Source organism: Anser brachyrhynchus (genome assembly GCF_964034855.1).
Source record: "Anser brachyrhynchus genome assembly, chromosome: 3".
NCBI lineage: Eukaryota > Metazoa > Chordata > Aves > Anseriformes > Anatidae > Anser > Anser brachyrhynchus.
This window is the reverse complement of record NC_137696.1, coordinates 121,928,989-122,000,856: the sequence shown is the minus strand read 5'-3', so window position 1 is coordinate 122,000,856 and position 71,868 is coordinate 121,928,989. Positions and strand designations below refer to the sequence as shown.

The following is a 71,868-nucleotide window of genomic DNA, read 5'->3' as shown; positions in this document are numbered from 1 at the left end:
TGACAGAGAAAGGACAGATGAAGGAGAATACTGTAGCAATACAATTAATGCTTAAAGACTGGAGTTGTACGAAAGCTTGAGTAGTCCAAAGCCTTTGGCTTTCTAATATTTAGATTAGCAATCTAACCTAATGTATCTCAAATGTTAAAGTTATTTATTTGGATTGGAAAAGTTAACCTGGAAGCACAGGAAAAGCAAATTCACCTCGCCTAACTTTAGCCATCAGAAAGTTAGACATCTGTCTACACTATTTAATCAGTTCCTCTTACAGTGTGAAGAAAGATACAAACCTCTAGTAATGGCCTAACCCATCCTAGTATAAGTGAGATGAACTGCTCTCTGGAGGATCCTGTCTGCTTCCATTGACTATTGAGAGATGATCAACAGCTTAGACAACTAGCTTAGATTAGGTACCGACCGTCTAGACACGTAACATTACATGAGACTAATCTGCCCCCCAGATATTCAGTATCTCTTTAAAAATCTCATGAGTCTTCTTGCAGTAATAAATACTGCTTTTTCATATTTATGCTTCCCAGAAGCAAATTTTCATTTGCTAGTGTATCTCAGCAATGATTGTCACCCTTCTCTTCCCCTCTCTAAACACATGTATATGTGTATGTGTATGTAGGTACATACATGTAGTGTACATGTGAACTAGTTATGTTTTCGTATGTAATGCAGCATACTTGTATTTTATGGGTTTTGTTTTCATTTGGTTTCTTATGCACAGAAAACTTGGAAATCTGACAAAATATTCAAGTTTCTATATCTGAATTCTAGGCACAATATATTTTTTTCTGTTAACTATTGACCACAGGAAACTTCTGGAACTTAAAAGCCTTAGGAAATTATTATTAATGTTATACTCTTAAGGGTTATTTTAAAACCACAGTCTCCCAGGTGTTATACTTAGTTTGTCCTGGGATATTTAAGTCATGTTAACCCTTGAACCTGTCTCATCTTTTCTTCAAAATTTAGCCAGCTGAGGCTTTTAAAGTTCACACTTAAAATTAACCTCTTGTCTGTTGAGTCATAAATGTTCTAATCTATAGCTTGTGATTCTGAAATGCAGACTGCTAGCTGCACAGCAGAAATAGTCAGGCATTTTTCAGCATTAGAAACCAAAAATAACATTAAAAATATATATTAAAAAAAAAAGGACAAACAATATATATATATATATCCTGTATGTACCCTCATAATATCAGATGGATTTATTTGCAGGAAAATAAATTACCAGATATATATAAATAGCTTGCTTGGATACTAAACAGATTAGTCCTTCATGCCATTTAAAGGAAGAAAACTACTTTGCAACAGGAAAATTATTTTTATATCTCCTATCTCACCTGGTGCATTTCCCTTCCATTCTACTGATAATTTCAACATACTTTTTATGAAGAGCAATTCCAGACCCTATTATTGTTCCAAGCTCTGACATTCACATAGGAAATGAAAAACTGCCCTAACCTTCCTTCCTGCTCATAAAGTCCTGGAAGAGGTGGATAAGACCACAGAATCTTTTGACTTAGGGTACAATTTTTTCTGCATTTGCATAAATCCCCCAGGCAGGCAGGAAGAGACAATATTTCAAACCCAATCCCAAATATTTCATTTGGAGCGGTTATCTCATAATTACAGAGCTGCTGCCAATTAGCAAAAAGAGAAACCTGTAGAATAATTTTGTGCTGTTAGACATGGAGGAAGGGATGGGGCTGATGGGCTTTAACATGTATTGGAGGTAAATACATAGTCCTGAACTAAAACTGGCAGTCCCACAGAGTGACCAATGATTTCTTTGCCTGGAGGGTACACATACCCTATACACATCGATCGAAACACCTTTTTCTCTTGAAGACATTTTCTGCTGTGGGACAATCATTGCTGTCACAGTGATTTAATAGAACAATGTAGTATTGTGGGAAATCTGAGGCAAAGATTTTATTCTCCCACCAAAAATGCACTGAGAATTTAAAGATAATACAATTTTCTTTGGCAGAATTGAGGGATTAGTGCCCACACACAGAACTTCCCTGCAAGTCTGACAGCTGTGGACAAAAAAAAACTTTCCTTCAGCATCACCTGAAATATGTCAATAACAGTCACCCCCAATGTCATGTGGGTCCAGAATATGGTTACATGAAGTTACCTTTGGGCCATATGCAACTTCTGCTGAAAAACTTCCTCTTGAAGCATCTCATACTCCCTATTCACCCACCAACACATCAAACTTTGTGATTTAAAGTGATTTAATGTAATTTGATACCTTTTTATTGAAGATTCCTAACCCATTTATTTGTTGGTCTGTGCACATGCTACTTAGGTTTATAAACTCATAAAAATATGGGCTGCAAGTCTTTTATAGATGAGGCCATAGTAAGAAGAGGTTAGGGCAGGAGCAAAAACTGAAAAACTCTTCCATCTTCATGTTATATGTAACACTTATGAACCAGACATGCCCTGTGATTTTTGCTAAATAAAGAATCTCTACAGCACTTTTTTTCAAGTAAAACAGTGAATGTGTTTTTCCTAACATTAACATCAAAACCTTGTGTCTGGATATGAGATCAGTGTTCCCCTTGAAGAAGTGATTACCATCCTTTTGGCTGAATAAGAGTGTAAAGTATCGTCTTACCTGTTAAAAAAGGTCCATTCATCACTCCTAAATCTTGGAGGTGAGGAAGACACCTCTCAAAGCATGGCTATGTCTACAGCAGGTTACAAGCGAACCTGCGATAAGTATGGAATGTTTCTTATCCTCTGACTTTTGAAAATGTTTCCAGTGTAGACTCATTATAGACCACTTATGTGCTTACATACCATGTGTATGCAAGTAGACGAGCTCTATTTTTGTGTGGAGACTAGACATCAGAAGGATGAGAAAATCACAGAATCACAGAATGGCCGAGGTTGGAAGGGACCTCAGAAGATCATCTAGGCCAAGCAGGGTCACCTAGAGCACATTGTGCAGAATGGCATCCAGGTGGGTTTTGAATATCTCCAGAGAAGGAGACTCCACAACCTCTCCGGGCAGCCTGTCCCAGTGGTCTGTCACCCTCACAGTAAAGAAGTGCCCCCTCATATTCAGCTGGAACCTCCTGTGCTTCAGTTTGTGCCCATTGCCTCTCATCCTTTCATAGGGCACAACTGAAAAGAGACAATCTCCATCCAATCGACACCCTCCCCTCGGATATTTATATACATTAACGAGGTCAACAAAATGTAACCTTTGTGTCCCCTCAAGGTCAACTTGAAGGAACATAATTTTTCATCTGCTTTTGTATGAGATCCATAATGGAGAAGAAGTACCATGTCACCTCTGCTTGACAGTCAAATCACTTTTGTCCTAGACAGAGAGTACTTGAAATGAGCTGGATTTCCAGATATTATTGGTTAAGAGATGTGGAAACTCTGTAGTTTCCTGGATACTACACAATAGATAACTAAGTAAGTCTGCTCATGCAGTGAGCAATGTGTTGAGGATGCTGAAGATCACGTTCAGAACAAATCTGATGACTGCAAATATGTTGAAGTGGAGAGGACAAAAGATTATTGATTATTATTGACAGGTACACTCTTTGCTGGGTTAAAAATGTCTGGACAGCCAGACCCAGAAAGTAGTGATTAATGGAGTGAAATCCAGCTGGCAACCATCACGAATGGTGTTCCCCAGGGGCCAGTGTTGGGGCCCATTTTCTTTAATATCTTTATTGATGATTTGAATGAGATAATTGAGTGCACCCTCATTAAGTTTGCAGACAACACCGAGTTGTAGGGAAGTGTTAATCTGACAGAGGGTAGGGAGGCCCTGCAGAGGGACCTGGACATGTTGGATAGATGGGCAGAGGACAATGGGATGAGATTCAACATGGTTAAGTGCCAGGTCCTGCACTTTGGCCACAACAACCCCATGCAGGGCTACATGGTTTGGGGGAGAGTGGCTGGAAAGCTGAGCAGAGGAAAAGGATCTGGAGGTGTTGGTTGGTGCTCACCTGAACATGAGCCAGCAGTGTGCCCAGGTGGCCAAGATGGCCAATGGCATCCTGGCTTGTATCAGGAACAGCATAGCCAACCGGACCAGAGAGGTGATCGCCCCCCTGTGATCTGCTCTGGTGAGGCTGCACCTCGAGTGCTGTGCTCATCTTTGGGCCCCGCAGTACAAGAAGGACATTGAGGCCCCGGAGCATGTCCAGAGAAGGACTACAAAGCTGGTGAAGGACCTGGAACACAAATCCTATGAGGAGCGGCTGAGGGAACTGAGGGTGTTTAGTCTGGAGAAGAGGATGCTCAGGGCAGACCTTATTGCTCTCTGCGACTGCCTGAAAGCAAGGTGTGGGGAGCTGGGGGTTGGCCTCTTCTCACAGGTAACTAGTGATAGGACTAGAGGGCTACTAGAGGACTCCTGCCTCAAGTTGCACCAGGGGAGGATTAGGTTGGAAATTAGGAGACATTTCTTCTCAGAAAGAGCAGTCAGGCATTTGGATGGGTTGCCCAGGGAGATGGTGGAGTCACCGTCCCTGGGGGTGTTTAAGGAAAGGTTGGACATGGTGCATAGGAACATGGTTTAGAGAGTAATATTGGTGGTAGGGGAACAGTTGGACCAAATGATCTTGGAGGTCTTTCCCAGACTTAATGATTCAATGTTTCTAAGATTATCGCTCATAAACCCTCCCTAAGGAAACTAACTAAGGAAAGGACTCCTGTGGAGTTCCCTGCCCTATCTACAATGATAGGATTTCTGCCTGCTAATTCACTAGCCCTATGTGATTTATAATCAGAATTTATCTTGGTTGTTTCCATAAAATCTTTTTATTTACAGATGTTCTACAAGGAAAGTTATTTACACAAGGATATTAAAATCACATCCTTGGAAGAAATTCTATAATCCACTGATTCTGACCCATCCAAAATTATATGAGATGGGTTTTCCTTTATGAAAATTTAAGGAACTTTCCTTGTTGCATTCAGAGGGTGGGAATGTGAATCAATTACTTTACAATGGACAGCATTGATTAAGGGCAGACCATGTTCTCACTGAAATCAATTAGAATTTTGCTACTGATTAAAATGGAAACTGAATCAGACTTCATAACTACTTTTCTGAGTACTTTAATGGGCATTCCTGTGTTTTTATAATGTCTGTATTTAAATGGCTTATTCTTTTAACAACATCCTTTCTACTTCATTTATGTTACAAATAAACAGAAATTGTTGAGCTGATGCCTAAAAATGAAAAATAAGTAATAACAATGCAAATACTTACTACAGCAACAAATAAAAAAACTAGGATTCACCTCTGGCCTGCCTGTGTTAAGGATAAATTGGATCCAGTAATTTTTATTACATTCACTATAAAACAGACCACACACTAGTTTCTTTGAGAAATGTTTAATCGTGGCTTTAAAAACATTTGCATGGTTCCTAAGTCCTGCAGCACCATAGGATGTACAGAGGGTATCTGCTGAAGAAGCTCACCATTTTCCCCCTGATCTGTTCAAGGGAATGTAATTATTGGCTTTGGAGGTTACAAAGAGATGGATCTGGAGGCATTGCTTACCACAGGCATGACACCAGAAGGTGTGATATTGTCTGCTTTTGCATTAAAGTCACCGAAATGAAGAATAATCTGCCCCATATGGATATGCCTAGATTGTGGCACTTCAGTCAATATGTGCCCAGTAAGTGTGGGCTGACAGCTCCAAGCTGTCTGCTGTAAAGAATGAACTTATAAGTCCTTATGTTAGAAATACCATTTGAGTTTCCTATTTTTTTCATAATGTCTAGAAAGGATCACCATATTGGACACAATCTAGAATATTTTCCTTTTTTTTTTTTTTTTGTGAAACTTTTCCAGTTGGAATTGGTTAGCTTTGAAAGTCCCTTCCAACTGAACTATTCTGTTCTATCTCATTCTATTCTATTCTATTCTATTCTAGTCTAGTCTAGTCTAGTCTAGTCTAGTCTAATCTCATTCTATTCTATTCTATTCTATTCTATTCTATTCTATTCTATTCTATTCTATTCTATTCTATTCTATTCTATTCTATTCTATTCTATTCTATTCTGTTTCGTTCTGTTCTGTTCTGTTCTGTTCTATTCTATTCTATTCCATTCCATTCCATTCCATTCCATTCTACTCTAGTCTACTCTGTTCTACTCTATTCTATTCTATTCCCTATCTTTTCCACCTCTCCAAGCAAAATGACAGTCGACTTAATGCCATCCTACATTTTAAGTAGTTTGTGAAAACAGAGAAAAAAGTGGAGGGGGAAAAAAAATGAGCAGTAAAAATTAAGAGATTAAGAATAAACTAATATAATTAACAAATAAATGGAAGACTAGTATGTTACTAGGGCAACATTATTTTTTTTTCACATTTCATTTCAAATTGATAGAAAGAATAGAGGAATCAAGAAAGAAACGCCAAGAAGTCCTTACAGCTCACCTAACTACTATTTTTCCTGAGATCTGGAGCACACTCAGCCTCTCCCTTGTGCACTGCATCATATTGTTTGGTTACCCGGCAGAGAAATTAGTTAATATTGGAAAGCAAGCCAAGTGCATACTGTTCTGCATAAACATTAAATGCTCTTGTTATCTAGAGAAAACTGCTACTCCATCACTCTTATAAAAAGGGAGCTTCTCATGGCTGTGGTTGGGGGCATAGAGGTATGAGCCTGAGTGGTCAGACTAAAGACACCTGCATACTGTTGTGTAGGTGCTTAGGAACTCTGCCAAAATAGGGTCTGTAAATGCCATGCATGTTTCCAAACCATGGGTTATGGGTAACCTGTGGAAAACTTGTTCATGTTTCAGCCTGCAGGTTAACCAGGGAGGTTTGAGGGAAGGAGGGCATCCTGTACCTGTTTCTGCTGGGGCTGCCAAAAGCTTCTGCTGCAGTTTACACCTCCAGGGACCATTGGCGAAGAAACACCTCACAAATTTTCAGTTGGTGAGTGCATCAGGAAGGCCTCTCCCTGTCTCACTGTCACCATTCACACCCAGGGTTATGGTCTCTAATAACCTTTCACATGGCCTGAGAAAGGCCTGGCCAGTTCCTCTATTTTCCCCATAATAAGAAAGAGCAGAAGAAACTTTGCAGTTTATGGACACAATAATCTCATTAAAGCTTCACCATGGCTTCCAGAAGTTTTAATAAACCAGCTGATTAATCACAATAATATCCCTCCCCCCTTCACTTTATGGAAAGATCCTGCGGTCAGGAAATATAAAACTCTCAACACGTTGACCACAGCGAGGATTACAGCCTCATGCAGTGACACTTTTCCAACTGTAGATCTTGTGTGCTGCACAAACCTCAAACAACCTCATAAACAAGTTTGAAGCAGACCTAACGCCAGGCTTGCCAAAGAGAACATCAAGAGTGATTCTGTTAATGAGGTCTGGCTGGAGCTGAAACACCTCTCTTAAGTGTGTTATTTTTAATCAAGTCATTTCCAGCAGGAACCTTTATAGAAGTGTGTAGTGATTCATTCCTTAAAATTTACACTTGAAGGGCCCAGTCTTGGGCCGCTGATGTCACTGAAAGCTTTAGCAGTGACAGATGGGTGTTGAATCAGACACTGAGGGTTTGATATTCAATGACTTAACACACACAGATCACACTAAAATCAATGTCCTCAGACTCATACCTCAAAGAAAGGCTGGGAGCATAATCCAAGAGCTCACTTCTACAACTGATAAGAAAGCTAAGACAAGATCAGCAAACAACACTTGCATTGCATCAAAACTCTCATGAGCTGAGCTAACATGCTACCTGCATGAGGCTCACAAGTGGGTGCCCCTGAGCTGCCATTACTAGAAAATATGTGCTGTTACTATCAAAGCGTACAAGTGAAATCAGAGTAACACCAAGCAGCTGAGACAGTGTCAGAGCAAGGTGGATGTGGTGAGTACATGTGACTCTAAAGATAATGCAAAAGTTCAGCTGATGTCTTACTCAATAGGCCACAAAACCACAATTCTCCTAGGTCAAACCAAAGGGATCGGTTCCACGCGTTACAAACTAAATTTACTTATGCAAAGAAACGCAGAACAAAGAAGAAGGAAAGTCTACAGTAGCAGTAAGACTGCTGGGGAAGCGCAGTTCTTTGTGTCTCAAAGTTCTTCTCAACATAAAGTAAGTAGCAATGGTCACCTTTACACTTCTTATCTGTGCCTAATTTAGCAGCTCTATCAGATGTGGACTCATAGTTCAATAACAATAAGGGGATCAGTGAAAGTAAAAGGAAACTGCTACCTCCTATGAGTTCTCTGGGTCCCCATGAAGCCAATTGAGAAACAAAGACAGTGATGTTGGTCATCCAGTCTATCTACTCACGTTAAGGTGGCACAAACCAGCCCCTGGTAAAAGCTCTCTCTATCTATGTAGAGGGAGCCTCTGCAACTTATTCAGGTTCCTACCTTTTAGACAAGCAAAATCTAGTGAAATTAACCTCAGTCCCTCAGTAAAACACCAGGATGTGGGTCCTTATCCCCATTTATACATATAAAAATTAGGAATAAGACAGCAGTTTCAGGAGAATGGCTGAACTGAGAAAAGACTGTGCTTTTTCCTTTCTCCCATTCCATGTCTCTACTCACTGGGTCACATTGTTTCTCTCACATTTTTCTACTCCTGCAAATTTACTATTTCTGGATAATGGTTCCCAAGTAGTTACTTAATTAAAGCCCCCATGTAGCCAATTTTATTCCAGAATTCTGGAATAGCTATTCTGGTAAATTCTGAAGTGTCAAGAAGCCCTAAGGCATGTGAAGAGAAGTGTGTGCCTGTCTCAATGAGAAGCAGTAAAAAGGAAGGTAAAAATAATAGGAAACTTACGTACATTGGCAAATGGCAATGAGAATGTTGCTGGTAGCATCATTTTCAATCATTCTGGCACACAAACAAGTAAAGCTGAGCCACTAGTTTGGAAGGAAAAAGAAGAATTGAATTAATTCAACTTTTTTTTAGATTCACACATGGTCTTCGAGGTTACGATTAATTCATTATTCAAAGCCACATTTCAAATTATTTCTTTGAGGCATCTTGGTCTCAAGTCTATGGGCTGTTTGTTGTATATGTTTGATATATCAAAACAAAGCTGGGCTAATTAGTTTTGTTTAGACACATAGTTTATGATGTGTTAGTCCTTTGCCTTGATTGGATTAATTTAGTTCTTAGAAACACATGCTACATGTGAAAAAGGTATTTGGAAATACCTCTGCCACAAACATCCTCTAAAAGTCATTTGAAATGCCTTGTTTGTAAAATCTTTCCTGCAGTAAACTTACAGACTAAACTATACATAAAAAATTAATACACTGGAAACAGGAACACAGCAATATATATATATATATATAAGTATAGTATTTTATTTGAGCAAGTAGTCAATGTTTTGTAGACTAGCCCAGCACTGTTCACTACTGGGTTGGTTAATTACATCCACTAATTTTGTAGTCTTTGTTCCTGGTACTGAGCACTTATTCATGCATGTTGAGCTACATTAAAGTCAAAGAGATTGCTTGTGACTTTCAGCACACTAGTGAAAGCACCGTACCAGCTCATGCTTCAATTTAGAAAACCCAGGCTGCATTTTGATTATACCCACACCTCTTACATCCCTGACCCCCAAAACATGGCTGAGCAGCCTGTCTCGTGTGGTCCTGCTGGTGCCATCCTGGCTCATGAGAGTCCTCCAGCATGCACCAACTCCAATGCAGACACACTCAGATACACTCACCTTCAGCTTCAATCATGCCCTCTTCCCTCCACTAACATGTACTCACTCAGACACTTTCACATTTGGTTACATGCCCAACTCCTGGCACTCACATTCAGTTATGTTCGGAGTGCTACACCCACACTTAATTACAATCACACCCTCACACTCCCCATTCAGTTACACCACCAATGTTGCCCACATCCCCCCACACTCAATTATAATCACATGTGATTAAACCTGCAATTCTGCACCTACCGTATAATCCTTCGCTGGCATTCACATCCACTTATGCTCAACAGCCTTCATTGGGATACACGTCTGCTCGTCACATTCATGCATGCATGGAAACACCAGATTTCTTCTTCTGTCCTGACAGCAGAACCTTTTTTTACTTATTTATTTATTTTACAGCAACAGAAAGAGAACCACTTTTTACCAAGGAACAAAAACATGCTGCTGTTCTTAAAGACTACTACCTTCCCAGAAAATAACCTTGAATCCTCACTGTTTTATACCTCCTGAAGAATGTACCCTACAGTTGTTATTATTTTAGTACCTAGAAGGAATGAAAACCAAGTGGAAACATTATGAGAGCAAATTACTGGTGTTTCCTAACACATGACCAATGTTGCAGAAACCGGCAGTCTAAACCAGATGTGTGTCTGCAATCCCATGACATAACACATATGTATAGTCTCTTCTGCATAAATACATGGCCATCTTTTGCAATTTGCTAGTAGAGATGTCCAGGTGAAATCTTTCTTCTCCTAAAGTCAGCAAGGAAGTTGTTTCAGCAATGACGAACCTGGCCCTGTGTTCTCCCTGATAATGAGAACACCCGCCTCAAACATATATGAAGCCCACACAAATGCTAACAAGAAGTCTGGGCTGTTTTCACCAGATACACTCCATTCCAGTAATACTAACCATACTCATGAATATTAATGAAAGATCAGAAAGAAAGAAAAAAAAAAAGATAGGAAAAAGATTCCATATAGACACATTAGAGGCATAAACAGAGCAAGCACCATTTGTACCAGCCCATGTGCACACACATGTACAGACACCTTATTATTTTTCCCATTATTTAAAACCCAAAGTCAGTCTGAACCAGACTTAAGAGGAAACTCTGGTAATCTGAAGTGATTTCTAAAGAAGGTTTTCATTTAGAAAGATAAGGCAAAGCTCTGACTGAGAAGCCAAATTTCCAATCCTGTATTCCTAACAGAGACTTGAACCTGTGTTTTTTTTTTAATCAAGACATAAAAATCCAATGAAATTCACACCACTTCTTCTAGAATTAACAGCAGGGGAAAAGAAAAAGAAAAAAAAAGAAAAAAGAAAACTAAAAAAACACACTGCAGGATGAGACAGAGTCTATGGATAAGTGCCTACTGCCACAATAGGATACACATGGCCTGTTCAAAGATGCCTTTGCAGGGAGCCAGGCCACAAATAAAAAAAAAAGACATGTGGTGTGGGGTTGAATTGGCCACTTTTTTATTAAATAAACAATTGATCCAAATCAAGTAACTAAATCATTTAGGAGTTCTTTGTTGATCCTGACCAGAACTAATACGTGCAGATAACCTGCACTTGGTCTTATAATTATCATTCCCTCCACGGCTTACCACCCGTCAGAAATCCCACTTCTGTGTACCTCAGGAGGCAGGGGAGAAGATGAGAGGGAAGATAGGAAGAGACACAAACTGGAGGGACGATCTCTTTTCTCCAGACAAGCATCTGGAGTGTCTGGGGCTGAGCAAATCCAAATGGCAGAGGGGGAGACCAGTCTCAGTGTTAGGGGGCTGGCTTCCCCAGTCTGTGACTCCCACTGCGTGTTGTGCCCAGCCTTGGATGCAGAGAGGGCTAAAATACCATGGCTGCTCCTACCATAATGTCTGGTGGAGTTGACAGAAGGGGAATAGAAAAGTCAGAAGGGTAAAATTCATCCTACCTTTTGCTTACAGAAAGATTATAGTCAGATCTTTACTGCAACCTGATGACATTAAAAATGTTATTTCTAATTGAAATGATGATGCAACTTAAGAAAATCACAACATTTGTCAGAATCAAGAAATATCAAAACGGTAACACAGAAAGAATATTTTGACCAAAAGACTTGAAAAACTCTCCAATTTCAGAAGATGAGATTAGGATTAAGTTATTTTGTTCCACTGTTCTTGCAAAATTTATGAAAGGCAGAGCTCTTTTTGTAATTTTTTTTTTTTTGAGGCTTCTGTTGACTGTTCCTTCTTTTTTTTTTTCAGGACACTGTGTTGCATCCACCTTAGAGAATACATTTTTTTTTTCTTTTTTCTTAAAGACATACAAAGAGTCACTACTCCATAGGACAGTCCTATGTGTCCTAAAAGCAATAGAATTTTGGAAAATACTTGGTGTTGCTAATGTAACTAAAATAACACCTGTGAGTTGCTGCTGTATGGAAGGGAAGGATTCAGACCAAAAAAAAAAACAAAACAAAACAAAACAAAACAAAAAAACATAAATGTCTGGGTTCACTACAATGAAAGGCATGATAATAACAAGAATTATTATTAAATTATGTGCATCCAACATGAAATATTTTTTGAATGGTGTCAGTGTCTAGGAGGTGTATTCTGCTTTTCAGCTGGTGATCAGTCAATGCCTAGAGATGAAGGTGGTGTCAAAATATGAAAAATGATTTCAAAGGAATGGTTTCCTGGAGACTTGATCCTTAAGGACTAGTCCCAGCCCTGAGGGTCCTGCAGATCTCAGCAGAGTTCCCGAGGCACCGATGGCATCCCAGTGTTCTGTTAACCTTCTCTTGTGAGATTTATTGTAGGTTTACACCCAAAATGGTCCAGACATGATGCCTGTAGTAGGCTTATTTCCTATGGAGCAAAGGAAGGGAGAAAAAGCAAACAGCACAAGTTGTGTCATTTTTAAAACCAAAATGACAATTGGGATAGAGCAGAGAGAAACTTTGCAATAAAAGTTTCTGATTAAGAGTTCGGGTTTGCACCTCTCAAAAAGCTTGTGGGAAAAGAGTAACAACAACAATAAACACAGGAGCAACAAAAAATGTGGGATCCCAATGCCTGTGCCCACACTGAGAATAAAAAATGCAAAGCCTGGGCCACCTCGCCTTTAATTTCCTAACTGCTGTTTTGTAAGGCTGTGTCATGCTTCTCAGTTCAAACACGCTTTGGCTCTTTATTATTCATGGGCCTTTTTCTCAGTCAGTGGTGTTGAATAATAAAACAGCCCAGGATCAAATGGGCCAATTCTCCACGCCTGACACCAACTGCTACTGTTCGCTGGGCTCTGCCAAGCGTTGCCTCTGATAATGAGTGGGATTTGGTTAAACAGTAAATTAATGAATAATGAAATATCCAGGTTGATCAGTTAGAGAGCACGCTTGCTTTGCCCCCGGCCAAACGCTCGGGGCAGAAATTACTCTCAAACGGCACTTGCCTGTGTGCTGGGCTGGATAACTATTTTACAGCCTATTGCTTGGCAGGATGTTGGGAAGGGGGGAGCTCGGGGAGGGAAAGCTCTTTCTCACCCCTCTCGGAAGGGACAAGGGGACAAGGGGCTGGCTGGGGGCTGGATGTGCTCCCTCCCACGCTTTTCTCCCCTCTCCCAATTTCTGCAAGGGGTTAGAGCTGGGGATATCCCAACTTTGCAGCCCCTGACAATTCTCGCCCCGGCCCAGCGTGCTTCTGACCGTGGCCATCCCTCCTGGCAGGGAGAACTGTCAGATTGCAGAAAGAGCCTCCCGGAGCCGGTCAGGTGTTTTTGGCAAATAAAAGAGGCTGCAAAAGACACGGGCTGTGGCAGCTGCATAGGAACAGGGAGAGAAGGAGAAAGCCAGGCAGAAAGGAGGAAATAGCCCTGTCGCCTTCGTTCTCTGCACGGGGAGAGATAAGTAGCTGTAAAATATTTCCCGCAGGTCAGTAACACGAGTGCGTATATGTACACACACACGGCGATATCTACAGCCAGAGGGAGAAAAGAAAAGCCCTTCCTGACTTTCACACCCATCCTCCAGGATTGCACAACACCCCAGCCCTGTGTGTTTTTTGGTCTGCGGGTATTTCTACATTTGGGCGAGCAAACCGCTAATTATCACCTTTCATCCAGAAGAGAAATTCCATGTAACTAACTCCCTCCCTCTTTCTTTCTTTTTTTTTTTTTTTTTGATGATTCTCCTTTCCAAACTTTCCAAACAAACCCCAACTTCCCTAGCCAAAGCCAGAGCAGGGAGGGTGCAAGGAAAAAAATGTGAATAAAGAAAAAAAAAATCTGTTTCAAAATGTGAGCTTACAAGTCGGGGCTGAGTTCCTTTCGCTCGTCTCATGTCACTCCTAAGTTAAAGTTTAAAGAAACCTTTGAAGCGTAAGGAAGAAGGAGGTCCCTGCTACGCCTCGGCCATCGCCCCCGTCCTCCCCCGGCAGCTGCAGGGCGCAGGGAAAGCCCCCAGGCTCCGGCTGCAATGGCAAGGTCCCAGGAAAGCAAAACTAGAGGGGTTTAAGCGACAGTCAGAGCCTTGCCTAGCCTTCCTCCCTCGTCCGTCTGCTCGGGGTTTTGCGGGTGTAAGGCTGAGGGGAGGCAGCGGGGGGGCTGGCGGCTGGCCGGGGCAGGTTAAAGCCGGGCTTTGCTTTCCCAGGCGAACAAAACCATCTCCTACACTCACCACCGAGCATTAACGTTTAAATCTAGAACTTTTCGTTTTGACATATTTCGCCTCTTTCCTTCCTGCTCTGATTTGAAATAGATTTTAAAATCCGTCCTATTTCCGCGAAAAGCATTGATCCCAAAATGCTTTCTGTCCCCAGTATGTTTTTTCCCACCACCCCCCTCCCCATTGTTACCAGTTATTGTAGGCTGATTTTCCATACGGAGCTGCAAACGGGCTCCCCACTTCCCAACCCAAAATAGGATCTACTCTGAACTGAAATAAAGCAGCGTTAGTGTAAAGGAAAGCGGGGTTTGCTCTAGTCCCGACTGCTGGTTTTGGGGCAGAACAGAGCTGGAGGGGCAAGCAACGGCAGCTCTCAGTTAACTCCCTGAGAGTTTTGCAGGAAAGAAGACTGCCAGGTGATGCTCTATGCACCAAGAGCGAGATCAGCTAGTCTTAGAGCTGGTTTCATGAGACAAAAGATCTTTTTTTTGGTATTTAAAAGGATTTTTACAAGGGAGCGAAATGTCCTAACTCATCTCATTCACCCTGGCGTTTAAGGGAGTCAAACTAGGTATATAATTGCAGTTGTACCCGCTGTTCTTTGTATGTCTCACTAATTTATCACCTGGAAAGAACCAAACGTTTCTGTTTTAAATGAGATGTTCCTCTCCACCTGGGCAGGACACCGTCCTCGCATGCTCCAGAAGAAAGAGGCTGCTCCGCGCACGCCGCTGTGGATTTAATAGCAGCAACTACCCCAGGCACAGCACCTCCCCATTCCGCGAAGCAGGAGGTCACACTGCACACCCGGGGTACTGCTCTAAAACACCTTGCCAAGGGTTGAATCTCACCGTTTTCTTCATTTATTTTCTTTGGGGCTTGGGGAGTTATTTAGTTGCCCCACCCGGGGGCAAAGCCGGAGTTGGGGGGTGTATTATTGCCTTTGAATATTCAGGTGAGAAATGCACACTCACACACACTTTTTTTCTGTTGTTTGGGGGAAGCTCCGAAGTAATTTCTGTGATTCCATAATTGCGTGAGACTCTGTTTTTTCCATCTTCCTGTTAAGGAGAGCATACCGACACTCTTAACTCGTAGTTCCCCAGAGGTTTCCTTTCCTTGGGGATTTCGCAGAAGGCCGACTTGCTGCAAGGGAAAGCCGAGCAGCCCTTGCTCCGCTGTCCCGGGGCACAGGATCAGGCCCAGGGCACGTCTGGGATGCCCCAGAGTCAGAGGGATGTGTGGAAAACAGCCCCCTGGGCTGAGTGGGGGGAGCGCAGGGAGGACCGGACCTTTGCATCCCCGAAATCTATTCCAAAGGTTTAATTTCGAAGGCAAAACCAAGGAGCATTGCTTTTTTTTTTCCTTTCTTGTTTTTTTTTTTTCTTATTTTCTATTAACTTATAAAAGTGCATAGTAGTGGGAGAGAGAGCTTGATTCCGCACGGTGCTGCTCAGCTACGCGCATTTTAGGGACACTCCATGTAACACAATGTCCCGGTACAGCAGAGCACACACATCCAGCTACAAGGAAAAAATCTGTGTGTGTGCCTGTTTACGGGAGAGACAGAGAAAACAAAAGAATTGAGGGAATATATTGGTACTGGGGATTATTTAAGACATTTGACTAGTTCCATCATAGGGACACCAGATGTTATTTATGAGGTCTCATATAAATGTGGGCCATACCATGCAGGTGGGGAGGGGGAAAGGAGAAAAAAGGAAAAAAGAAAGAAAAAGAGTTCAGCCCAAAGGGATGGAAGTCAAAAATGATGTTTATGACTATATAAATCAAGGTGAAGTTTTGTAATGGAAACTAGAAGTACCTTGAGTTTAAAACAAAGACTGGGGCAAGGCAGAAAAGGGACGGAGAAAAGGTCCCCGCCGGTCACGACTGGGAAAGCAGATTATAACATCAGACCGGTGGGGAGGGGAAAATTTGATGAGATAGGTTACTGCTGCTATTCATTTATTTTTAACCTTAGCCGAGGGAGAAGCTCGAAAAGGGGAAAGACCAGGATGGGAAGATGGATGGATGGATGGATGGATGGATGGATGGATGGATGGATGGATGGATAGAAAGAAAGAAAGAAAGAAAGAAAGAAAGAAAGAAAGAAAGAAAGAAAGAAAGAAAGAAAGAAAGAAAGAAAGAAAGAAAGAAAGAATCTGATCTTGATTTGTTGGAGACCTTTAGTGGAGCAGAGACCAGCAAGCGTATTTCTTCTTTCTTGACCCCCTGTTCAGCCCCACTGGTGGGCGAGCCCCCCTCCAAGCAGCGCTGTCTGTGAGCAGGGGGGAGCGGGAGGAGCAGACTACCCCGGGGGAGGCAAGGCACAGCGGCACCCGGAGCCCTACCTGTATTTACTACAAATATAGACGTATGTGCATTGGCTTTGCCATCTCCAGATTGCCCCTGGGAGGTAGGAAACTGGAGGTGAGCCCTTCTTCATATCCTCGGGTCGCCCTTTAAAGGGAGCCCCCATTTCCACCAGCGGGTGCTTCTGCTAAGTTATAAAAGTGCTGTCCTCGCACTTTTTTTTTTTTTTTTTTTTTTACATAACTGTTGCACAGTTCTTGGACAGCAGAGAAACTTCCTGAGCAGCCCCCCTCGCCCCCCCAAACAGCCCTCCCAGACTCCTCTGGGAACTTCGCGAGCTGTTTTGAAAGGTTTCATGCAAAACATATGCTCTACTAAAAATAATATCATCGGCGCGATTAAAACAAAAGAAAACAAAACAACGCATAAAAGCATGCAGCCTTGCTTTTGGAAACCAGCTCCGATGTCGCTGCTCTTCCCAGCACTCCCTGCCCGCGGGCATCCTTCACCCCACACCTGCCCGCAGCTGGGTCAGCCTTGAAGGGGGGCTGGGGGATCCCCGATCCTCGCCCTGCAAAACTCTGGTAGGAAGAAGGAAAAGGGGGAGTGGGATTCCCTTTTTTTTTTTCTCTTTTTCTTTCTGCTCCCCCCACCTCTTTTTTCCCCCTGCTTGGACCCCGGTACCCCCCTGCTCCCACCCGCTCCCTTCACCCCGGGCCCCGCAAACTTGCTCCGGGCGCTTTTGCCATCACACCACGGACAGAAAGTAGGTCACGGCTGAGTCCAAGCCTGGCTGAAGCCGAGGCAAGCGAGCCTCGAAAGCTTCCCCATAAAACAGACTTTGGGGTCGTGGTTTGCAAGGCGTTTTTTATTATTATGCTGAGGAGGATTTATTATGGACACCTTGGGCGATCAGCTGAGGCGGCTCCTGTAGTCCAAGCTGGAAGGAGAGGGAGAAGGGAGGTAGTTTGGGAGATGGAGGTGGGGATGGATTTATTTTTTGCTATCCCCCCACCCCTTCTCCGAGAGAAATATTAAGTTGCAAAAACCGATCCGCTGCCTGCTATGGCTCCTGCATTTCTCTGTCCTCCCTCTTCACTACCGCTCCCTCCCAAAACCACCAGGCAAACCTGAACCCAGCCAACTCTTCGGAGAAGGTGTTTAACTAAAATAGTTCACCGCAGTAAATGCGATGCTTTAAACCGGCTTCCAGCCGCAGGGCTCCCTGTCTGTCTGAGCACACGTGTGTGTTTGTTCGCAGGGCGACCGTGCCCAGGGATAAATTGACAGCCCTTTCCAGCTCCGAAATGCAGGGGGGGGGCGGAAATACTGCTTTCTATGACAGCACCGAAGAAATAAAAATAAATCCTGAGGCGTCTGCCCCCCGCCTTTCCCTTCACCCAACCGCAGGGTTAACCCCGAGTCACTCCGGAGTGGCTCCGGGTTAGCCCTGGGGATCCGGATCTCCCCGGAGCTGTTCTTCATCAATGCCGATTACAAACCCAAATAAAGCCGATTTGGGAAAAGAAGGGGGAGGAGGGGTGTTTTGTTTTTTAATATTTCCTTTTGATAATTAGTCGTTGCGACTGTAGACCTAAAGGTAAAAAATAATGCCGCGTTGTGAATACGAACATCACTCCCGATCTGTATATAAGAGTATATATATACATATATACACGCTCACAGCCACATATACATAAGTGAAACGTACAACAACATTTACACAGCAATGGGAACCGCGGGAATTAAATAGTAATAACAAAAAAAAAGTTTCCTGATATCAAAGACTTGTAATGATACATAACATTTTGATTTAATGGCTAATACTTTGAAAATGAAAAGAATTTCATTTTTCATTCATATTTCCTAATTCAGCTAGTAAAGGCAAAATGAAACGAAAGATCACGTTAACATGACATGAGGTTTATTATAGGTCTGCTTAGAATGAAGAGGTAAGGATGGTAAAAATATGGACACTTTGAGTCAGACAGAAATAAAATACCAACATTTCTGAGAAGCAATATTTATTGTCTTTTTTTTTTTTTTTTTTTTTTAATGTAGAGACATGTCCTGAATTTCCCCAAAGCCTATGTTGGGAAAATGAAGACTTCTTGGCGTTATAAGTAAATCCGTCTGCAGAATCGAAGCAGCACCAACATTCAAAAAAACTGAAGAGGAAAATACAACAAAACACAACAATCTCTTTTTTTTTATTCTTATTCTTATTATTTATGTAAATCAGGTCATCACTGGACAAGAAACCAATTTCTACCCATTACCATAACAGCTTGTCTATAAAGAACAGAAAAGATTCAGATAGGATACTATCTAGTCAGGCGGTTTTTTTGTCGGTTTTCTTTTTTCTTTTTTTTTCTTTTTTTTTCTTTTTGTTTTTAAATTCCCCCACCCATTCACAGAGGTATAGATTCACAGATAAATAACCCAAAAACTACTTGCTCGCCATATTTACACATTCCCGTTAAATTAAGCATAAATAAATATATACAAACTCAATACTGAATGCCTCTCCTCATTTCTTCTCAGGAAGAGTCGATAAACTGATATTTCTCACTTCATGGTCAGATTTTTCAAGAAGAGGAGGTGAAAGGGATCGTTTGGGGCATAGAAAGGAACGGTGTTTATATGATTTTTTTTTTCCTTTCATCTTTCCAGTTTCTCAACTGCTTTTTCAGAGCTTTGCATTAGTTTGATTTTTCTCTCCTTTATTTCTCGCTGGCACACAATGTTTCGTCTCTCTCGAAATGTTCAGGCGTTTGCCAGTGTGTTTGGGGATATTTCCTTTTACTTTTTTTTCCTTTTTCCTTTGTATAAGAAAATATACTATTTGTAAAAAGCGTACGGTCTTTCACACGGGGAAGCCGGAGGGGAAGGGGCTTTTGGCTGGATCGATCTGGCAAGGCTTACGGCAGCTGAACCGAGCACCAAATTCTCCGAGAAACGTATTAAAACCCGAGCCGAATAGGTCTGCGTGTTAAACCGGTCGGAAGGAGATGAGCAGGGGAAGGGAATAATCCCTGGGGCAGAGCTAACGGTCTTAAAAACCATCCTCCCCCCACCCAGCCCCAAATGGAAATCGGGGGATTTGAGAGGGAGGTTGGTCTGGGATGCAGAGGGACCTGAAACAGCTTCTCACAGAGAATTTCTATTAGGTGGGACAAGACGCTACCCGATTTTAGAGAAATCGCTGGATTGGAAAAGGTTTCCCATAGAATGGGTTTCTTGTTTCCTTCACACCTTGTGTGAATAACAACCAGAAAAAAAAAAAAAATAAAAAAAAGTCGGGGAGAGTACGAAAACAAAGCTATTTCCAACAGAAAACAGAGTTGTTATCCAAAAAAAAAAAAAAAAAAAAAAAAAAGAGAGAGAGAGAGAGACTAAGAATAAAATAAAATTTACAGCAACCCACCTGTTTGGTTTGAAAACAAACTTTTCACAGTCTCTCCTCAAACTTTTCCCTTGAGTTAAAAAGCAAAGCTGCCGTGTTAATCCTCCTGTTTATTGATTTATGATCCCAAGGAAACCAAATCTTTTAATAACTCAATTATCAGATAAACGTCTGAGCTGCCCAGCCAACACAAGTAGTCAGGCTGGGAAAGTGCAGGGGAGCAGGAAAATGTTTTCCAGCAGGAGGCTGGAATTAGACTCGGGGGGGGATCTCCATCCCCAGCACCCACAGCCACCAAGCACTGGATGAGTCCCTCTGGGACCAGCACTAGGCTATAGGCAAGTGCAGAGGTGGATGGCTACGCTCCAACACCATGCTTTTCCCTCTATATTTTTAAAGCAGGAGCCTCAAGGACTTTGTCTCCAGACCTTAAGGAGCATAAAACAAAACCAGAAAAAGGTGGGGGAAGGTAGTCCCTCTGAAATCAATGGGGATTTTACATTTGCCTTTCTTTCATCTGAGCAAAGCACAGCTTGGCATTTACTGTCTGTCTCTTCCAGGTAGGATGCACAAGAGGCAGATCCAAAGTCACCAGGAGTCAACTGAAACTCTCTCTTTGACCTTACCAAGGTTTAGGTCCTGCTCCAGGAGACCAAACCTGCACCTAGGGGACATATCAGCAGCAGCAGGATAGGGTCCTCACACGTGTGCAGATCTTTCCCTGAGAAGTAGTTCCCTCTTCCCATTAATTCACAGTTGTGGTGTGATGCTCTAGGTTGTCTTCCCCATTTAAAAGGAAGGAGCATCCCCAGCACCCCTCTCAAAACAAAGAAGGGCCATCCTCAGCATCCCACTGGACCTTCATCTGAAAGCTCCTGGGTGACAGGGGCAGGTCCCCCATGTCCCTGTGCATGCATCTGGGGAGATGGAAGACTGAGCTCTGACTTGGGGTCTCCCCAGTGCTCAGGAGCCCCTCCAGGCTGGGGATGTTGGAGGGTTTGGACCCACAGGCTCCTCACCAAGGCAAAGTAGTGTTTAACGCTTTGAGATGGGTTTCAGCAAATATTTTCTATGGCTAGAGTAAGGAGTTGTACTTTCGGGTGATGCCATTCATTCCTCCTCATACATACACGTGTCCTCTTTCCCTTCCTCATACATCCCCCTGCTGGGGTTGCCCTGTGCTGGAGCCCAGTTTCTCCTCCCCCAGGGGGTTGCTGAAATGGGGATGGAGGGGAGTGATTGGCAAGGGGTGGGCTTTGGAAGGCCAGAGGCTGCCTTGGGGCTGCTCTTCAATATGGGAGGCCCCAACGTGGATCCTGGTGGGGGATCAATGAGATCTATGTAACACAAGGATCCACACCTCCACTAGGGAAATCCCCAAGGACCTGCCAATTGCTAAACCCACTGCTGGCTGCCAGGGACCTGCCTAAAGTTGACCAGAGACCAGGGCTGAAGGCCACCTCCATGTCATCCCAGCAATCCCTAGACAAAGCCACCTGCCTCAGTTTCCCCCTGATGAGCACTCTGCCCCAGCAGGACCAAATTTACGTGGATGAGGAGGATCTCCAGAAGGGTGGGTGCTCCCTAGGGCTGATCAAGGCAGGACAGTCCCTGGACTTCTCTTGCCACGTGTCCAACCCACAGGCAGGGGACAAGGGCTGAGACCTCCACTTGCTGCCATCCCCTAGGAAGCTAAGGACGTTGTGGGTAGGAATCATGAGGTTCATTTGCTTTGCTTTAAGAATATTTTGTTGGAGGTTGAGAAGAGTATTGCTAAATGATTTCTCTCCCATCCACCCACTCTGGAAGGTATTTAGGAACGAAGCCAAGGCTAAGGTTTCTCTCTTTCCCGTTAGGAGTACAGGTGTGCCTGCCTGGGTTGGTGGCACTAGGTGCTGCAGAATTAACAGGGGTCCTGGGGGAGGACTGGCCCCACTGGAGTTTTGCCAGTGACTCCAGGAGAGACAGGATTTACCCCCCCCCACACACAGAAACTGTTCTGACATGAGCAAAAAGATGCATTAGTGAACAAACCCTGCCCCACTGAGAAATACATGCAATTACCCAATACTGCAGAATCCAAACAGAAATTCACATCCTTACACTTTAGCATTATTTTTACCATATAAGAGAGAGAGAGAGAGAGGTGAAAAGAAAAAAAAAAAAAGGAAAGAAATCAGACTTCCCCTCCACCCCTCCAAAATCATAAGCATAAGACATCCTGTCACACACCAAACCACTGAGAAAAACATCGGAGTTAAGAAGTTTTCCCCCTACCACACCGACTCATTCCAAAACAAGAGTCACAAGACATTTTTGAAAAGCTTTCTAAGAGAAACAGACTTCCTCAGACTGAGATGAGAAACCAGGATATTCCCTGGCAAACCCTCCCCACTCCCGTCACGAGGAGCCAGCTCACATGGCAACGCCTTTCCTGCCTGGGTGCAAACCCCTGGTGACAAGCAAGTGCAGTAACATTCAACACAGCTCTTATTTTCTTTGCAATATTACACCTTGATTTCAACTTATAGTTTTTAGCTCCTTCAAATTATTCCCTTTGAGCTTCTTTAAAGAAGTGCACCTACAGAATTCTGAAACAACTGGCTTTGATTTGAAAAAAAGAAAAAAAAAATATCAGAATATCAGAATTGTGGATTTTTTTTCTCTGTACCTGATATATTGTGTAGGGATCTCTAGTCCTCTTTGAAGAAGCTCATAAGCCAAGCGGGCAAAGCTTTAGGAAACAGAAGAAAATAAAATAGTGCATACTCCTGAGAAAGAATTACATACTCATATCACTTATTTTTTTGTTGTTGTTCTTAACAGTTCTTTAAAAATGGGGAAAGATATCTCTCACACACACTACTCAAGGAAATTAAGGACTGAAACATTGGCATAGTTAGGAACATAAAACTCTCTAGAGAAAAAGAGGAGATATCAGAAAATTAAGATATCAGACAGCACTGACATTGTACCAGACCTTACTTTCAAATTTTGCAACCCATTATAGACAAGGCATTTTACCCTTGAAGGCAAGTACTAAATTACAAAGTTATGTTTGCATGCATGGATATGTGTGGTGATACACACATATTAAATATATATGTATACATCCAGATATATACATATATATATACAAACATCCACAGTATACACGCACGCCCCTATCAGGTTATGTGTGTGCATACGCATATGCACACACATATGCACACACGCACACATACACACTTGTAAATGTTGGTAATCTAAACAGAGTCTGTCTAGACCAGGAAAAAAATATATAAGGTTCTTAAAAGATAGAATTAGCTAATTTGATTGAACTACCATGACTTGAAGCATCCCATATTATGTCATTAAGTGAAGACACTGCCGTGAACGAAGGCTCATGTCTTCGTGCGGGGTCTGGGGTAGCCTGGGCACTTGCCTGCCCTCCTTTCCTAGTCTAGACAGAGACAAGAGGTGAGATGAGATGGGAAAGGTGGGGAACAAGGCGATGGGGTTGCTCAGAAAGGAACGCTCTGGAAGATCATTTTATCTGGGGTGGTGACAGGACATCATTCAAAAAAAAAAAAAAAAAAGAATAAATGAAAATAATAGTAAGTCAGACCGTGCAGCTCAAGAAATCAAAGCACTGACACCAAAAATGTTTCTCCAATTTCTTCCAATAAGTTATTCATTTCTTTCTTTTATTATTATTATTAATTATTATTATATTCCCCCCTCCCCTCCCCAAATCATTATTATTTAAAAAATGTGAAAGAACAGAAGTGGGAAAAAAAATCCTGGTGGTTGTCTTCACATGATCCTGGCAAGAGACTCTGAACCACTGGTCTTGCGCCATTGTGCTCCTCTGATCTTAAATTATTGTCTTTCTTTTATTATTATTATTTTTTTAATTATTATTATTTTGTCCTACCTAATAGAATTCTTCCAAAGCCCAATCCAATATTTTTAAAGCTAAAATTAAGACGGTTTTGTTTTAAAAGATTATCTCTCTCTCTCTCTTTTTTCTCCTTTTATTTAACTTTTTATTCTTTTCCTTTCTTTATTTTTTTTTCCTCTCATTTTCTGTGTTTCTCTTCCTTGTCTCCAGTTTTACTACCTGGTCCTTCGCCAGATGTGTGCCTGTTAGCAGTGTTGTTGTTCAAGAACATCTTGTCCATGCCTTTGAGAGCTTCAGTCAGGTAGTTTTGAAGGGCCGTGAGGGCAGCGCAGATAGCAGGGGCCCCAAAGCCGTGAGTGATGAGGCTGAAGTGAGTCAAGCAGCTCTGAATGCCTGGTTCCAAAATAGGGGTGGGCCGGCTGTTCCCAATAGGTGTCCTGTCTTGGGCCAAGAGATCTGTAAATTCTTTACAAAGTTGCCTGCATGGAAGAGAGAAAGGCAAAGAATGAGAGGAAAAGAGAGAAAGAGGAAAACGATGGTTAGACTCATCCCACACTTGACACTGTTCTCTGAGAAAACCAAGTTTGAGGAAAGGAGCAAGTTCAAGCCCAAGCTCATCCCAGACCACGGGATGGAATATGTTTGCCACCTTCCTTTAGAATTTCCATAGAATCTGTGATTCTATGCTTCTTTTCCCCTAGTAGTGTTTTGGGGGTCATCCATGGTGAGCCAACAGTCCCCTGCCTAGGATGATGCTCTACAGGAAAGAGGTTTCTACAGTTGCAGAACAGGAGGTCTGGAGATAAGAATCTCTCCTGAAACCACAAGGATGCCTCTGGAGCACTGTGAAAACCCAACCCTGTTTGGTGCCTCCAGAAATAACCAGGCTGAATAGGAGATGTTCCATGGATTGCCAGACACCCATCCAGACCCCGGCCCAGAGCAACTCCCATCAGCGCTGTTCCTGGAGAAAAGTACAGCCATGGGTTGATGAGTGGCACGGGGACAAGAAGGGGGCTAAAGTGAGCTTCCTTTGAGACTGCTTGAGCTGGGCAGCCTTGTTGAGAAAGTTCAACCTGCCTTAGCAATGCTAACACTTCCTCTTTTATTCTGGAGTGACGCACCCCAATCAAAGCATCAGAGTTCAAATCTGGCTCTTGTTTGTTTTTCCACACCTTTAAAAATCTTTTTTTTTTTTTAAATGATTTCCCCCACTTTCTTTCACATTGCTCTAGTCCAGAAGACCTTCAAGTCAACAGGTGCCGGGACAATGTAAGAAACCTGGGGGCTGGGGGATTCCCAAAGGAATAGTTTCTTTGAATAGATGCCTACTCAGGGACTGAAGAAAAAAAGGTCTGGAATAAAAAATAAAAGAAAAAAAAATAAAAGAAAGGGAAAAATAAAAAATAAAAAATAAAAAATAAAAAAAAAGCATTCGTCTCTCATCCTCTGAAATTCTATGAAATTCCCGGTGGGTTAAAGGTTTCAGAGGGTGGGGAAAGATAAAGGTCTACCTCTATGTGTATTATCCATTAAGAAAGTGCAAGAGAGGAAACTTTGAATTTGGAGAACAAACAGTAATGAGTCCAACATTTTACATCTTCAAAGAGCAAGGCTGGGTCTGCGAGCAATTAAAGTTCTGGGACATTAATATCTTCTGACCCTGCGGAAAAGGGCAATCAAATTCCAATCACGTCTAAAAAACATCTGGACAAATTTGAGCAAATGATTTTTCAACCCTCCATATATTTCTTTAAATTACACTGTCATTGGAGGCAAGCCACTTCCCAGAGCATGAAATAAATGAGAGCTCTTTGGGTTTGTTTTTTTTTCTCTCCTTTTTTCTTTTCCTTTCTTTCTCCCAGAGAGACAGAAACGTGCAGAGGCACACAGCACCCACTGCCACAGACCCGAGCAAGCTCTGAATCACCCAGTTATGGGCCCAGGAGGTGCAGCTGGGTGTAAACCATCCCATACAGCAAAGCCACCAAGAAAATCCCAAGGGAGAGAAATGGGTTGGGGGGACAAAAGCGAGGGTGATTAGCAGTACATGGTGACTTTTTTAATTAAACCGTATAGATAAGACGGTAGCGGTATGGATAATATGGTAACAGACAGACAGGTGTGCATGAGCAGCAGGAGGGACAGACATGTAGAAGTAAAATAAATTTTTAGTCCTCTTTTTATAACCATTTTTGGAAATGGTGCGTGGTAGCTAGGTGTCAGTCACCCACATCATCTCTAAGGTCAACGCGTTTCCCACTGCAGAGGGACGCACAGACAATAGGATCTACCCTGCCCACAGGGCAATATGAACATCCCTTCCTCCCCCCCGGGGCCGCTGTCTTTTGGGGACTGGAAGCTCCATCTGCCTTTAAAACGAGCTCAGACACAGGGTTTTAGGAAACGGGGGAGGGTTTCCAGGGGAGGGCAGAAGAGGGTGGTCAACTTTGCACTCACTTTGTAGCAAGCAGCATGTTTTTCCTGGAGTGGAGGTCGCTGGGGTCCGTGTGCTGTCTGTTCAGGTATTCAGAAACAGCCTTGGCTGGGAACTCCGTTTCGCAGATGTACCCAAAATCCCGGGCTAAATGAACGGCCTCACCTGGACGGAATGAGAGGGGCATTAACATTCCCGGCCCCACGCTGGGCTGGGTCCGACCTGCCAAAGCATCGTGCAGCAGTTTGCTGCTGCCCACTGCTCCCTCTGGGAGACAGCAGCTCTTTTGGCTTTAACAAACCCAATAATAACCCTTGCACTTTAGGGACAGGCTCCAGATATCTCTTTTCCCTCCTCAAGCCCTCTTTTGGGGGAAGAAGGAAGTTTATGGGACAGATTTACAGCTGATGAGATTTGTCTTTGCTCCAACATAGTTATGACGGCATATGCACATGCAGCTCATATTGTGCAGAATTGTGGGGAAGTACACACACCCACACACACACACACACACTCACTTTCAAGTGAACTGGGCCAAAAAAACAGCAAGAGGAAGCTAGCCAAGTCCCAAAAAACAGCAAGACCCAAATTTCCCCTAGAGCAGAGAAACCATTCCTGTTTCAATATACCAGAAGAAACACTGTCCAAAATTTTACAGATGTGGATGTGTTCATATTAATGTCATTTTGGCATAGGACGTGATAAACACACTTATGCACACAGAGCACTTACATCATTATCACAATTATTGCCATATCAGAAAAATGATGGAGATAAGTGATAATTTCCATCGGAGGAAATGCAGCCTGCTATCTTAATCGACCTTCGTGCAACAGGAACTCCTCTCTGCCCAATGGAAAGACAGCAACTGATGGCAACCTTTTCTGTGAAAAATAATTATTCTAACTCTAATTGTAATTGTCACTTCCCCTGCCTGCCTGGTTTCAGATTTCTTGCCTCCAGAGGTTCGTGTCATCAAACTCCTACTGATGTACTTTATGCCACAAGAAGAAAACTGCAGCTGAAGTAAGGGGGGAAAGAAGAGGGGAAAAACATAAATAAAATAATAATAATAAAAACCTCAGACTCTAGAGGGATTCCATCAGATTATAGCTCAACCCCTCCAGAATAAAGCATTAAGCCCTTTAAAGCATGGCCTGAGGGAGCAGGGGGAAGATTTCCAACATGCCAAACAGATATGTCTAACAACTCCAGGACCGCGTTATTTTCAACAATCCGAATTTTCAACGATCCGGATTTGCTTTCCGACGTCAACCCCGCTTTCCAAGGCTTCTCGGTAATCAGCGACACCCTTAATGGAATCGGGGGCATCCTGCTCCCTGCAGTGGGATGACTGCAATGCCCGAGGCTCGCTGGTGGCCGAGCACAGCCTTCACCTCCAGCAGGTGCTGCCCCTTCCACAGGGAGGGAGCTCTCGGGTTGTAAGGACATCAGGGAAAGCAGAGTGAGGTCTGCCTTCCTATGCACTTGACACGTTTTTTCATGTCTCACAGCTTTGGGGATGCTCGGGTTTTGCTGAGAGTGGGATGCTGAGCCTCATTCACGCCTGTGGATAGCAACCCCGGCGTCATAGGGGCAGTTCGCCGCACTCGGGACGCTGCTCGTCCCCTATAGTGAGACCCCCGACCCTATATCCGAACCCTGCTCTGTGCTTTGCACACTCAGCAGAAGCCATACGAAGTACCAGGAGGAGCTCGTTGCTATCAGCCCCCGCCTGGTTGCGAGCCTGCCTTCAGCTCTGCATGCGGTAAGGGCTTATCGCTGCCATAACTCAATCAAAAGAGTTGAAAAGTTAATATCTAGCGCAAATGTTTATGCATGCTTATATGCAGAAGAGATAAGTGGATTATTTATACGCCTCTCGGTGTGTATGTATAATGTAGATACATATAATTCATAATTGCATCCATACTATTCTGGTTATGTTTTTTGGAGAAGGTCCAACTTCTCTCAGCATAAACACACACGTATCCTAAACATATTAGTGGCTCTAAAAATGGCTCTTCGCTACAGCAACAATAAATCAAAGAAAACACGCCGAACACCAAAATGACATCAGTTGACTTGAAACGAGGTGAAGCTTCAGTCGTGTCGTGTCCGTCCCCCGTCCCCCCCCCCGCCCCCCCCTTCCCTCTCTCCTGTCTTTGTTCTGCTCCAACCACCTCAAGGTAAACTGCGCTCTGCGACTCTTCAATTGCTGATGTCTTTCCCCAAATTTCTTTCTTTCTTTCTTTTTTTTTTTTTTTCCTCAATAGGCGTCCTGTAGTGGGCATCTGCCATAAATGAGCTCGGGAGGGGCGAATTAGCAAGAGGATGGAGCAGACGTGGAGCTGGAGAGCACATCCTAGTAATTAATAGCAATGATGAATGGGACTGCCCTGCACAAGCATACACACACATTTTACACATATATATACACACACAAACATAAATGCACACACTTACAGATGCACACACCCTCATTCTTGCCACCAAGACCAATCAATGACCCTCAGGCCAGTAATCACATTTTTGGGGACAGGGATCCTTAACCAGCGTTAGCGCTCCCCCGCCCTGCATTTCACCTTTGCAACTCTTTCCAACCTGATCCCGAAAGTTTTTTTGGTTCGCAAAATGTCAGACACGAGCTGAGAGCAGGCAGGGGTGTGAAGGGAGCTGCGACCCTCGCTTACCTTCCACCAGGGAGGTGAGTAAAGTGACATTTGCAGCCTTACGCCTGCCGGCTGGTAAATTCAAACCGATTTTTTCTAGCCTTTCTCGCAAAGATCTCCCCCCGTTTTTCGATTTGGCTCTAGAATTACAAAGAAATTAACATCGTGATTAACCCCGCAGTGTTCCTGGAAGAAACGTTTAGTCTGTGCAGTCAGTGGAGCCTGGGAGAGTTTTCACTCGGTGTTAAGCACTTTGGGTGTGTTGGCTTCTGCTCCGGTTTGCTGAGATCTGCTTTATCTCTCCCAGGCCGGGAGTGGGGATGAGCCCACTTTTCTCCCCGTTTTTTTTTCAGGGAAATCAAATAACGCCAGATAACAATAATTACTGTGTAAGGTTTTGATCTAGAGAGCAAATGGGTTCCTACTGTATGACACTACCTTGTATTAGGATGGAGTGTGGAGATGGACGGAAAGATAGAGGAGAATTAAATCCTTATTTATTCCAGGAAAGAACAATAACAGAAAGAAGAATGAGAACAGAATAAAATAAAATAAAAATAATAAAAAAAAAGGCTCGGAGGGAGAATGCGTGTGACTGTGGATGAATAGAGTAGGAGGAAAATACTTATGAAACTTCAGGAACCATTTCGTGCATGTGTGAGTGTGTGCGGAAAGGCAGCGCTCACCTGAAAGCAGTGTGTTATATAGAGGGATTGGGCTGTCTGAAGATGTGAATATTTGTCGGAGGTTACTGATAAGGACACTAAAAGGACGAGTGAGCTATAGGTGGCAAATACGGAGTTATTGTTCAAACACCTATAGATAACGTAAACCTCCGGGGATGAAATCTAGCCACCTATGAAATCAGGGCTTTGACACTGAGATCGGGGTCCATCTCAAGTGTTTCTTACTTCTTACTTGCTGAAGAATTAGCAGTGACATTTACGGAAAGGAAGCCAGAAACGACAGAGAAGCCAGACTGGCTTCTTACTATTTGATATCAAAGTAAACAGGGAGAGACGGCAGAATTGCAAGGGAACAGCTTCCTATATTTCATCTGCTCTGAACCAAAAGCTTGTCTAAAATTCAGATTCAAGATAGGAACTGAAGTCAGCAGCAGCCAATGATTATGTCTTGGGCCACCTCCAGAAATCCACTGAAGCTCAATAATGATGTTTCTTTACCTTGATAATTATATTTTCTACAGTATATCTCTCAGATGTCCTCCCTGCTCCATTTGCGGCTGGACAGGAGGAGCAGGCAGGTTAGCGTCTGTAAGGAAAACTCTGCCTCTCTCGCTGGCAAGGATCACGGCTGAACATTGATTACAGACATTCATGTGGAACGGCAGCTATTTTAGGACCTCCTAATTCTCACGTGTATTTTAGGGCGGCTGCGTGTAGCAGGACATATTCCCCCTCTCCAGACACAGAGCGGGAGCTAATGATGTCATCACAGAATTGTTTGCAGGAAAAAAACATAAACACCTTCATTTTAAAGCACCTGAGAGTCAAAGTTGCCTAATAGCTACTACAGGAGTTGGGAAGATTTGTTCTTTCTCTAACACTAGCAACTTTTAAACATATTCTGATTTTTTTTCTTGGTTAATTTATATGCATATGTTACTGATTGAAGTCACCCGTTATTTTCGTCTGCCATATACCTCCTGTTATCTTTTCTCCACCTGCCATTGACTTGAGAGTACCTTACACCACCCCATGACCTCTTCCCTGCTCTGACTGTTAGTTCACCTTTCTCCCAGACAGATCATACTGACAATTCACAGCCCTCTTAGGAAGATAAAGGCCCTTCTCTCTCCCTGATAGTTCAGCTGGTGACTTCAGAGCTCAAGTTCTTGTTACTGATGAACAGTCCTGAAGTGATGGAGAGGCATCCAGACCCATAGGTCTTTCTCTGCTGCTTGCTTAACGAGTACCAAGAATATGAACTGTTTGGAGGCCTTCAGCAAAATCCCCCAGGACATTAGCGGGTGGTTTGCACAAATGCTGAGCAGCACAGGCCTTGGGACCGACTCTGAGAGACTCCACTACCAACCTTCTCTAGAAGAAGCACTAAGTTACTGACTTTCCAAGCTATCTGCTGATGGCTTTTCTTGAGTCAGGTACTCACCTACCTTACAGATTGCCTCTTAATCTCCTACTGCTTTCAGTAATGTCACGTGTGACACCATTTAATTACCGTATCGTTATTACCATATAGAGAATGCCACACAGATTTATCTTGGAAATCAGCTTATCACTGAAATATATCAGGCTCATCCTGCAACATCTAATTTCCCCATGCCCAGTGAGGCATTTTATCTTGTGCATTTGCTGAAAGAAAAGTAAGGACAAGGAGGAAATATAGAAAGCATGTGCATGTACAACAGTGAAAACCTATCTTGCCTCACTTCTTTTTGGAAGCTCTGATAACATCTATACATGGCCCAAACTTTCTGTAGCCTCCATACGTTCATCTCAGTGTCTGAATACAACATATTTTCACCTCACTCTCAACGTAGCACACATATGCTGCGACAATAAGACCAATATACATTTGCAATCATCTTTACCATTGATCAAACATTTCTGGTGCATGCAAGGATGCCCGCACACGGGCTTGTTCACAAACTCATTCCAGCCTCTTACCTTCTAAGAACTCCTCCTAGGAGGGATGCGTTCAGACACTCGGGAGGAGAAAGGCGTCTTTGAACTTCTCCCACTGTTACTTTATATTTTGAAGTTGAACTAAGCAAAGACAAGCGGCCAGGTACAGAGCAAAACACCTCTCCGGTATTGACTGAAATTCCACCCAGGAAGCCATCTTTATTCATCATCAAAGAAGTAACAGATTTTGGAGGAACCGGAACTGGAGAAAGAAAAAGGAGGGAGGGGAGAAACCATCAAGCCACGAAGGAGTGCGGGATAAGCACAGTCTCTCTGCCGTGCTCAGTAGAGTAAAATTAAAGAGAACTTTTAAGCTCTGGCACCTACAGCAGCCTAAATGGTGCTGCACCCCCAATTTTTATGAGTATAAAAATTCATAGTAGATGGAGAGAAGGGTGGTACAGCACAGCCTCTGTGCAGGGTTTAATCATAGGGAAATAAAATACACATCGTAAGTGTTGGGCAACTTTGAGGCCTGGTGTGTACACCCCCCCTCCCGCTCCCGCCCCCCCCCCCCCCCCCCCCCCCCGCCCAATGTCTTTGTACAACAGACAGCACCGGGCACTTTGCGGGAATAAAAAATAAAATAAATATTTTTTTAAAAGGAAAATTTGCTTCTTTTCCTAATGCTTCCCATTAGTGTTAAGCTGAGCCGGGAATAAATCCGCTACACTAAGGGAATTGCTGTCTTAAATAAGTATCAAGGCTGGAGGATACAGCAACCAGAAAACAGCTCTGTTATTGCTTTGTGTTTTTATTAAGTCTGGTTTATGAAATAAAATGAGCCTTTTCCTTCAGAAAAAATGAACAGCAGAAAAAAAATCTGGTCTAACCGTGGCGTTCACCAACTTAATCATATTGTGTTGTCCTTAAAGTAATGGGAAGTCTCCAGTCCCTAAATAGAGCTGATCTATTTACTGTAACACATATTTAAAGGAAGTTATGAAAAAAAAAATCAAAACAAAAGGGCGAACCAAAACGAAATAAAAACTATTTTATTCTGTTCACCATCAAAGTATTCCTTTCCTCTGATAAACTAAAAGGTTGTTTTAAGAGTAACCGAGGGGATTATAACGAACAAATTCCTGTAATGGCAACCAGACACACTCAGAAATAAACAAGGAAAAAAAAAAGGCTAAAACAAAACCGAGAGCAATTCCCCTGTGCCATGAATTTTGTTTACAAATGAACTTAAATGGCTCTCTCATAATTGTGTGTAACTGTTATGATTTACAGCAGGTGCTCTAATCAATCAACCAATCACTTTAATTTATAGGGAGCCTCGCTGCATTTTCCCAGTTGTTTCATTTCTGCAAGTAATTGATAACAAACCGTACTTAAGGTATGTTTTATGCAGGAGTTAATAAGAGCTGACAGCTGCTACTGCTGCTTCCTCTCGGAATCGCGGCAACACGCGTTTTCCTTCTCGAAAGTGTGCTCTGCACTTGTGGGTTTGCTGCTGGTGGTGTCGTGGCCGAGCAGCGGGCATGTTCCGGAGGAGCAGCCTAATTGATTACACACCCTCGCAGAGCAGATAGTGCCTCGCTTTCTCCCATTTCCCACTCAATCAATTGCAAAACCAATTCGGCAAATAATAGGGGTCTATTCTGCACATATGCCAGCTATTTAGGTAGTTATAATATATGTCAGTTAAGTCATAAAAACCCTGTTTATTTGCAACATATCTGGAGAATCAACCCATTAGGGTTGAGGGGATATTTAAGTCGTCTGGAGCTGCTAAACAATAAGATCGGGTATCCTAATATATTACCAAGTGCTAACTACTGGGCAATTGCCAATTTTATAACCTCAGTGTATGGAATAGACACAACCGTGTTTCACTGTTTTTATTACAGATCATTTCCTACCGCCAGACCAGACCCCCACAATAAAAGCTCTATAACAGCTAAAAACCAAAAGGCATGTCGATTTTAGATATACATATTGCTTCATATGCCTTGTATATAGTCTCCAGTATAAACAAATTATTTTGAGTGGCTTTACTTCAGGGAATCGGAAAGTGAAATGGATTCCTATTTCTCTATTATTTTTAGTTAGGCACATTATGCAGCTCATAAAGGCGGTTTCAAATAGTTTGAGATCGGCACAGAAACAGTTATAAAAGAGTTAGAGGCCCGCTCCTGCTTTCATTGCTATTAATAGGATTTCTGCCATTGATTCTATAGGAAGAGACTCCTCCGGGGTATCAGATGTAGTGCTGGCAGATGTAGTGCTGTAGCGTCTCTCTCTCCTCCCCTCATCACGTATAGATATATCACTTATTTCCTACACCATGTTCTGGAGCGTCATGCGAGAGCAACACCAAGAAAAAAGTAAAAATGAGTTAGATTAAAGGAGTGCCACACCAGAGAGATTTTCAACACCGGATTTTTTTTTTTCCCCCTTCGGACAAACACACGGGCTCAGTGGTTCGAGCACACCTCTGCTGTGGCTATGTTTAGTGGCCAGTTTATCAGGTCACTGTCCAGTGAACTGAGAAATTAAACAAGAGGCAGCAATTCCACGAACATCTGATCTTAGTCTAAACTCACTAAAGAGAGGGGTACCCGGGCAAGGCTTAAACAGACCTCACTCCACTCGCTGTGGCCTTTCAGAGCACTTATTACATTAGTTAACCTTTGAAATATGGATTTTCACGTGCTCGGTATTTTTTTTTTCCATGCAAATTGCTTTTGGTAAGCAGGCTGGCTGCCTTCCCTACTATGCTGAGCGCTCCTCAGCTATTGTTCCTAGCAGTGCCTCCCCGAAAAGAACCGCATGAACATACCGAGCAGTTGGGAGTCTTAATAACTCTCAACCCGTTTTAGAGGCTTACCAGGCGGTGTAAGCATATCTATTGCGATTTCATAGCTTCAGAGAGATGTATTCTATCTACACTCTATATCTTCTGTAAATTACCTAATGCTGCCTAAAAAAAAGTGTTTGCCATGGAATGAATTATCTCTATCTATATCATATCTATATGTTTATCATGGCTATAGCTTTTCAGATATAGCCCAGGCATTACCAGAGATAATATAAAGTGGAGGTTTTAGTGGGTGAACAGCTACACACGTCCGTGCGCGCAGCTGCATGTGTCAAATCCCTGTGTGCATGCAGCCCGGTGTAAACCGAAATGGACAGTATATTTTTAGTCGATGCCAGCTTTCCCGGCTGCTTAGGAATTGCTGATATGGCATGGAAGAACACACGCCTATATATATATATATACATATATATATATGTATACAGTGTCTCCACCACCTCTGCTTTAACTTTATTCCCAATGATTTAGTTCTAGTTGCCCCCAGAATAAACTATTAGATTTTCTTTCACTTCCAAACGCTTTTGGATCGTGACCATGACCACTCTCACCCAATTTCCCATTCCCAAATCTCACCCTTCTTTCTCTCTTCCTTGTTTCAGTTTCTCTCCCTTCCCTCCCTTCTTTCTCTTTCTCCCTCCCTTTCTTTCTCTTTCTCTTCTTGTGGTTACTTGTAGCCTCTTTGTCATTTCCCCCCCTTCCATTTCTCTTCAGCTTATCAATAAACCGGGAGAGCAACAGTAGCCGCTTGATTTGTTAGTAATTATAAGCATACTGTTCCTGCAAACGGGATCTCTAGATGAGTGAGATCGCTTTAAAACGACAGCAGGAAATGGTGAGGAAATGGAGCATGGCGAAACTCAGCGTGAAGCTTTCAGTTCTTTACATGTTTACAATTTTCTGTGCATACATTAAGTCTTGAGTTTTTTTTTTTTTTCTGGTGGTGGTGGCTCTCTGCTGGGTTGCTCTTCACAAACGCGTGAAAACGCTCACAAATGCACACTCACAAGTGTGTAAACGGCATTAAAAGGGCATTCAGCATCTCTAAAAATAAACAAATAAATAGAATTTTGTCCTGAAAGCAGCTGAAAAAAAAAAAAAAAAAAAAAAGAAGCTCTAAGCTATGGGTACCGTCTCAATAACCGTGGCAAATAACAGGATAGTCGATCCGTCAAGCAATCAATCGCGAGAAATATTTCTTATTAAACGTCACGGACAAAGTTATTACTAAAGAGTTATCAGGCCGCATTCAAACCTTTTTATCTACCTATTGGGTGTGAAGGAAGCAAAAAGTTCTTTGACCATCACAGTATCAAGGCTTTGTTGTTATTGGTCTGGCTTTGTAGCCAAACCTAGCAAATCCAGGGACAATGCCTTACCCATTGCCACTAAAGACCCTATTCTTGTTTTAGTCTTAATGTGCAAATACAGAAAGTGTGTATTCCTGTTCCCTTCCCTCCTGTCCCTCTCGTCTCCTCCTCTTCCCCTCGCCCCCCTCCTCTGCCCCTTTTCCCAGAAAACCAAGAGTACGTTTCAAAGTGAAATGTATTCCCTCGAAATTGTTTTGCATTAAATTATAGGGGTTCATAAGGCTCAATGGGTAGTCCAGGAAAAGGCACAAAGAGAGTGGCAGCGAAGCAAAATCTCTGAAGTAACGTTTGATTCCCAGATCTATCACCTGAAAAGCTGTGTCCGGAGTGGTTTCCAGTTAATCATTTATTGCTGGATACCTCAAGAAGGGGGTGAGGAGGAAGCTTATGCTCTACGACTAAGAAGTACTTTATTTTTCTTTTAAGACGTCTCCTTTCATATGTTTCTTTAAAACAATATCAATAATAGAGAATGTCTGCAAGGAGACAATGGAAAAGGTGTTAGGTTAAAGTGGTCTTTCGTGCTAAATCAGGTGGAAGTGTTCGGACAATCTTCAGAAATAGACGAAAGTAAATAAATACATCATGATAATTTTAAGGTCACTGACTGTGCCCCAGAGTCACAAAAAATTAACTTTGGTCTCGGGCCACGCAAGGTTTTGAAAGACGACGACTTATTTCACCATAGACTGTGCCAAGCAAGTCTCAGATGGGCAGTTGACAAGGGGACCCTGTCTTTTATTCCTGACACACCGAAAACCTTCCCCTCACTGCAGCAGAAATGGAGGGAAAGGCCTCAAAACGTGTAGCCGGTAAGTTCTTATAGCTGAGTTAAATCTGGTATTAATGCTCTTGACGATTATTATCATCTTGATGATTTATCTGGCTCCCTCTCACTTCCACCACCCAAATCTTAATGGAACTAGGAGTTAACGATGATTTTTTAATGTCTTGTTGGATTTTTAGACTGTTAATGTACCGCATCCTTCTCATTATTAGTTTATTGATTGTTCATTGACCAGCCCCCTTCAAATCGTATTAACCACCCTCTGCCAGTTTAGATTAGGAGAGTTTAAAAAGCACCTTTCATTATTTCACCGCCACCACCACCACCACAGTAGAGTTCAGGCTTGGTAGCTTAATGCTCGCTCTAATGGGGCAGCTAAGAGATGAGGGGCCACGGTCCCTGCCTATTGCATTAATAGCTCAAAGGGGGCTAATACAGAAAATTAGCCTTAAACGAGCTCTGGAGATCTCCAAATGAAAGAGCCATTTATCACGCTGGCTACCTTCACTCCACTCGTTTGCTCTCTCTACTGGGAACAACTCATTTCCTCTTAACTAAATTACTTCAGAAATGTCAAGTAAGCTCAGATAGCAAACATAACAAGAGACTGTGTATATGTAATCTATTGTTTGGGATCGATACGTGAGATAAATCAATAGCTGTGTATGAATCCCTATATAATTTCCTTAATATTTTTGGCAATCCCTTTGCATAGACAGATAGATAATTCCATCTGCAGGCCTCAAAGACCATAAAGAATCAGGCATTTACAGTCTGGATGATTTAATTAAGTTTATACTTCAAGTCTACATCATATTCTTTTCACTACAGTTTAATTAAAGCATTTTAGGCACTAAACCAGGTTTTGGTGAAACAGACCCCCTTCAATCCTCATCTAGTAAATATACATCCTGAGGAGTGCTCCACAGCACAAAAATAAACCATTTTCTGTGTGTCATCTGCCTGCAATAACGACCTACAGAGTTTAAATAACTTATTCTTACTTCAAAGCACATCCTCACAGCTGCGAAGTGCGAGGAACAAAGCGAAATTCACGCTGAACCCTCTCTGTGTCCTTCTTTTCGCCCTGAATAAATGTCGTCTGCCACAAACGTTCCCTGCCACTTATTGCCCACTTCTCCTCCTCCGCGCCCAGGGAACTCACTATGCAAAGGGAAACTGAGCCCTCAATTTTCCCTTCTGCTGGAAAGTTTCTTAGAGCTCGGCATTGCCTCTAAGGCAGCAAACGCTGCTCTGGTGACTTTAAAACAGCTGCAGACGAATCTCGGTGGTTTTAGCAATCAGATTTCCAAAGTGCATACGTAACTTGGATAAAATTCAGAGTGTCTCACCCTAATAGCTGCAAATACACCCACGCAGGGCCACCTATATGGGACCGTGCAGCAGCTGCTCGAACTGGGGCCCATGCTCTGCCCATGCTTCTCAGCACATCTCCATCTATACGTAACCCATATCCTTAATAACATTCGGATTTTAAGCTATTCAGTGGCTAACTCCACCACTCAGCACGCTCATTTCATGCTTGTGCTGTCCTCGGAGGAGGGGGAGCCCCAACCAGAGAGGGGAAAACCCTCTCCGGGCTGGGTGCTCACGCAGAAGGGGGTTTTGCGGGTACTGGGCTGTGGAACGAAAGTAGGAGCATGGCTCGGCGTTAAAAAGAAGCCTCCCGACCACAAATCAAGCACCAATTAATCAAATACGCCTAAGAGGAAACATCGTGTGTGAGGTAGCAAGCGGGGTGGGGAGGGAGAAGAGGAGGGGGGAGGAGAGAGAGGGGGAAAAAAGGGGGAAAATGCAACCATGAGCCGTCAGGTTACCGATCATGAGCACCAAACCTACTCCTCCCACGCAAAAGAAATATTTTATTATTTTTTTAAGGTAAGTAATTTTCTGTCTTTCTCAAAAACACCTTCCACTTTTCAACTGGTGTTCATAAATGATGCTGCCAAATGATCTTCAGGTTCTCATCTGTCCTCCCTCAAATAACTACAACTCGATTGTGTGAAAGACAGGGACTGTACATGAGGATTGAAATAAAAAACAATAAATACACGGAAGGACCTCATGCTGTCTTGAACACATTTTAAATAAACACTTTCACTATTATTTTGCTTTACATTCTAGAAGATCATCTGCACTAAAGTATTTGTAGCTTTTCTGCGCGTTTGACAAATAATAAGGTCCTGGAGATAAGTGCTGTTGATAGTAAGCATAAGGGACAGCATTTCTAAGCCTCATCTCTGGTACTTAAAATTGAATCTAGAAATAGAAACTCCTTAGATAATTAAAGATAGCTTTCCCTACATTTGCAGTGTGTGATCTGTTTAATGTCTATCAGCATAACACAACACTAATCGCCAAGCATCTTCGAGTGACTGTCAGAGAAATGTAAAAAAATTAAGCAGCTGCAATACGCCCAAAATGAGTTATTGTAATTACATTTAATTAGTTTAATTAGTTAATTATTTTGCTTACAGCTGTACAAGAGACTGCAAACATTTGTTAATATCACATTCCCTTTAACAGTATGGGGTGATTCTGCAGTTACACTAAATCATGTGTGCATATGTAGAAAGATTTAAAAAATAGGCAGGAGGAAGGGGGGGGCTTTTGGAGGAAGGGGGGAAGGAAGTCAGGGCTGCCTTTCCACAGGCATTTCTTTCTCTCCCCTTCACGTGTGATTCGCCTGGGAGGTGCATTAAACCCAAAAGGGATTCAACCCCCTTCCCCCACCCCGTTACATCCAAGCGATCCCCAACGAGGTCTTTCGGGGGGAGGGGGAAACAAACTGCATTGGAGCAGGGGGTGCCCCATTTGAGAGCGTTAGTGTAATTAATCCGATTGGAGGAAAGGAGGGAAAAATCAACTTTCCTTTCACACGTCGTTCCTTTTCCCTTCACTCTATCTACAGATCCAATCAGCTATTCATCTTGCTGCCATGTATGCCTGCTTTCCGGATAAATTAATTGCCCCAAAGTAAAAATATATCATGGAGATATTGCTACACAGTAAAAGTTTGTCTAGCTTGTTGGAATAATCCATACCTTTTTTAATGACAGACTGGTCCAATAAGTTCATACCGCTGTTATTGGCATCTTCAACTGACTGTGGATATAAAAACATCACTATTCAAATTGACTGGATATTAAAGAATCGCGTACATAAATCATGTCATTCCAAACTGGAGTTTCTGTTATTTCCATTTATATTAATTCACTAGGGGAGGGGGGATTTTTATTATTATTATTGTTATTATTATTCCCCCAAATCGACAAGGAAATTAAATTCTTACAAATTATATAGTCTTCTAATAAAAAAAGAGGTGAGAAGCATATGGGGTGCAATACTGGTTTTGTTATCTTATAAAACATGGATATCACATAGACTTCTTTGCATTCGATAAAGCTTTATATTCCTTCCTTTGAAAATCTGGCAATTTGGTAGCATCTGCAAGATCTATTGCATGACATAAATGAACACGATTAAGGACAACTTAAATTCTCCCTCCCCTTTCCTCCCCTCTCCCCCTCCGTTTATTTTTTTGTTTTGTTTTGTTTGTTTGTTTAACCCTGCTACATCTTAATAATTCAAGGGCCATTTACTTTTTATATATAATAGTTTACATTATGGACTTTTAATTAAAGCCTGAGCAATTCGGAGAGCAGCGCAACGCCCATGTCGTATAGGGTGCAAGCAGAAAGAGATTTACAGCTCCCGGGGTTGCTTGCATGTCCTAAATTTGTGGGGCGGGAGGAGGGAGCAGAACTATACATTATCAAAAGTATAAACTATTACATTGATTGCCTAGAAATAGTCTCCCGCTCTCCCTTTCAAGGACTTTTCTATGATTATTACTATTTTCAGTCCCTTTCCGGGCACACCTGTTATTATGGCATTAACTTCTCTAGCAGGGAAGAGAACAAAGACGGGCAGAAGAGGACAGAGCAAATGTTGGGTTTCATTTCTCAACACGAAGGTGCGATATACGAAAACAAACAAACACAAATTACCGCTCAATCTGCGGTCGGTACAGTAAAATTATCTCCCAAAAAGCAGTGTCGTAAGAACGATTCATTGCAGAATTGCGCCAGGTTCCGTTTTAGGATAAATTCTGGGTTCCATGTGAATGAAGGACTGTGTGTTTCTTGGTTTTATTAATATATATACATTCTATTTGTTGTTTGGCTTTTTTTTTTTCAGGTTATTTCATATTTGGGAGTTCTCACGTTTTTCCCTGATAAGGAAAACCTCTTTACAGCAAAACAATGATTTTCTTCTCTATTATTATTTTAACTTTATCTTTGCTACTCCGAGAGGCTGAGCTTATCCGGATCCAACGTTTATCTCCGTCTCTTTCTCTGCTCGGCAGGCATTCAAGATGGAATATGATTTAGGAGAAAATTACATCTCCCCAAAAGGTGACGGAGATCTTTGCTCTCTTTTTTCCCTGCATATACACCCAAACGCGCACACACACAGAGATTCCTTATGCTGTGTGCTTGTGCATGTCTGTGTGTCTCTCTCATAATCAATAGGCTACATACCTAAAGGGCACAAAATAAAATTACAAAGTCTTCCCTCCTTTCCCTGAGCAGCTACCAAAGAGGGAGGATGAGCAAATCCTGCAGCCTACTGGAGTCCATCGTGTTGCAACTCGATGGCACAGAACTGGAGGTAAATACGAAGCGCCATCTTTCCTTTTCATTTTTTTTCCCTTATCTCACCTTATCTCTGGAGTATATGGTTGTGCACACGCTTTATGTGTGTGCGTGCACTCCGCTCACTCCATCAGCAACGTGGGTTAGTTGTTGTAGTTAATGAGAAGACTCCTGTCTGATTTTCTATCTAATTACGCCCTCCTGCTGGGTTTTTGTACAGGATATTCGCTCAGCATGCTGGCAGTTAATAGTCACAGAGAGGATCGTAAAGATTTAATTAGGACTGCATGCGGAAACGTGGAAAAACAACTCAGACTTTTAATTACTAGACTTCTTTAGTTAAAAGTGATACCAGGGGTTACTTTATAAGAGACTTGGGTGTTTTGGTGCAACTTAACTTTCCGTGTCTCCTGCTAGCACACAGGCGAGGGGCCGGCCGTGAGCAGGCGGAGGAGGAGTGGAGGTGTGTGTGCAGGGAGGGGAAAGGTGATGAGTTTCCAAATACACTCACAAAATCTAGAGAGGAAGATTGCCCTCCCTCCGCTCCGCCAATAATCTGATAGCACCGAGCTTCCTCTATACCATAAATATATGTGCATATACGTATACACCTTATTCAACACCTAGGGAAATATCTGAGAGGAGAACCTGGGCAGTGATTTTTTTTTTCTTTTAAAGACTTTGGGTTTTCCCCTGTATATATTTTTGTCGTATCCCTTTCCAGTAGAACCCTACTTTTGTCCAGATTGTGGAAAAAAAAAAATCTGGGTTTGCAATGATGTTTTTCAGTGTCCCTATTAGATAATGCAAATTTGTTTTCAATAAGTAGGTCTTGGCTTCCCTGTTCCCTGTGTGACGGCCGTAAATCGCAGATTGAAAATTCCTTTCCAAAGGGGCAGCAATAGCAATACAATACGTCCTGTTTACAATAACAGAGCGCTATCGTGTTACAGTCACTTAATTCTATCCCCGGACAATGGCTTACACATGGCCTGGATTTGGTGTTTATATAATAACCACTGTTTCTTTCTGTCACGCACTCTCTTTCTCTCTCTTTCTCCCTTGACAGCCCAACCTATTCTCAGGGCATCTATTTAATCGGAGATGACTACGCTAAAGCAAAGATACACTTCTTTATCTAACTGTCTGCCTAGATACCGGTTCAACTTTTTGAACCACTTAGAAAAAAACAAAAAACAACAACAAAAAAAAAAAAAAACCACGATTTGGGACCCTTCCTGAAAATTCTCTTTCGTGTTTGTGGATGGTAAGTATATGTCGCTGAAATGGGAATCCTTATGGTCTGAGCCGAATCCTTACAACTCGGGTAAATCCATTCCAAAATTCACGGTGGAAAATTGCCCAACTTCATCTGTCACTAATGGAGGGACAAGAATAGAAAATGCTGAACGAGAGGAGAGAGGACTGGGCTGTTTTCCCTCCTGCCTGTGCTAACTTGCAGTTGGATACTTCTCCCTTCACGTGTTTCTCCTTGGGATACCCTCTCTCTCTTCCCCTCCTCCCTCAGTCTGCGACCAAACTTTTGCAAATAAGGGGCCTGTTTGCTTCCCCGCGGTCTCAGCACCCCAGACAAGAACCACAGACCTGCTGGTCCACAGCTTCCTCTGCCCATCCGCATCCCTAACCCCATTCCCACCCCGCCGGAGCAGGTCGCGGGTGGCCGCGCTGCGGCAGCGCCCAGCACAGAGCTGCGCTCCGAGCCGCCGGGGGGAAAGCACGGGGGGGCTGCTGGAAAAGGGGAGAACTGCTTTATATGAGGTGATCAGAGGTTTAGGGGCTTGCCTTCTCTTCTCTTCTTTCTTTCTTTCTTTCTTTCTTTCTTTCTTTCTTTCTTTCTTTCTTTCTTTCTTTCTTTCTTTCTCTCTCTCTCTCTCTCTCTCTCTTTCTTTTTCCTATTTCTTTTTCTTCTTTCTTTCTCTCTCTCTCTTCATCATTGCCTTCTTCTTCCTTTTCTCCCCTTCTTCATTTCTGTTCTTTCTCTCTCCCTCCTCTCTCCTTCCTTTTCTTCCCTCCCTTACCTTACCCTTCTCTTTTCCCTTCTTTCTCCCTTTTTCCCTCTCCCTCCTTTTCTCTTTCCCTTTCCCTCTCCCTTCCCTCCCTCTCCTCTCTCTCTCACAAGAGCACTAGAGCCAACAATTACCGGCTTTTCTTTGGGACGGCGTAAGTATCAAAGCACAAATGCTAGCTAACGTCTCTTGCAGAGAGATAGAGGCAGAGAGCGCCCATTTCTGCATTCACAGAGGTAAACCTCGCCTTGACCTGCAAGGGAGTTTGAGCCAGGAATGCGGGACGAGAGCTGCGCCCTCCGCCCGTGGGGCTCGGGGTCTTCCCCCAGATCTGCCCGACCAGCTTGGGAACCCGCAGTAAAAAGGGACCAAAGGGGCACGGAGCTCAGAGGCAGCAGGAAATCCAGGCGGAAAACCTCCCTCTTCCTAAAGCACTCGTCCCTGTCCTGATCCCTAGCAAAGCTCCGTGATTTTCCCGTGAAGCTCAAGACAAATCTTGAGACGATGCAATACAGCCCCCCTGCTCCTCTGCCACTGATTCCCATGATGTTCAGCAGGATCCTTTTCCACACCTATTTTTTTTTCCTTCTCAGCTTCCTCTTTCCATAACTTTGAAGTCTATGTCTCATCCAGTCACCCGTATGTTTGTTTATTCCAAGTTTGAATATATATATACTCATGATATGTATCATATATAAATTTAGGAGGGGGGGGGGAAGGAATGGAGGAGAAACCCCAAATCCCCACTTCTAAAGCTGGATGCAGGACCTGGCCCCCGGAGGCTCCAGCCTCCATCTCGGGGCCCCTGCTGGTTGGCCATGCCCTGCTCCAGCAAGGTGCAAACCGCCCCAGCACCGAAGCTGTTAAGGGCCTTTCTGTTTTTAGGAAATAACACGTGATGATGAGTTTCGCGTGGGATGGGGGAAGGCTGGGAAACACTGTGTTTTGAGCCCGGTGAAACTCCTTTGTTTTCCATAGCAGCGAATAAAACAATTTAAAATCAGTACTACCCTAACAGCTGTCCTTAAAAGGGGGAGCAGGCTCCTTCCTGATGGCCAGTTGCTGCTTTTGGTTTGGGTTTTGTTTATATTTTCCCTCCCTCACGGATGAAAAAAAAATGTAGTAATTTGACAGTTTTATCAAAATCCCTGGAGTTCAGGAAATTAGTTTGGGGGGTGGAGGGGTAGAGCTGAGATTGCATGGGAAACAGCTGGGATTTGAAAAACCAGGCTTAAACTCTGCCAGCTTTTGAAACACGTGGAATATTTAGAGCAGCATGTCTGCCTTCCCCACGCACTCTGCTGGTTTTCCATGTAGAGGAGGGTTTATAAAGCAGAGCCTGTATGTGACAGCGATGGAAAAAAAAATAAATAAAAAAGGAGAAAGAGGGGCAATACCACAATTATAATTCCAGTGCTTCCAAAGGATGGTAACCCACACCAAAACTGCTGCAAACCCTCACTGATCGTTTCTAGCCTGGGCAGAGCTCCAGGCTGGAAGGCGTCTGCATTGCCCAGGAGAAAGAAGCGCGGTGCCTTACCTGGACCTCCTCCATCCCTGGGTGTCCGATGCCATGCAGAGAAAGGCTGTCCCCCATGCCGGAGTCAAGGCCATGGTGAGCTGAGTGCAGAAGGACATCTGGCCTCCGTACTGAGTGGTAGTCCCGCCTGGGGTCCAGTCCCGAGAGCTGGGGCAGGGCGGCCCGAGGCTGTGGCAGCAGTGACCCGGTTTCTGATCCCACCTCTTGCCTCTGCCTCTGTCCCCAGGGGTGCTGCTGGGGTTGATGCAAGGGGTTTAGGGAGTAGGGGTCATTGACATGGGAGTAAGGGTCCTGGCTTTGGTGGTAAGGAAGAGGCTGGTAGGGGGGTGGGAAATAAGGCGGCTGGAAATCCGAGGACGGGGTGTGAGACAGCGGAGGAGCGCTGGAGTAGGGTCCCTGGGAGACGGATCCCAGCTGGGACAGCCTGGAACTGTGGCTGGGCACTCCATCATGCCGGTCCTACAAGCGGAATTGAAGAATAACAACAACAAAAAAAAAGAGGACTTTTTTTTTTTTTCCCCTAATATAAATAAAATGAACACAAACCCAGCAGCAAGTCACCCACCCCAAAATAATAATAAAAAAAAAAGTGAACAATTGTGAACCAGTGTTCAGTTGTGTCCCCCTCCCCCACCGCAGATGAGAAATGTCCCAGCACTTCGTCCCCAGACCGTGCCTATTCCCAACAACTATCGGGAAGGGCGAAGGGCTGGGGGGGGGGGGGGGGGGGCGAGAAATGCTAAATGTCATAATTAAAAATGTAGGACTGGTGCTCCATATACGTATATGATGTGTGAGTTGAGTCTAGTAACACGATTCTCCTTCCATCAGCCACCAAAATAAACCCAAAGGTTTAAAAATAAAAAAGAAAAAGAAACCCCCAAAAGCATCTCTCCGAACAACCCACCCCTTGTCCTGCCTAAAGTTCCCAACCGTCTGTTTATTCCCTGTGCTGCAACTCAAAATCACCAACCCATCTTCACGTGGAAAAGACCAAAAGGAAAGTTGTACTTCTCGGAGGAGTCCGAGTAAAGAAGTTGTCCGATAAAGGACTTGAAATAATAATAATAATAATAATAATAATAATAATAATAATAATAATGAAAAATCTCGGGGGCTCTTTGTATGAAGAGTCCAACCCCCCCCAAAAAAATAAAAAAAATAAAACCAAATAAAAATGAAACATCGGTATTGAACAAATCCAGCCGCTATGATTTCTGCAGCAACTTGCAGTGTCTTTTGTCTCCTTTTCCGATATAATATTCCGGAGAAAGGGGTGGGGGGTGGGGGGTAATTGTAATGAAAAGTCTTTGGGGTGTGGGGGGGCTTGGGGGGGTGGGGGGGAAGTGTGTGGAGGCTTCAGAGAAAAGGTGGGAGAGGAGTTTTGTCCAACTCCATCGTTCTGAAGCTGCGAGGCTAAAGTAAACAAGAAAAATATCTATTCCGTAAAGTGTAGCTCAAACCCCCACAAGCAATGGCACACATGGTTAAAAAAAAAAAAAAGTTTTTTTTTTCTTCCCTGCTCTCCCCCCCAAACTCCCCTAGCTCAAATCGAGAACACACAATGCAAAAAGGGAGAAGCAGCTGCAAGCCTCCTCCAATTATTGTGCTAAATTACCAAGCCAAAGGCGTTTAAAAAGAGAGAGAGAGGGAGAGAGAGAGACAACAGATCGAGAGAGAGAGAGAACATGCAATTCTAGTACAACATGGATCCAAACTCACCATGGCGGAATAGGTGTGGACTAACATCTGGAAATAAAAAAAGTCTTGTAATAGCTAAAAATAAAATAGTGGTGATAATACTAATAATTGTAGGGAAAAATATCAAGGAGATCTGCAAAGGGACGTGTTGGACACAGGAGAACAGCTTGAGATATTTCGGAGTCTATCCATCAAAAAAAAAAAAAAAAAAAAAAAAAGAAGACCAATGCCCCCAAAACCGAGCCTGGAAACCTCTATCTACATATATGATTTACCCCTCCCTCTCTGTTTTTTTCTTTTTTTTTTTGTTTCCTTTTTTTTCCTTTTTTTTTTTTTCCCCTTTGAGCTCTCAAATACAATCCTCTTCAACCCAAGGCTAGGCTCAGACTGCTCCGCTACCCCTTCCTCCCTTTCCTTCTCTACACCGCCTCATAATAATTGATATTCATGACTATTAATATTACACGACTACTTTAAAGGGAGAATGCAGGACCAAATGGAGCGTGAAGCTGGCAGCCAGCTCGAGAGCTCCCCTACTATTGTAAATGACGTTCATTCAGTGGAGAATTACTAGATGTAATCAGACGAGGGGGGCTGGCAGAGGCAGAGTTTGGGGAGAGGGAGAGGGGGGAAAAAGTTTAGCAAGGAAGAGGCATAACTTCAATTAACTCGAGCGGAGGAAGACGCGGAAAGTAGACACTGCTGAGCTGGAGCAAGGAAGTGAGATGAAGCAATGCTAGAGGCGAAGAAGAAGAAAAAACATATTTCCTATTTTTTTCTTTTACATTTAATTATACATTCCTAATACGATGAATTGATTGCCTTTGGTGTTTTTGTTCTTGTAAGTTTTTTTTTTCTTTTTGAGGGAAAAAGAGGCTTTTTTAATCCTTTCCTTTCTTTTTTAGGAAAAAGAAGAAGAAATGTACAGCGACTATAATATGCCTATTTAGAGCGGAGATTAAGCCATTCTGGTGCATGTTACTGATCGTATTTGTTCGCAATAGCCAAATAAATGCTGAATCTGGGTTAAATTGGGTTCCATTTAGTTCTGAATCCTGTTCTTCCCACCCGATATGAACATATATATATATGTACATATATACCCCGATTTTCACCCAAATGTAAAATGTATGCAGTGAATTTTAAAGGATAGTAAATTTATAGTTTCGAGGCAAAGCCAGGGGCGATATAAAACCTTTTTGATGTTGCAGGAACCCGTTCAACTGGACTGTCTGCCATTTCTGTTAAAGTTCAACTTACGTTCCTTCCTAAATAGACTCACACTTCCCAGAGTAGCCCCCCCCTCCCCACACACACACGCACACACACACACAGACACACACGCACACACTTTTGTTTTAAGAACAGATCTAGTTTAAGTGCCTAAGACGCCCCTGCCATCGTGCTGTTAATTATAAATCGTAAAGGAAAAGGGGAAAAAAAAAACATTGTTTTTTTTTTTTTTAAGAGAAACCTAGAAGGCTTCATCTCCTTTCCAAACAAGCAAAAGCAAATTATTACTATTATTTTTTTTTCTCAAGGCTGCACGTTACAGCAGGACCCGGAGCGCTCTGCCAAGTTGGGGTGCATCCCTCCTGCAGCCCAAGCCCACCCAAGCTCTCCCCAACTTCGCCTTTCTCCCACGTCAATGCAGAAACACGCGTGGCTGCAAAACGCCCAGCGGCCGGAGCAGGCTTAAAAATCCCTTCCAAAAACACCGAGGGGGGGGAAATCCCCGACATTCCCCGACCTCGCAGGACAGGGAGGAGATGTTTTGTCGCCTGCTGCTGCGGGCACAGACAATGGCCGGGCTGTGCCCGGGGACGGGGAGGGAGAAGCAGCGAGGGCTCAGCGGGCTGGGGATCGCCGAGGGGATGCTCACAAACGCCGGGCTGTGCCTCCGCAGCTCAGGCTGGGTTTTGCCAGTTGATAATTAGCCTGACGGTAGCTTTTGAGAGCGGAGACATTTCTCCCGAGCGGTCTGCGGCTCCCCTCCCGGCTCCCCTCCATCCCATCCTTTAGCCGGCTGCGAAAAACCCTCCCTCAGCTTTTTTTTTTTTTTTTTTTTCTGTTTTTGGTGTGTGTGTGTGCTGTTGTTGCTCGGGACTTTTCCGCTGTAAGTGCGGCCCCGACAGCGCTTCCCGGGGGCAGCCGGCGGGTGCGCTCCGAGGCGCCCCAGCTCCGGATCTGGCCCTTCTAAAAATCCCCCCGCCCAGCCACAGCCGCGAGAATCCCCTTCCCTCAACTCCCCTCAATAATAATAACAATAATAAATATTCAAAAATAATGCACAAAGCGGCAAAGCAGGCGCCTTTCCTTCCACATCTTTTCTTTTTCGGAGCAAAGCCAGCACGCTGCTAAACTTACACCAAATGCATTCGCGGAGCCGTTTGGGGAAAGATCCCGGTCCAGAAACGGTGCAAAATTAAGAAACGTTTTCGCGGTGTTTGTGTTGTGATTTTTTCCTCCCTCAGTCTGCTTTTTGACCTCGAAAATGCCGAGGAGGTCCGAAAAAAGCAGACAACTTTTCGTGCCCGCGGACGATACGGAGCTGCCTCCGACTGCACCGGTTCGGGTTCGTGCACACACGTCCGTGCAAGAATGTGTGTGCCGCTTCACTAGTGCGGCTGTATGTATGCATGCACACCTTAGCTGTTGGTGCACACGTAGAAAAAGTCGTTAAAATGTATCCGAGTGTGAAAACAAGAAAAAGAAAAAAAAATCCAAATTCAGCGGGATCGGAAAAAAAATAAAAGAAAGAAAAGAAAGAAACGCTTCCCGTCCCCGAATACCAGATTATGTTTCTCTTCTAATTTCATTTTTTTTTCTCGACATTTGTCCGTATTTAATCGAATTATATTTAATTCGAGGTCTAAACAATCAACTCTTGCTTTTAAGTTGCCTCATTCCAACCCCCAGATCATTTCTTTGATGTTTTAAATCGCATCAAACAGCTTTTCCACGAAAGAAAAAAGTTTAGGACTTGGCATGCTGAATACAAATATGCAAATAAATAAGCATTTAAGCATTTACTCTTGGTTTCCTGTCTCTATACTTGTGTGTGTTGGTGTGTGCGTCTCTGTATCTGCGTATATGTAGATGTAGAGCTATATATGTATTGTATAGTATGCCTATATACAGCTAGATGTATATTTAAATATACATATACTCTCTTACTCATATGCATATTATATACTCACCTCATAGATATCTTCATACTTGACATTTTCAACCAGTTTCCAGAGCATGATGGCAGCCTGTTCTCTAGGAGGTGAGTGCATTCATGTGAAGAGCAGATGTCTGGATTCTCAGTACTTCTCTGTCTGTAATGATCCATCTATAATTGGAAATGGGGGACAGACACCAAATCCGACGTTCCTCTTCCATCGCAACTTATATCTGTTGTCTGAAACAATAGGCTGCAGAAGTAAACCTCAATTGGAGAGTAAAAAACATTATCTGTTACATAGTTACACATATCTATAGACATATATGTGACTATATATCTACATGTACACAGATATATAGACTTATACTTCTGTGCAGACATATATAGATATACACATGTATGCAGTTTCACATACACTGCCATACATATACAAGCACATGTACACACATATATCTCCAAACATATAACTTTCCCACGTGGAGACATATATAAACTGATACATTTATATATGTAAATTATATATATTCCTGTGTATGTATAGATATACCCAGGCACATGTATACTACACATTACATATGCACATCTACATACAAACCTGAACAATTTATATAGGACTGCACCTAAAAGCATGTTTGTATATATTTATACATCTGCACTTATATACGTGAATATACAGTGATCAAATAGACATATTATATGGTGCATATATCCCCTATTTTTATAGATGGGTGGACGGACGGACGGACGGACGGATGGATAGATAGATAGATAGATAGATAGATAGATAGATAGATAGATAGAAAGGAGAAATTAATGAACATTTTTGCAATACTATTTATATTAAAATAAAGAATAGGTGGTCTCTGCACTAGGTGATACATCATTTGCAATGAGATATTATGCTTTTCCCCACATGCAATATGCTTTTATTTACATGTCCAGAAATTATCCTCTCATATGCAATAAAACTCCAAACCCCTGACTCCTCAACACATTCAAGCCAATTTAAAATGAAAATATTTAGATCAATGATTTTCTTTTGAAAGCCTTATACTTCGGACTTGGACTGTATACTTTATAACTTGGAAACGTTTTCTCTGGAAAAAAAAAAAAAGAAGAAAAAGATGAAAAAGAGTTCAGCAAGCCCTCCTCTGCACACATTTGAATAGCGATTAGCTACTTTCTGAAAAACGATTAAAAACCGAGTTGGGTTTGCGCGTTTCCCGGCTAGCCCTCGGTTTGGAAGGGGAGAGGAGGAGCTGGACCATTTTTAACCTTTATTTATTTTTTTTTTCCCCAGGCAAACCTTCGTTCGCATTGTCCGTTTTTAACACGTTGTTCCGCAAAGAGGCGACCTATTCTGCAGGCAGGCAGAGCTCATCTCTGCCTTTGAAAGGGAACAATTGAGTTTTACAGCGGGCTGGTGCACCAGGAGGGGGGAAAAGAAGAAAAAATGAGAGAGACATACACAGACAGAGAGAGAGAAGGTGTTTCTAAATTCAAGGACCTGTCTCTGGTTCCTACAAATCTTTGTTATTCTGCATGTGATCCTATGGGAAAGTGCATGGTGTCCTTTGTACATTCAAAGGAGCTACAGGTAAAGATGCTTTTATATATATGTAATCTCGAAAACGAGGAGAACTTAATCAGGAGACACTTCTGGTGCTGTTTGGTTGGCTGGTGGGAAGGGTGGGCTTGCCTTTTTTTGTTCGCTTTGGCCTTAAATTCAAGCAGAAAGTATAAATTCACCCCTCTTTTCCCCAGCCCCTGCAGCCCCCCTTCCCTCTCCTCCTTGTTTCTAAGTGCACATCTTCTAAAAAGTCAACCCGCAAAAGGCAAGAGACAAATGACAGCCAGATATTACAGCAGGAGCTGGGCAGCCGTCTTGCTGGAAGTTATTAAAGCAGATTTTTTTTTTTTTTCCTTAGCACAGCCACTGCACAGAGGAGGAGGAGAAAAGAGCACATCTCCGAGTGGGTTGGCCAGAGCATTTCAGCCGAAGCAATAGTGTTAAAAAATGTTGAAAAGGAGAAGAGATCTATGCTGTTTGCATGCGGATGTGCAGAGAGAGCCATGCAGCCACCCCACACACTCTTTCATTGCACCTACAGAGCTGAATGACCCTCTTAGAAAAATATCAGGCTCATAAAGGGACACTTTGCCATCACTTTTGTTAAAGTCTTTGAGTCATGTCCTGCGAGGCTGGCACAGGGCAGAGTGAATGTGCTTCATGACAGCTAATGCTTTACCATTCGTGGCACCCTGAGTTAAATACGCCTTGCCTGCTGGGGGAGGGGAGAGGAAGAAGCTAAAATAGATCTGGTGGCCACTGGCTCTCTGCTGACAGAAAGGTATAGACTTTAAATGTCTATTTTCGAGTCCCACAGTTATTACATTCGCTTGCACTTGCAAAACGGGGCATACGTGTCTCCAATGTTCATAACAATATTAAACAAAGGTCATCCGCATTTTTTTTTTGAGCTTGTTTAGCAATTCCCCGCTCTCTGCAGCCTCTTTTAGTCTGTCTAATTTAGCAGTTCCAATCCGGAAGAGTTGCGCATATTTGTACCTGAAATGTACTGTAAAACCTGCTTTCAAAATGCAAGACATGTCCTTGGAACTGACCATTACAACCAATACTTTCACAGCTTAAAAAAAAAAAAAAAAGGAAGGAAAAAAAGGAAAAAAAGCACACAAAGCCCCAAGAAACAGACGTTTCTCTTTAATTTGGGGAAATACTTTAAGCAAGGAAAGCCCTGGCTTCTGCACCGGTGAGCTGGGCAGGGCCACTGCATCCTCACCCTGGCAATGAATATAGATATATATATTTGTCTTTTTGCAAAAAGGGATACTTTTGCCTCCAGCCCCGTGTCGGGCCGTGTAGAGCCCCCCAACCCCTTCCCCGCCCCCCCCTTCCCCCCCCGCCGCCCCAGCCGTGCCAACGCCGGGAAATGGCCCCGGAGCCCATGGCGCCGAGCGGCGTTGAGCGGGGCAGCGGCGCCCTCTGATGGGGGTTCCCTTCCTGCAGCTCCCTCCTCCTAGTCGCAGCCCGTAGCTGGGAGTTACAAGCAGCCAAACGCTAGAAATGCTGCTGCTGTCAGTGTTTCCTCCATTAGGATAAATGTGTGTAGGTGCAGCTTCGTTATTTGCACAGATTTTTTTTTTTTTCTCCTTAACAGAGTGCTCAGTGTTTGAATCTCTTTTATAATGAATCAAGAATATATTTTATCCTCTGCTTTTAAATGCAATGTAGGGCCTAGGTCAATTATCCTGAGCATCTCACCGAGCTGTCTTTTAGTAGCCCTGGCACAGGAGAGAGAGGATATGCCACTCTGTTGGCTGCTTTGGTGATGGGAGGCAAAAAAAATACAGATTTTAATTCAATGTCATATTACAGTTATTTCATAGGATTTTTTCATTAAAACAAACAAACAAACAAACAAAAAAAAACACTTTACTTGCTTCTCGTCATGTTTCAGAACTTTCAGTCATGCTTAACATTTTAAAGCCATCGTGAGTCTTTACAATACACTATATACCCCCAAAATCCAACCCCCCGAAAAGCCTATTACTGGCTGGAGTTTAAAATAAATCAATTTATATTAGCGCCCTCTGCTGCTCGCTGCAAGCTGTCATGTAAAGGCGGTTTTCTGACATTAACTGAACGTTCAATCCTTTCTGACGTGTTTTCTACCGTTTCTTGCAAACTAGCTTTTATTTTTTATTTATTTATTTTTCTGACTATATATTTTCCATATATTTCCACGTGAATTTTAGAATTCAGTATTTTTCATTAAACAAACTCTTTGCAATTTGTTTTAGAGGGGAAAAAGTCATATAGCATAGGTACCTCAAAATGTAATAAAATTCAGTCTGCTCATTCACGGCTTTACAAAAAGCCATTTCAAAGTGCGTTTGTGTTGAAGCCAAATTCAATGTGTGTTTTAGCACTTTTATTTGTGAATAATAGCAAGACTCACCTCTCAAAATAAATTCATCTTCCCATTTTGTTTGATGACAAATCTATTTTCCACGTTGCATCCACAGTCATATCAAGGGGGTTTCTTTCTTTGCATTTGGCTTTCCAAAGCTAGAGCACTCATTTTTCTTGGAGACACATCCTCATACTTTCTCAGAGGTGCCAGGAACATCTTGCAGCAAGCCAGGAAAGCACAGCCACATGTGCTGAGACCACTTGGACAGGTCCATACACTTTGCCATATTTAGTAAACCTGTGGAGACGAGACTTGGAGTCCTCCCATCAGTGATGATGTCCCTGGTCCCCCCTTTGCTACAGACTGTTCCCAAGCCAGGGATCAGGAGGAAGGTGTCACCCTGGGGCACCAGGACCCACTTCCTTCTGCCTTGGTGTTGCCAACCTTCCACATCACTGCTTGCAACCAGGGAGGACAGGGCAGAGACAGCAACACAATCTGAAATGTCTTCCCCCAAAAGGCCTCTGAAACATCCTGAGAGCCATGCCGAGGAGCATGCTGGCTGGAAAGGGCTATTGTGTGATTATTTCAATCATCAGTTCTACCCTCTTGTGAAAAGAAGGGCCAGAAATATATTGTTGAAGGCTAGCAGGGTCTTCCCTGTGATTCCTGCCCTTTTATACAAGAGGAAGATAGAAAAAGAAATCTGTACCAGACAGAATCAGTAATGAAGGACCAACCGAAGAATCACAAAACAGGAAATCCAGCAGCTGGTTTGTTGCCACTGTGTCTCTCCTGGTTTTAAGAGCATGTTTATAATGACATGTTTGCCAAACTCAGGGAATGCTTCAGAGTCCTTCTTGCTAGTAAGGCATGTGTCCTGTTAAAAAACCATTCACAGTATGTTTGAAGACATAGTCTGTTTACAGGAGGACATTGCTGCTGTCTTTGCTTTGGGGTTTTCTTTCTGCCTTTCTTCTTTGAATCTGGGATGGGGAAGAGTTGCAAGGGATGAATGATGGCAAAGAGCATAACAGCCTTATGAAAATCCCAGTCATCACCACATGGAGACACTGAAGATACTTTTGCTCTGTTTTTCCAGCTGAGAGCAAGGATGCTCTTCTATTTGCTTTTGGCAGCAACTGTAAAATTGTCAAATATCTGGAAAAGAGCAAAGAAGAGAAAAGTTAAAAGGCAAGAGGAGGTGGGTAGAGAAGAATTTAAAAACTGCATCGCATCTCAGCAATTTGATATTTTTTTTTTAGGATGAGATTTTTCTCAAATATGAAGAAGGAGATAGGTACAAATTTAAAAGCAGGGTACAAAACATGAGTGTCTGTTTTGAGCTAATGATAGCAAATACCCACTCATAGCCAGTAAGCCCACACTTAGTCTGAAAGATAGTGAATTTTGTTGAGGTGAATGTTATTTTCTATTTGGAAAAATAGAATTAAAATTTTGGATTTCTCCAATAATAATAAAAAAAGATCTCAGATGTCACTCATCTATCTGTGGTACTTACTTGGCTTCCAGTCTTTGATGCAGCCAATGGAGTCCTTTATAAACAGGAAATGAGTTGTACAGAAAAATGTCTCAATTCACAGTCGTGCTCAGAGATTCCACTACATCTAAATCTAAAATTCAGTTTTTCCATGCCAACCTATTCCTTCCTTCTCCACAACTACAGACACTTACATACTTTCAATACCAACTTTTCTCACATAGACAATTTTCTGATACCATGAAACAAGTTGTTGCTGAAGTTCTGGTGGAAATATTCCCACTAGATGACTCTGCTCCAGTGGGAATTACTTTGCCCATACTAAAGAACAATAAAATAATTTATCTCCCTTTGTGGTAGTATTCATAGGATTACAATGTTACAATGGCAAATGGCATGTTCATATTAACAATATCACTAGAAAAAAAAATCATGGAAAATTATGAGGATGCAGTTATTTTAATTCAGATAATGGGAGGTGGTAAATGAAGATTTGGTTCTTCCTTTATGTACCTTGGAGCAGGAATCTAAACCTAGTTCTCCCAGGCCAAGTCTTGCACAGCATCTGAGCTATTTGGAAAAGAGCCTTGTCAAGTGATGTCTGTATTACTAGAATCAGCAGTTACTCTGATACCAGAGTTTAACTATGTACCTTGCTCATGTCATTATGTTTTATTCCTCTGTACTACCTGTCTTTGTTTTGATTTGTTGTTGTTGTTTGTTTTCACAAGAAACTTGGGCACATGGTGTTATCAAGGATGTGGACCTGGGGGCAATGTGATGGGATGCCTCACCAAACACCTAGATACAGCCTTGACATCTCCTCCTGAGAAGAATTCTACACACTGCAGAAATTCCACATGCTGCAAACTCTTTGGAGCAGGAATGACTGTCAGATCTCCCAGATTAAGAATTCAGAGTTTTTCACCTTTTCTTCTCTGTCCATATTCTCCTCATCTTTATTGTAAATTGATGTAGGCACTTGACTCAAGAGAAAGGATTGAAGTTAATGAACTTTAAATAATTGTTTGGCTCCCTAAAATAGAGAATGCAAGGCCTTGCTCGTCTCTGCTGTCCTTTCCTATGTGCTTGGATTTCTCCACCTTGGTGTTTTGTGTCTCCAAAGTGTCTCAAGTCCCCAGACTTCCTTTGAATAAGTATCTTGAGTGCTAACTTTAGGGATTTCCATGATTGACAGGAAAAGTAGAAGTTAGATGATGCAATGCTAAACTGAAGATTTTATGCATGAACTACTACTGAATGACTTATTTTTTGTATCACAAGAGTCAGGGGAGTCCCAGGAGTTGCTGTCTCAGTTGCAAGGTTATCCTTCCTCTCCACCTCCACATTTTAAATAGGACTTAATCCTTTCTAAAACCTCTTCCTCTTAAAAGCCAAACAAAACAATCAGAAAAGTTGCCAAACTAGTTTCCTTAAAAAATTTAAACTAAAAATATAAACATATCTTCCAGTTTCCTTGGTTTAGATACGAACACGTAAATCTGGAGCTGGCTTGTTCATCTGAATAAAGCATATACTTTTTGGTTTTTATTGTTCCTATTCCCAAATAAAAAGACCCTGTCCTTAAGAAAAAAGGCACATAGTCAGGGACAAACAAACTGCACTTTACTGAATGTTTAATATGACAGAAAGTTAGAATATTTTACAACTATTTATCAAATTTAATTCAATTATGCTTACGTAGATACTATATTTATGTAGATACAGACTGTTTTTTGGTGGTTCAGTTGAAAAACTAGGTTTAAGCTATATTCATATAGGATCAGCATGCTCTTATGCTCTGCCAAAACTCTACTGAACTGAAGATCAGGAAGCATACTCTTCACATTTCAGGACATAGACTGTAGAGCGAATTATCTATACTCAAAAGACAACATTTAAATTTCATGTCAGAAGAAAGTTGATCAGTTATAATGAAAGTGAAGGAAAAATAAGGTCTGACCTATTATCTGAATTGAAAATACTTTTTGATACCCCCTTCTCTTACATTCTTTTTTTTTTCCTCCACTCTCTTAACTTGCTTTCTGGAAGTAGGCAATCAGATAATATGACCATGGGCAGTGCTTTAGGGAGTTAAAAACTTTCTGGGTACATGAAAGAATATGTAGCAAAGCTAGGAAATTGTATCTTTAGGGGAAACATATTTCAGGCTCCCAGAATTGCTTATAGTATATCCAGAGTCAAACCATTCCCTGGATATTGCCTTCAGCTTGCTCCTGTATCACCGTGTGGAAGACATAGACCACCAGGGACTTCAGCCCAAGTAATAGTGGGATCCTGAGGTGCAATTCACATTATGTGTTATTAATGGACTTTAAATTTCTCCCTTGCCTTGCCTTGCCTTGCCTTGCCTTGCCTTGCCTTGCCTTGCCTTGCCTTATCCCTTCCCTTATCCCTTCCCTTATCCCTTCCCTTCCCTTCCCTTCCCTTCCCTTCCCTTCCCTTCCCTTCCCTTCCCTTCCCTTCCCTTCCCTTCCCTTCCCTTCCCTTCCCTTCCCTTCCCTTCCCTTCCCTTCCCTTCCCTTCCCTTCCCTTCCCTTCCCTTCCCTTCCCTTCCCTTCCCTTCCCTTCCCTTCCCTTCCCTTCCCTTCCCTTCCCTTCCCTTCCCTTCCCTTCCCTTCCCTTCCCTTCCCTTCCCTTCCCTTCCCTTCCCTTCCCTTCCCTTCCCTTCCCTTCCCTTCCCTTCCCTTCCCTTCCCTTCCCTTCCCTTCCCTTCCCTTCCCTTCCCTTCCCTTCCCTTCCCTTCCCTTCCCTTCCCTTCCCTTCCCTTCCCTTCCCTTCCCTTCCCTTCCCTTCCCTTCCCTTCCCTTCCCTTCCCTTCCCTTCCCTTCCCTTCCCTTCCCTTCCCTTCCCTGACACATAGATCAGATATAACCTAAAAATTTAGGCACAGACTTATTGTCTGAATTAGGTTAACTACATCCTCATTGCTTTCCATGTAATATTGATGTTAGCAATAGAATATGATACTAATATTAATATAAACATGCTATTTGGAGTTATAATCCTAAGGTAATTGCATATCATTTCTTTCATTATTATAAATGTACAAGTATAATACAAATCAGTGGTTCTTACCTAAAAGGCATTGAAATGACCAAGTGTAAATGAATAATTTCAACAGCTCTGAAAATAAACGTTTTGTTCTCTGACATCAAAATGAGAGAGACGAAAATTAAACTTTAATTTTTTTTTTCCCCAATTTTTAAATTAACGTTTCCAAATGGCTTGATTTGACAACCTGACCCTATGTTGCAAAAACTTTCAGACACCTGCCCTTTGATAATGAGACTAGTTTATGGAGTTATGTAACAACTTACTTAAAATGTGACTACAGTGCTCCTTAAGAAAAAGCTCACAGAATCATTGCTCTGTTTTGCTGCTGTTGGTCTTCACTAATGAAGTTTAACATTGTCATGTTTGTCTCCAACTAGATATTTAAAAAATTTCAGCAAACCCCCTTTTTTTTCAGGAGGCTCAAGCTGGGTTTTATCACATGTTGAAATCACACGATCAGTTTCACAACTCCCTGAATGGCCAACCTTGTTGTAATCTGTTTTTTTAGATAACTGATAAGTAGGGTTATTTCTAAGAGTATGATGATTCTGCTTGACTTCAGTGAAAACATAAAACAGAGATATCTTTTAAAACTCATGCGATACAAAAGAAGGGACCTGAGTCAGTGTGGTGGAGAGGACACTGGAATTCGGGAGAATGGTTCCCTCTCCCAGCCCCATTGGCTCTGGTACTCCTGGCCTTGGTCCGGATCTCCTTCTGTACTGAAGCTCCATTCTGGCCTCCCTTGTTCCCTTTAAACTTCTGACCTTGTCACAGAATGAATTAAAAGGAACCTGATCCCACTAGGCATGAGCATCAGAAAGATGTTTGGGTAACAAAAAATAAAAGAGATCAATGTTGCAGCAACAAGAATGACATTCAGCAAAGTTCACTGAAGTCAAAACCCCTTATCACAGGGTCATGAAGTCACAGTATTGTTGTTTAGAAGGGAACTCTGGAGGTCATCTAGCCCAACCTCTGATCCAGGAGAACCACCTGGAGCAGGGTGTCCAGGTAGCTTTTGAAGATCTCCAAGGAGGAGACTCCACAACATCTCTGGGTAACCTATTCCAGTGCTCTGTCACCTGCACAGTAAATAAATATTTTCTAGTGTTCAGAAGGAACATCTAGGGCTCAAATTTGTGTCCGTTGTCATCTTTCTTGTCACTAGACACTACTGAGAAGAGCCTGGCTCCATCTTCTTTCCACTCTCCCTCCAAGCACTATGTTTTCTTCTCAGACATAAAAGTTCATTTTCATTCTATTAATACAGTGTTTTCTGGCACCCAGTTAATCCATTTCATGATACAGTTTTCCCCTTTACCAGTTTTCCCACAATCTTTCAGACAGAAATGTTATGAACGGTGATGTTGTATATTCTCATTGATAAGAACGTAAACCAGTGTCAGGACAGGAACTGAAACTTGAATCTCAGTTTGGAACTTACAGCTCATTCATAATTTTCTCTTCTTCATCTATTTTCAGGTTGAAATAGGTGGCTTTTGATCCTTTCAATGCATGTCGTATCTTGTCTAATTGTTATAATTGTAGCCAACATCCCTGTGATTGCAAGTTAAATGTGCTCTAGAAGTCAATCAAATTTGTAATCTCATTAAATGGAAGAAAATCAAGTTCATTTGACAGCATCTATTTCCTGTAAAACAGTATTGATTAGTATTAATTATATTATCCCCCTTTAATTTTTCATTAACTGAGTCCTCCATCAGATAATACATTAGTGGGCACAGAACTGATACCATACTGTTAAACATCTAATTATGTGGAAATTTATGTTTATCTTTAAAAAAAAATTGGCAACAAATTAACCTCTGTGCTTCACTAAGTTATAAAAGAAATATTTGTTTTCCACATAGCTGATTATTTATTTGAAAGCTTCTCAAATTGTCATATTCTAAGATATTGAGCAAGCACAGATGAAGTTGCTTCTTTGTTCTTATTCATAGTGCTTCTGATATCTTCTTCTGAGGCATTAGTAATAGTCCTGTGAGAGACAGGTTACTGAACCTGATGGAACCTGATGGTCTGTTTTGATACTGTTCTTACACTGGTCTGATACACACTACATATATTCTTCAACCACGTACTCATGCACAGAGCAATATTTGAACTTATTTCTAAATGGAAATCTTACACAATAAATAAGACATTTTAAAATTATTCTTGAAACTTCTTGAACTTCAAATGAAAAAAGTGGCTTTCCATGATTTCAAATGGAGCATTGAAAATAAATAGGTTATATATTAAAAAAAAAAAATGCTTGGAAGAGAATGTGAAATGTTTGCACTCCTTTTGATACCAAATCCCCCCAAAATGAGTATGAAATCACTTATTTTCTGCAGAACAGAAACTGAAACACAGAAGAAAATACACAGACAACATGCATCACATCTAAAATGTGCAAGGAATATAAATTGGAATTTGTAGATCAGTAATTATATATCCACTCATGTGAAACATGGTATTCCTCCTAGCAGCAGGATGAGCAATGCTCAGTCATGCAGTAGACATACAGTATGGTTGTATGACATGATGCTGGTGAGAAAAGAGAGATTTGGGAAGGGTCACTTGTGTTTTCAACTGTTGAAGAGAACTGGGCTTTGTTGTCACTTTTGAAGGGGATGAAGGAATAGTAAAACAGCAACAGTTTGAGCACTGAAACCCTGAAATCTCTACTGATTTTCCATGGTCCATTATGGCTAGAATTGGGAACATTTTGGTGTGGGTCAACAAGCAGTCTCCTAAACATGGGGGAAAAGAGGTTAGCACACATCAGAGACCTTTCCTATTGCGCAGTCCAGATGCAACAAGCTCTGTTAAAGGGAAAAACTCACCCTGTGCCATTCAGAATAAAGTCCCCAGGTGGTAATATCCTGTTTAATCATGTGCCTCCTTCTCCTACTGGTGTCATTCTGAAACAGTTATTACACTTCCCTGTGCAAACAGAAAATGATTCCAAACTGTAAGAAATACATGCAGTTATGCTCTCCCTTGACAAGTTTGAGAAGGTCTATAAGAAGCTGTTCATAGTTCTTCTAGAAAGAAAAAAAAAAACATCTAGAACAAAAAAAAAAAACATCTAGAAAGCTGTTTAAGTTTTGTCCCAAAGAGGCTGTCAGTGTCTGGTTCATTCATGGTTCTTGTTGAATTTTCAGTTTTTGGTGTACTTTTTCTGCAAACTTCACATTCATGAGTACAAGGAGAAGCCCTATAGAATAAGGGGCAAAAAGAGCTGTCTGGAATTAACCCTGGACGTACCAAAGACCATTAGTATATATATATATTATTTTGAGTCAAATAAAGTCCATATATGGTCATTAAGATGCCACCAAGACACTGAATGCTAGAAGTAAAAAATGTAGTGTGATATTTTCTCTCCTTTGGGATATTTTGCAACTTGACGAAAGCAAGAAACAAGGAGGTGTTGTCTGAGCTGGCATTTGAAGGAGATAAAAGTACATTTATCTCCACTGTAAATAATAAACTCACTTTATATCATTAACTTCAAACATTATTCAGAGAATTAGATTTTTTTTTCATCCCAAGAATTATTAGACTGCAATTAAAAATTAGAAGAAATCTTTATAATTTCAGAATACAGCATACAAACGCACTGTCCATAGTATTCTTTATATATTATTCTAATCCTTGTTATTAAAGATAAGTTTGTTACATAAACCAGCTTGCTTGGCAATCATCATCATCACTTGAATAATATATATGTTTAGTTTGTTTATGAGGTGGGATTCTTCTACTTTTATCTTGGGGTTTGTCATCAGGTACAGTAGATGCAGACCTTCACATGAACACTTTTCAGATTGGGTATGTGCACCTAACTGAGGTTTTCTTGAGTCCTGGCCAGAAGCCCTGAAGTATGGGACTGAAAGATATGACATATGATCTAGAAGAGATCTACTTCATAACTTTAGAACACTTATTCTAAGATTAATAAATATAATATAACCATAATATAACAAAATAGTATAATTATATATTATATTATATATTGTATATAAAATAACAAGATGTATATGTACCTTTCTTTGAAAGCTAATGAGTCAAGGATTTCATCTGGCTTTGGCCTCATACCATTCCCTCTTACTGCATGACCTTTGTTGATAGTTGCAGTGGCACATTTGTGTGATTTTAAATTATATGCACATATTATTGTCTGAATTTTACAGAAAGTCTTTAATGATCTTCCTCAGGGACAGGCTGTCTTTACTGCATTTTGCACAAAGTTTGAAATAATCTATGTGTCAGTGGTGACTGATAACATTTTAGGTACAGAAAGAAAATCAACTCCTCTAAAGGAGCAAGCAATTGTCAAGAAGCTACTTATGATATTTGAGATATGAATAGCAGCTGAGACTGGATAGTCAAAATCCATCCCTTACTATCCTAAATGATCTGCAAATGGATGTACCAACAAACACAGACTGAAATAGACTGCAAAACTCACCAACCAAAATACCTTCTTCTGCTGCTTGAAATAGCTGAAGGAGTTTCCAGATCATGAGTCCTGCTGCCTGTGTGTCTTGCAGTAAGGCCTCCAGTGTTGCTGTGAAGACACCAAATGATGTAGGATCCATCAATTCCTTGGTTATTTCATGAAAACAAGTTTTGTTTGTTTGTTTGTTTTGTTTATTTTCCATTTTTATTTTCACATAATAGTCATTTTTAAAGGAAAAGTTTGGCCACTTATTTCTCAGATCCAAATTTGACAGATAAGGAGATAATATCTTGGCATACTTCCATCAGTTTATTCACAGAGTATCCAATTCCACAAATGTGCTCTTTACGAACCATTCTTAATTTTCTATGCAGTTTTATTACTGGCTTCACACTGTAAATTAATTGGCAAAGGTTCAATGCTTTGATAACTCCTTAATTTAACTGGCCATAATGATGGCCCAGGGTGGTTCACTAATATTTGTGTTAAAAGTGTATTAACAAAAATGTATGAAAACTGGATGGCTTTGGGTGAGAACAGTAATAGGACTTATCTTCCTGAGACTTCATAACCAGTCCAAGACTTTAAATGTTGAGTTTCATAGGGTGTTGAAACTGCTTGTGTATGTGCCACCAGTACATTGGCTTGTATTGGCACAGGTACTGAGCCATAACTAAAACTGATGCCAGGCAGCTGCTCTTTTCACAGTTTCATGCTTTTATGGACAAGAGGATCTAAGGAATTTGAGTGGGGCTGGAAAATATGACATATGTTCTGTCTGGAAAAGTGCATACAGATGAGGAAGGATATCTTATTTATTTCAAAAGTTGATAGATTCTATGTGAGCAACTGAACTCAGTCCAAAGGGCTCAGAATCACGGAATGGGGAAGGTTGGAAGGGGTATCTCAAGATCACTTAGTTCACCCACTCTGCTCACAACAGAGTCATCTTGAACTTGTTGCCCAAGGCCATATACAGTTCCCAGGTTCTGGGAATCTTGAAGGATTTCCACAGTTTCTCTGGGAAACCCAGTCCAGAGCTCAAATAAAGTCACAGACAAAAAGGTTTTCTTACTTTTTTTAATGGAATTTTCTGTTTTTCATTTTTTGTCCATCACGTCTTTTCCCATCACTGGACACCAGTTAGTGTTTCTGTCTTGTTTAACACAAACACACACCAATCAGGCATTTATATACATTGCTAAGATAGATCTACAAGACCTGTGGAAAGCCCATGCTTCCCTGAAGCTACAGATGAAGTGACAGATGGACACCAAGCAGAGTACTCTGGGCTGCTGAAATGGCAGCAGTTGACTATGCGTGAGCAACTGAACCAGAGTAGTTCTTTATGTGCAGACTGTGTATGCAGACTGTAATGTACATGTATGTTTATTGAAAGCTGATAGTTAGTACTATTCCAGGCTTCCTTGGGTATCCAAGATATGTGCAAGGCATTGACAAATATAGTCAAGGAGCTGTGAGACACTACAGTCCTTCTGGAGAAGCAGTGGGAAGGCAAGCAGGATAGACAAGGCTGCCTAAGATGTCACTAGATGTTTATATGTGTGTGACTGAATCATACCCCCACTATGTCTGTTTGTATAAAATGACAGCAGACTTCATCTTGACTGTCTTTGCGTAGGTCTGTCTAGTGTAAGAGATACGAATGGGTAGAACCATGTCCCGCACTTCAGTGTAATCCTAGTAATGCTTTCTTCAAAAATAAAGTGTTTTGAGTTACTTCAGAATCTGCATTTATACATCAATAATTCAAATATATTTCCAGGAAAACAAGCAATAATAACAACAAAACCGTGAACATTTCCCCACAGGAAAAACAACTGAAAGGCTTGGAGTTCTCATTGATTTCTTGGTCATGTCTTCTCAACAGGAGGATGAACCTAAATAGTAGTTAAGAGGCTAGCCATTTTATTAGTTTGGCTTCTAGTGCTTACTTAGAAAAAAATCTGCATTTTTCAGCAAAATATAAGTGAACACCCAGCCTCTCTAACATAAGTAGTTCTGTCATTGAACACATGCAAACATTGCCATACATCAGTTCTTCTAATGCTGGGAGTTCAGTGTACTCAGCATTTTACAGATTTTTCCCTTGTTTTGCTTTGTCAATTACTTAGAATGCAAATTAGTACAAACTGTCTATATGGAGCTTACGTATAAAATCTGGTAAAGGTGTATTTTTTATTATTTTTTTTTTTTTTTGCTTTTCATCTTCTTGCATGTTGCAGTGTCTACAAATTAGAGGCTACTTTTGCACATTGACATGTATTTTGGCACTGCACTTTTGCAAATCTCAGTGGGTTTTTCTTCTTTTTATTTTAATAGAGTGAATAGGAAAATTTACACACCAAAGTGAAGAGAGATGGCAGAGCCAACCTCTCATGTGCTTGTATTTAAAATACTGATGAATTTGTCACAGTTATATTTCCTCTGACTTTGGACAAGAGCACATACAGAACTGATCAGAGGAATTCAGCATAGCACCAGGGAAACTGTATTTCCCAGAAGAATAAGGGGTAATATTAATTAGTGAGAGTTCATTTGATAGGGAACAGAGGTGTGGGTTGGATAAACCAAATTCAAACAAGTAGAAATTGCCTTCCAAACCATTTCCTTTTTCACCTGAAATCCTTCTGAAGTTTCTGCCATTGCAGCTCTGCCCTTGGTGTGTCATTGTCTAGAATTACTCATAAAGTCATTTCTGTGAGAACTGAAAGAACACAGAAAAGGCTGTCCTCAGGTTCCCAAATGGTTTTGAAACTATATGTCTGGGAAACTGCTTAAAAATATCTCTTTTAGATTTTATTTATTTATTTTTTTCAGCAAAACATTTCTGATCAATTTGTTTTGGGAAGTTTGGTTAAACATCTGAGCTAGCATTACTTCAAATCAAACCTGCAGAAGGATGCTAATTACATCTAAAGACATTTTTTCATTCTCATTTTTTTTCTGCCTGAGAAGAATCCATCCACAACACTGGGACCAAAATCTAGAGTGGGAGTGCTTGCAGACCCTTAGCTGAAGTAGGAATTGGAATTGAACTGCTGTAAGCTCATAGTCAGAAGGTTAAAGAATTAATTTGAGACTATGGAGATGTGGATTTGATTGCCAGCACTGTCACAGTCTTTCTATGCAATCATGGAGAAGGCAATTCTGAGAGCACATATCTCATTTTAGTTTGGTTATCTAAATATTAGTATTCAAGGTTAGCTAGTTTTCTAGGTTGAGTCCAGTGTCAATGGAGACGGATTAAGATTCTTGACACTTTTCCACTGTGGTCTACTGAGAAAGACGAATCTAATATAAATCGTCACATCTAGCTTGGATCCCTGTTCTAGGACAGGACAATTGCCAAGCATTATATCTTTCTCTTGATATACCAAGAATGAAATTGAGTTAATGGTTTCAAGATGAGATAAATATTTAAGATAACCACAATTACATGCGATAATCCCTGTATACTTCTAAACTCTGCATAAGTTGATTTCTTCATTGTAGTATAGCAATATTATTATCGGTGTTCCTCTGCTGTGTGTGTCTTATATATCAGATGGAATTCTAGGTCCTGTAATGTTAGAGAGACAGTTCCTAGACAGCTTGGTTTTCCATTTTTTTATGCACACATAGACACTATTTTCAAGCACAGAGAATTCAGGGTTAAATCAACATAGATTTTATTGCCGTGAAATGTTCATTCAAATGTGGTCATTATCCTCATAGACTCACATAAAACAGGTAGCTTGTATATGAAATAGAAATATAAAAGATTATGTTTTTCACCACTGAATGATAAATTAAATTAAGTAAAAAAACAAACCAAAGCAAACCAAAAAACAAAACCCCAAACCAATAAATAGGACATTGTTGGTGACCAAGTGCGCACTCACATTTAAATACAATCACAACAGCTGCTGTACAGAATAGAATTAATTGTACAAAATGAAGAAAAGCAAAGAATAGAAATAATAATAATAATAATATAAAGATTAGACCTCTCTAAATGACTTTCACATGGCAAAGGAAAATGACATTATCTTCCTCTCTCCCTCATTCCCCACACATCTGTACTTAAAGTCTTGTTGAACCTGTAACAAGGGCAGAGGCAGGTGCTATTTTTATAATTACAGTTCCTGTATATTTGTTTGTTGATTTTTCCTTGTGTTGCAGGTTTGTGTCTTCTATTAATGTTTTTTTTTTCTCTTTTTTTTTTTTTTCTTGACCATAAAAATAAAGAGCAGAGCAGCAGAGTTATCTGTCCAAAAGGTAAAAGAAAATCAAATGACCTTGGAACTCATCAGCAGCCCTTTTGGATATCTAAGATATCTAAGACCAAAACTGCTTGTTGCTGTGAGGAAACAAACAAACAAACAAACAAAGGCAGTTAGAGAAATCGGCTCTTAGGACACTAAAGCAGCCCCTCCTGAGCCTTGCTGCAAAACTGTGAGCAGCAGCTGTGCCACTGAGTCATGTTCAAAGGAAGAGATGAGCTGGGGAAATATTTACACAGAGGTCCAGTATTTGGAAAGACTATACATTGTGCCTGCTTAGTAGCAGATATTTTGTTGCTGTTTTCAGGAAAAGTTAAAGAGAAGCTTCAAAGAGCAGATTCCTTGCTGATTTGGAGAGCTGAAGTCTTTTCCCAAAGAATGTTGGAATTTCTCTTTAAAAAAATAAAAAGAAGTAAATGAAAGGTCCAAATTCACCCCTTGTGCCACGTCTCCAAGGCAACAGAATGACACCTGGAAAGAATTAGGGGTTAGGATGACAGCCTGAAGGACAAAACTGTTGATAGTCTTCAGTTGTAGGTTGCTGCTTGTCTGTGGTTCACTCCCCTTTACAGACCATATGAATGCTGTACCAGTTCTCGTCACCTGCATAAAACTCTCCCTTTGCTACACATCTCTGCCATTTAGTGGTACTAATGGAGGTCTTTGTGAACAGAAATCCAGATCTTAGGGCAGAAGTTGGAGGTAAGAATGTCACTCCTAGCTCTTTTGCAGACTTACCTTCTAAACTTAGTCAATGCAAGAGCTGTTTGTACTCGTCTTACAGTGAGTAACACCTTGCTCTATAAAGAAAGGCATGTGGTTAGTCAGTGTATTTACTCCATCATTAAATTGCTAATAAATCCAAGCAGCAATGACTGGTTTTTGGGAGTCAACTGTACTACTTAATGTGTTTTGATAGTCATGATGGGTGAAGTGTAATGTATACAAAGCTGGGAAATAGCCTGAAATACAACAGGATCCAAATACACATCCAACACTTGACCTATGAATCTAAGCATTTCTATGTTTCAAAAATTGTAATGATTCATTGCTTTGGCCATAGAGGTTTGGTCACTTGTCTGTACACAGATGTTTTAGACTAGAGTGAAATAAATAATTCCATGATCTTTCAAAGGGAGAACATCTTTTGTCATCAGATTTATTTCAAAGTCAAAAAGATACAAATATACTTGAATTTGCTACCAGTGAGCACCCAGTAACTTCAAACCATGCCCTTCCTTCAGGCTGATCTAATTCATGAATGTGTTTTGAGGTGGGAACTTTTCCACAGAGACAAGGACTTAGAAATGGAAAACAACAACGCACAAACAAACAAACAAACAAACAAAACCCCATGGGAACATTGTGCATGTATGTGTGGAAAGTGAATGAGAACTTAGTCCAAATTTTTAACAGGAACATCAGTGAATTCATCAATTAAAACCACACTGAAAGTTCCTGTTTTGAAAACCAAAGGCATTTTAACATGAATCTGCTCTGATAATTAATTCAACAGAAAAGGTAGCAAAGATCACTTTTTTTCTTCCAATAAAATTAAGTACAGATTAAAATAAATAACAGAGAGTCTGTGAATGTCAACAAACCTTGCAGCTACCCTTTTGAAATAATTTTGCCTTTAAAATATGCTAAGATACTAAAAGAAAAATAAGAAAGATGAGGATGTAAAGGCAGATAGACACTTAATGGTAAGAATCTCTAGGAATTCAATCAGCTTGAATCAGATCTGTACTGAAACCTTCCCAAAAATCTGTAGAGATCATTAAGGTTAAAACTGGATGTTCTGGGTTTTCAAGGGTACTCAGTTTTCTTTAATATTAATAGATCAAAAGATAATCAAGGTCAAAAATAATTTGTTGTCTGCAGAGCAGAGACTTGTAGTGATTATGCAATAGGAAAAGATGTAACTGTTTAAATAAATTATTGTTGGAACCTTAGACCATATTGCAAATAGGTGAATATTTCAAATAATGCTGTATACATATAATTTTCCAGTATCAGACATTTGAGTATGATTGTAATAAAACACTGCTTTTTCAACAGTTTTACAGAATAATCTATACAACCAGTCATTCCCCCGTCTCCAGAAGATTGATATTTTAGTGAAAAACTTGAAAAGGATTTATAAAGCATTTTTCTTCTTTTTCCCTCCTTTAAAATATAATTTAAATTTATTATCATCTTGAAGTGCAGTACCATAAATAAATTGCTTTACTACCATAAATAAATTGCTTTACAGTACATTTTTATGTGGCAAATCTGCATATCTGACATGGTCAAACATTTAAATTTCTCTCCCCCTCTCTTTTTCTCCCCCTCAGTTTGGACAATAGAAAAAGAATGAATTTCTTTTTCACTTTTAACCAGTGGTTACCTCCTTCCACACTCAAATATTTCATGTTCTAGAATGGTTCTGCAATGTTTCTGAAGATATCATGGAGGAACATTCATTTGATTTTAGCACTCTTTGCAAAAGTGCTGGAGTGAAGAATTCATTCAGCAAAGTTTACGTTCTGTTAGGCACTTAGCTGATCTTAGTGAATTAAGGAGGAGGAGTCCCATGGAGATGCATCTGTTTCCCTCATTGCATAGAGGGAGGATAGATTGAAAGCACTAAAGTAGGCACCTAAGTTATATACCTACTATGAGCAAGGACAAATCTAAGCAAAATCATAGGATTTCTTTCTTTCTTTTTCTTTCTTTCTTTCTTTCTTTCTTTCTTTCTTTCTTTCTTTCTTTCTTTCTTTCTTTCTTTCTTTCTTTCTTTCTTTCTTTCTTTCTTTCTTTCTTTCTCTTTCTTTCTTTCTTTCTTTCTTTCTTTCTTTCTTTCTTTCTTTCTTTCTTTCTTTCTTTCTCTCTTTTTCTTTCTTTCTTTCCTTCTTTTCTTTCCTTTTCTTTCTTTCTTCTTTCTTTCTTTCTTTCTTTCTTTCTTTCTTTCTCTCTCTCTCTCTTTCTCTTTCTTTCTTTCTTTCTTTCTTTCTTTCTTTCTTTCTTTCTTTCTTTCTTTCTTTCTTTTTCTCTTTCTTTTCTTTCTTTCTTTCGCCCGCCTGCCTTCCTTCCTTCCTTCCTTCCTTCCTTCCTTCCTTCCTTCCTTCCTTCCTTCCTTCTTTTCTTTCTCCTTTTTCTTTCTTTCCTTCTTCCTTCCTTCCTTCCTTCCTTCCTTCCTTCCTTCCTTCCTTCCTTCCTTCCTTCCTTCCTTCCTTCCTTCCTTCCTTCCTTCCTTCCTTCCTTTCTCTCCTTTCTTTCTTTCTTTCTTTCTTTCTTTCTTTCTTTCTTTCTTTCTTTCTTTCTTTCTTTCTTTCTTTCTTTCTTTCTTTCTTTCTTTCTTTCTTCTTTCTTCTTTCTTCTTTCTTTCTTTTCTCTTTCTTTCTTTCTTTCTTTCTTTCTTTCTTTCTTTCTTTCTTTCTTTCTTTCTTTCTTTCTTTTTCTTTCTTTCTTTCTTTCTTTCTTTCTTTCTTTCTTTCTTTCTTTTTCTTTCTTTCTTTCTTTCTTTCTTTCTTTCTTTCTTTCTTTCTTTCTTTCTTTCTTTCTTTCTTTCTTTCTTTCTTTCTCTCTTTCTCTCTTTCTCTCTTTCTCTCTTTCTCTCTTTCTCTCTTTCTTTCTTCTTCCTTCCTTCCTTCCTTTCTTTCTTTCTTCCTTTCTTTCTTCCTTTCCTTTCTTTCCTTTCTTTCTTTCTTTCGCCTTTCTTTCACCTTCCTGCCTTCCTGCCTTCCTTCTACAAGCAAATAGGGACTCAGTTAGTTTTAGCTTGTTTTCTTGCCTTGATGGCAATGTACTTACTGGTCTCAAGAGGAATAGTACTATGCCATAACTGTTCTGTTTCCTTCCATACCTTTGAAAGCTGAGGATGATCTTGTTAATCATCTCCCTACATCATACCTGTAAATGCTTTTGGACAGTTTTTATAGCCCCTAGGTTGATAAATCTAAAGCGGGTCATGCAAGATGTAATGTATTTTAACTAGCTCTAGAAAATGACAATGTGTTTGAGCACTTTTATCCCTGGCTTCCTTCTTATCTAGTTGAGAAAAAGACACACTTCAAGAGCATGATTCATTGTTGTTTTGAGGTAAGATGAAGAGCACACCATAAGTGCCTCTTTCTCTCCACTGATTATAGGGAGAAGAGGGTGACCAGTCCAGTTGTAGTCATGTGCAATAGAAAATACCACCATTAAATTCCAGCTATTATCCATGGAGAAAGACAGGCACTTCCAGACGATCCCTTCCACCCATCCTAGGCACTTGGTGTGCAGGACAGGTGGCCACCCATATGTCTCTAGAGCTGTCTTCTCAGGCCCTCCATATCGTCTTCCAGGAGAGTCCAGACTCCCTATTGGTTTCTTGACATATCTGTCAAAACTATGTGGCTGTCTTGGACACCCTAAAGCATCTCAAATAGCTATAAACGCTTACACATGGACTACTGTATATTTTTTTTTCCTACTGTAGAAAGAGATGAATTGTCTTTTGGAAGAAAAGATCTTATTATGTTGATTTTAAAGAGTTTGAAGGTCAATATAAGCCCACCCTACAATATCAATCCTCCCTAACTTTCTCAGTAAAATGATATGAGAGAAACAAGAAAAGGAACTGAATGGAAGTCTCATTGAAGAAGTCAGAATGTGGCTGGGAAATGCCTCTTGACTCAGAGGCTTGAGCTCAAACTATGCCTCCAGTGTTTTCTTTGTGAGGATGTGTGCTGGG

General features: G+C 41.5%; 2 protein-coding genes and 1 long non-coding RNA gene across 8 annotated transcripts in view; all 3 read right to left on the bottom strand.

The window, feature by feature from the left end:
* LOC308193291 overlaps window positions 1-10,314 on the bottom strand; it is a 12,908-nt gene extending 2,594 nt beyond the window's left edge. Inside the window, exons 1-2 of the long non-coding RNA XR_013949525.1 lie at window positions 9,984-10,314; window positions 8,850-8,928 (exon numbers count right to left, since the gene is read on the bottom strand). This is a non-coding gene — a long non-coding RNA (uncharacterized lncRNA). The remainder of the gene's footprint in view (window positions 1-8,849; window positions 8,929-9,983) is intronic.
* Window positions 10,315-23,774: 13,460 nt separating this feature from the next.
* Window positions 23,775-50,135, bottom strand: TFAP2B (transcription factor AP-2 beta). Of its 3 annotated transcripts, XM_080587810.1 has the most exons (8): window positions 48,588-48,942; window positions 46,727-46,753; window positions 45,005-45,463; window positions 39,824-39,884; window positions 31,760-31,979; window positions 29,133-29,251; window positions 26,463-26,604; window positions 23,775-24,481 (listed from the first exon to the last, which is right to left on the bottom strand). In XM_080587810.1, the coding sequence occupies exons 2-8, from the start codon at window positions 46,751-46,753 to the stop codon at window positions 24,181-24,183; spliced, it is 1,329 nt and encodes a 442-aa protein (XP_080443936.1). In that variant the 5' UTR covers window positions 48,588-48,942; the 3' UTR covers window positions 23,775-24,180. The 3 variants fall into 3 exon arrangements, with proteins under 3 accessions (XP_080443936.1, XP_080443934.1, XP_080443935.1); XM_080587808.1 differs by lacking the exons at window positions 46,727-46,753; window positions 48,588-48,942 and adding an exon at window positions 49,906-50,135; XM_080587809.1 differs by lacking the exon at window positions 48,588-48,942 and having other exon boundaries at window positions 46,727-47,155.
* Window positions 50,136-70,899: 20,764 nt separating this feature from the next.
* The window catches only part of TFAP2D (transcription factor AP-2 delta), a 53,224-nt gene continuing 52,255 nt past the window's right edge, over window positions 70,900-71,868 (bottom strand). For all 4 annotated transcript variants that reach the window (XM_080583797.1, XM_080583795.1, XM_080583796.1 and 1 more), the window contains one exon: window positions 70,900-71,868. This exon is cut by the window's right edge and continues 1,401 nt beyond it. The gene's annotated coding sequence lies outside the window, so the exon portion shown is untranslated.

Bases quoted from the DNA above. Each gene is read 5' to 3' on its own strand.
- TFAP2B (XM_080587808.1), bottom strand. From the start codon at position 49,986: ATGCACTCACCTCCTAGAGAACAGGCTGCCATCATGCTCTGGAAACTG. The intron at 29,252-31,759 runs GTAAGAGGCTGG...TTGTAATTCTAG, and splicing joins CTAGGAGGAGTTCTTAGAAG to AGCCAAATCGAAAAACGGGG. The intron at 26,605-29,132 runs GTAAGCGAGGGT...CATTCCGTCCAG, and splicing joins ACTCACCTCCCTGGTGGAAG to GTGAGGCCGTTCATTTAGCC.